Genomic DNA, 72,089 nt, shown 5'->3' on the forward strand with positions numbered 1-72,089 from the left:
TATGCGGAACAATTGTGCATTCAAACGCTGTCATTCACCATTTCAGAAGCCGAAATACAGCTATCTGTACAACTGTTTTCACAAAATGTAGAATCACAGCAAATGAACATTACTTCCTCCCTTCTGAAGCACGTTGCTCAGACGTGTTCCCTTTGTTCACCAAGTTAATGAACTCTCCTCCCTGCCAGGTGAAGGACTAAAAAGAAAGAAAAAAATCTTTGATTAAGAAGAAAGAAGAGGGGTGACTTAATCATTACCCACCTACACTGGGAAGTCTGCATAGATGAGCTTTCTTTTAAGAAAGGGACTTCTTAACTGGCGTCTGCCTTTTTTTCTTCTTGTATTTCTAATTTGACCTTCCCAAATGGCATCTGGATCTATAAGGAGATGAGGGGGGCGGTCTCAAAGAGAAGGAATTATTGCAAATTGAGGGAAGCCAATGGCCTCCAGAATCTTTGTTCTTTTATCATTTCTTCTGCAATTCATAGAAGTAGGACGAAGAGGGCTGGCCTTGCTCGCTGAGCTGTTGCACAGAGTAAAGCCACCTGTAAAAACAAAGCAAGGCATCCACTCTCTAATATGCAAGGCAGTGTTCTCTATGGGTGATATGGTTTGGCTGTGTCCCCACCCAAATCTCAACTTGAATTGTAATAATCCCCATGTATCAAGGGTGGGGCCAGGTGGAGATAACCAAATCATGGGCATGGATTCCCCCACACTGTTCTCATGGTAGTGAATAAGTCTCATGAGATCTGATGGTTTTATAAATGGGAGTTCCCCTGCACAATCTCTCTTGCCTGCCTCCATGTAAGATGTGACTTTACTTCTCCTTTGCTTTCTGCCATGATTGTGAGGTCTCCTCAGCCATGTGGAACTGTGAGTCCATTAAATCTCTTTCCTTTATAAATTACCCAGTCTCAGGTGTGTCTTCATTAGCACTGTGAAAATGGACTAATACAATGGGAGAGGAAAAGTCTATCATGCTGGCCTCACAATGTCTCTGGAGGTTTTTTTCCTTGTGGCTGGTTCATTCTGAATTCCCCTTGGCCACAGAATCAACCCTCAACTCCCTGCTACTAAAAAAACTGGTTTCAAAGGCTCCCTACACAGTGACTAGCACATCATAACCTCATTTCCTAGGACAATAGTCGTTGAGAGTGATCCAGCTTCTCAAATCTCCTGCTAAAACCCTCTCCTGAGGACTCCAGCCAAGAACTACAACTACCTCCTCCAGGTCCCCATATTGCTACCTGGCATATTGTTGACTCAGTATTAATGACAAAAATTTAAATGATGCTGACACTAACCAATAAAGGAACTAGAGAGGGAAACCTCTGAATTCTCCTGATGCCTCAGCAAATATTAAGTTAAAGACAATCACTGGAAACTTAGGTCAGAAAACACATTATCAGCCCTGTATATGGCCATTAAGAATCTTAGCCAGATGGAAGGCAGAAAAAGCACAGCAGCAAAGCACCTCTTCCACTTTCTCAGCTACTTGGAACAGCAAAGCACTGTATATGTACATACACAACAACCAACTGAAGTATATATTGTGCAAACAACCTGTGCCAGAGATTTCAGGTACCTATAATTAGCAACCAAGGTGAGTTGGCCCAACTTTATAGATTTTCCTATAATGAGATCATTACTTTATACACTTAGCCAGTTCTGCATGACAAGTTTCTTTATAATCCCTTTACGACTTTGTGGGGATTTTTTGTTTGTTTTTTGTTTTTGTTTCTGAGACAGGGTCTCACTCTGGCACCCAGGCTGGAGTGCAGTGGCATGATCTTGGCACACTGCAGCCTCGACCTCTAGGGCTCAAGCGGTAATCCTCCTACCTCAGCCTCCTGAGTAGCTGGGACTACAGGCACGTGCCACCATGCCCAGCTAATTTTTGTATTTTTGTTTTAGAGATGGGGTTTCACCATGTTGTCCAGGCTGGTTTCAAAGTCCTGGGCTCAAGCGATCAACCCACCTTGGCTTCCCAAAGTGTTCAGATTACAAGCGTGAGCCACCACGTCTGGTACCTTTATGACTTTCTACAAGTTCATGCAATGTAGGAGGCAAGGAGCATAAAGACATAAAACTTGGACTCTGTGTAATCCCAGCACATTGGGAGGCCAAGGCGAGTGGATCATGAGGTCACAAGATTGAGACCATCCTGGCTAACATGGTGAAACCCCATCTCAACTAAAAATACAAAAAATTAGCCGGGCGTGGTGGCGGGCGCCTGTAGTCCCAGCTACTTGGGAGGCTGAGGCAGGAGAATGGCGTGAACCCAGGAGGCAGAGCTTGCAGTGAGCCAAGATCGCGCCACTGCACTCCAGCCTGGGCGACAGAGCAAGACTCTGCCTCAAAAAAAAAAAAAAAAAAGAAAAAAATTGGACTCCGGGAGGAGATGCCTAAGAACCAAAGAAAGCTCTGAGAACATGGATGGGAGCTCTGGATTTAAATCTACCTCCTGCCATGTAAATTTGTCTCAAGTTTTAAACATCTGCCTCAGTTTTTCTCTCTGTGAATTGGAGAGAAGAGCACTACCATATACCACAGGACTACTGAAAGGATGAGCATTTTAAGAGGTTAAAAACATGCTGCAGACATAAACTACACATGCAATTTACAAGGTTTCTTTATCTGAGAAACCCAAGGTACATCAAGTCCATTCACATTGTTAATATACGCTGAGCATATGCTATAAGTGGCCAGAAGGTAATACAGGTGCTGGTTGCAGCAATGGTCAGAACAGACAAAGTCCCTGTCCTTAAGGAGCTTACATTCAAGTCAGAGGAGATGGGAAACAATAGTTATATGATATGGGTAATACAATAATTTGTGGTGTGGATAAGTATGAAAGTTGTCAGAATCAAAACGAGATGTCTAATGTTCAAAAAAAAAAAATGAAAGAAAAACCTGACAAATAGAACCAAGGAAGGCCGTGAAGAGAGGTCTCACACTTGTATTCATGAAAACAAAAACTATCACAAAAGATGGCTGGTATGATTTGGTTGTGTCCCCACCTAAATCTCATCTTGAATTGTAGCTCCCAAAATTCCCACGTGTCGTGGGAGGGCTCTGGTGGGAGGTGAATAAATCATGGGGGTGGGTCTTTCCCATGTTGTTCTCATAATAGTGAATAAGTCTCACGAGACCTGATGGTTTTATAAAGGGGAGTTCGCCTACACAAACTCTCTTGCCTGCTGCCCTGTAAAATGTGGCTTTTCTCCTCCTTTGCCTTTCACCATGATTGTGAGTCCTCCCCAGCCATGTGGAACTGTGAGTCCATTAAACCTCTTTCCAGCCAGGCATGATAGCTCACACCTGTAATCCCAGCACTTTGGGAGGCTGAGGCGGGCAAATCACCTGAGGTCAGGAGTTCGAGACAAGCCTGGCCAACATGGAGAAACCCTGTCTCTACTAAAAATACAAAAAATTAGCTGGGCATGGTGGGTAGGTGCCTGTAATCCCACCTACTGAGGAGGCTAAGGCAGGAGAATCGCTTGAACCCAGGAGGTGGAGGTTGCAGATAGCGGATACCACGCCATTGCACTCCAGCCTGGGCAACAAGAGTGAAACTCCTTCTCAAAACAAAAAACAAAAAACAAAAAAAACCAAAAACCTCTTTCCCTTAAAACTACCCAGTCTCAGGTATGTCTTTATTAGCAGTGTGAGAATAGACTAATACAACTGCAAAAACCACAACCTTGCCCAAAGGCCATCATAACCTTACACAAAAAATTACTTTTGCAAGGACATCTCCCCAGCACCTGCTTGTGTAACCTTGGGCTGGTGTCAGCCTTGTTACTGATCTGTATAGCCAAGGATAATTATTTCAAAATAACTATGTAATCCTCCTCATTTTTCCTTTAAAAACTTTTGTCTCCCTTTATCTCCCTGAATACACACATAGTTTACTATCACACACATTTTACCATTGCAATGTTCTATTTCTAAATAAATACCTTTTCTTTTAGAAAACCTCTCTGTTATTTAGGTTGCATAAGTATGCTTAAAAACATAAAGAGGAGTAAGTTGCTGGAGAGTGATGAAGGGGAAAAAAAAAAAAGTCCTGCTATTTTAGGCAGGATGACCAGGTACAGTCTCTCTAACGAGTTCATTTGAGCAGAATCCGAATGAAGTGAGGAAGTGGGTGATGTGGATATCTGAGGACGAAGCAATCCAAGCAGAGAGAAGCGCAAAATGCAAAGGCTCACCCATCCCTCAGTATTCCAATCAGAAAAGGGACAAAGGTTTGCTTCCTCAAACAGAGGCTGAGGATGCTGAGGTCCAGAGAAAGGGGAGATGTGGGTAAATCCACACCATTTCATAGTCTGGACAGAAGCAAGGCAAAAAAAAAAAAAAAATTGCAGATCTGGCTGTAGTCCCACCTACTCCATCAGTGCTCTGGTTCTGAATGTTTGTGTGTCTCCAAAATTCTTATGTTGGAAATCTAACTGCCACGTAATGGTAATAGGAAGTGGGGTCTTTGGGAAGTAAGCAGGTCACAAGGGCTAGGCCCTCATAAGGAGATTACCACCCTTATAAATCAGGCCCCAGGGAGCTCCTATGCCCCTTCTGCCATGTGGGACACGGTAGGAGGACACCATCTGTGAATCTGTCTATGGAACCCAATCTGCTGGCACCTTGATCTTGGACTTCCCAGCCTCCAGAACCACAAGAAATAAATTTTTGTTGTTTATAAGCCACCCAGTCCATGGTATTTTGTTACAGCTGCCTAAATGGACCAAGGCAGTCAGCTAGTGTTAAGAACTAAGCTGTAGCAGCCTTCTTGTTTTCTCAGACCCACATTTCTCTGTGAAGATCCTACTACTTTTTTCTATAAGATGGGGTTTGGATTCTGTGCATCTCTGAACATGGCAGCAGGAAACTTTGAAAGTGGTCTTATTTATGCAAAGCAACACCATTCTCCACCTACACTGTGCCTGTGAGTGGGCAGCCGGCAAAACAAAGCCAAGGCCCTGCGCTTTACACACAAAGTGCCCATTACCCTCCCACTACATTTTTTTTTTGGAAAGGCTTTAGCTAAATTACAAGCCACTTTACAGTCTGAGTACGCCTCATTGTAGTGTGTATATTATACTTAGCCATAAAATGTCTTAAGGTTTCTTGAGTTGGAAATAGGTATAACATTACAGTCCATTATTATTATAAATTTCTCTTCATTACTCTTTGTTATATTTCTTAGCTCTAACCAAAATAATTCTTACTCTGCTGACTGTTTACAACCTTCAACTGTAAAGTGGATGGTCCCAGAGTTCTTCCAGATCATCATTTACTGAGCTCTACTTATTCAGCTCTTTTAATCTTTCTTCATAAATCAGGTTGTCCTTCTCCATCATTCTTGTTGCATTTCCCCTCACGCTCACCCCATTTGTCTGTACCTGGCTGGTAATTAGGTGCTCAGAGCTGAGCACAGCCTTCCAGGTGGGGTCTCAGCAGAGTCGTCTGTTTCTCCAAGTGTTGCTTAGCGGATCCATTTCCATTTCCTCCTGGGCCCCACATTTCACTCCAGACAGAGCTGAGCTGAAGAGGGCACAAAGGAGAACAACACAGACATTACCCAGACCCAGAAAATGGGTCCTGGGAGGAAGATACAAAGCTGGGCCATGTTCTATTTAGGGCCCAGAAGCAGTCACAGGAAGAGATGCTATGAAGAGGGCAGGGATTAATTTTTTACTCCATCTTTCAGTGACAACAAGAGAACAGGTGTTATGTGGCAGCAGAGACATTTTGTCTTAAATGTTATGAAAACCTGCATGGTGCTAAGCTTTCTAGGATTTCTTTCCTTCCAGAAGTCACTAAAAGCCTACTCTACAGTAAGGTGACAGACAAGGTGGAGCCTCCTATTCCAGGAGGATGCTGAAGGCACGACCCAGCAACTTGCTCTTTCCTGCCCACATTCCCTCACCTCTGACAGGCTCCTTCTCTCTCCCAAGTCACAGAAAGGGGCACTTGCCTAGCTCTCACCCACAGTAACCAGGAATTAATTCATTTTCTCATCAGCAGGTTTATGGAAGAGGAGAAAACCACAAAAGCAGATAGCTTGTATGGGTTCTTATGAATCAGCCACACCTCTCTGGCAATTTTGTTATGAGCTCAGTTTTTGCTCTTCTCGTATGCCTACTCCATCCTCGAACATAACATTCTCCTAAAGCAGGCATCTGACAGACACTTGGGAGATGGCCCCAAACAGTAGATTCTCATGTTTTTAAGCCAGAAAGCCCTGGGCTGCTTGTCTGGTGCTCCCATCGGCTGGGTGATTTGGGGTGGGTAATTTAACCATTCTGGGCCTCAGTTTCCTCATATATATGATGCCTTATTGGGGCTTTTGTCCACTGTGAGTGAGAAGGCATAAGCAGAGCCCCTGGTACATAACAGATACTTAGACAATGTTAATTTTTGTTTGAGGGGGGGATGGAGTCTTGCTGTCTCACTCTGTTGCCCAGGTTGGACTGCAGTGACGCGATCTTGACTCACTGTAACCTCTAACTCCTTGGTTCAAGCAATTTTCCTGCCTCAACCTCCTGAGTAGCTGGGATTACAGGCACACTCCACCACGCCCAGCAAATTTTTGTATTTTTAGTAGAGACGGGGTTTCACCGTGTTAGCCAGATAGTCTCGATCTCCTGACCTCGTGATCCGCTCACCTTGGCCTCCCAAAGTGCTGGGATTACAGGCATGAGCCTCCGAACCCGGCCTAGACAATGTTACTTTTTCTCCCCTGGAGGCAAAAGCCATAAAGGTGGCTGGCTCTAGTAGACCACACAATCTCTCATGCTTACAAAATGTCTGTAATCATTTCTACTTAGGGAAAGTTAGTGTTTGGAGAGAAAAATTCAAATAATGCAATTTGTCTAATCCATTAGCGAGACAGCATAGAAGTTCCTAACCTAGCTTTGATCTACAATTTGGAGGAAGGAGTTTCCAAATACTTGAGGGATCGTTTCTTCCCCTTAATATGATGCTGGAATTTAACTCCCATTAACCATAACATGCATAATGAGTCGGCAGCCACGGGAAAATACCCTCTAGTGCTTAATGAACACAAAATAAAACATTGCCTTTTATCTTCAACATCTACCAGGGTAATTTGAATAATGATATTCATATTCATGATGCATACGACCCTTCCATCAGCTCAGCATTGTCACTAAGGCTCCCACGGAATGCCAAAAAGTAAGCAGAGATCTTTCTGATGATGTGGGAGTATGGAAGACCCTACTGCAGATGAATCATTGCATCTCAGCTCAATGAGGCAGATAAAAGGCAAAGGACATTGCACACTAGCTGCATCTTTCCATCTGAACCCATGGAACTGGGAGGCCTTGAAGTGATAACCTCCAAGTAGTTCACAAATCACCTTTAACAGAGCAGAGCTACTACCACCTGATGGATGACAACAGGGCAGTGGCAATAATGAAGACAGTGTTAGTTCATTCTTGCATTGCTATAAAGGAATACATGAGGCTGGGTAATTTATAAAGAAAAGACGTTTATGGCTGGGCAGGGTGGCTCACGCCCATAATCCCAGCACTTTGGTAGGCTGAGGCAGGGAGATCACTTGACGTCAGGAGTTAGAGACCAGCCTGGCCAACATGTTGAAACCCCTTGTCTACTAAAAATACAAAACATTAGCTGGACGTGATGGCATATGCCTGTAAGTCCAGCTACTGGGGAGGCTGAAGCATGAGAATTGCTTGAACTCAGGAGGCAGAGGTTGCAGTAAGCTGAGATCATGCCACTGCACTCTAGCCTGGTTGATAAAGTGAGACTCTGTCTCAAAACCAAAAAAAAAAAAAAAAAGGCTTAATTGGCTCATAGTTCTGCAGGCTATACAAGAAGCATGGTGCTGGCATCTTCTTGGCTTCTGGTGAGGCCTCAGGGAGTTTGTATTCATGGTGGAAGGTAAAGGCAGAGCAGGCATACACATAGTGAAAGCTGCAGCAAGAGAAGGGGAGGCTCTATACTCCTTTAATCAACAAGATCACACATGAACTCAGAGCGAGAACTCACTCATTATCCCAAGGGCACCACCAAGCTATTTATGAGGGTTCTGGCTCCATGACCCAAACACCTCCCACCAGGCCCCACCGTCAACACTGGGAGTTACATTTCGACATGAGATTTGCAGAGGACTAACGTCCAAACCATATCAAAGACCTTTCCACCAAACATGAGGTTCTGCAATTTGCCCAACTGGGACTAGACAGGACAGACGTAGGAATTTGAAAAGGAGTGGGGATGTGCAGGGGGAGGTGGGTGGAAGGGTTCAGGCTGTATTATAGTATCAAATTGGACATGAGAAAATCTCTATAGGGAAGCCATCTCTATCTTTTGTTATATCTATGAGCTCATTGAGGCAAAATACTATGTCCTATATATTACATATTTCTATTTCCACCTCTTAGCACAGGGCTTGGTGCAGAGAGGGCTAACAATTTCAAAGCATTCATTATGCACCAGGCCCTGGGTTAAGCATTTTACATTACACATTCTTATTCATTTCTCACTATGAATCTATGAGGGAGGGAAGTAGTATTATTTCCTTTTTACAGATTAAGAACTTGAGTTTGATTTAGAGAATTCTAAAAAATTGCCCAAGGTCTGCTAGTAAATGTTAGAACTGAGACTTGAACCAAGGTCTGTCTGGCGCCATAACCTACAATCTGATGTACCATAAAACGCTGACTTCACAGCATTGGCGTCAAGGGTGAGGTCAGCACAGGCAAAGGATGTGTGACTTTTCTACATGAGTCTGTGGGCACAGAGAACAATACAATGATGAATTTAGCCTAGAGGACTCTGTGTGGTTTTACAGCAGGGGTTGGAAAACTGCTTCTTTAAAAGGCCAGATAGAAAGGATTTTAGGCTTTCTCACAACTTCTCAACTCTGCTGTTGCAGCATAAAAGCCAGCCATAGAAAATATGTAAATCAATGGGCGTGCCTGGGGTCCGATAAAACTTTATTTACAAAAACAGACAGCGGGTGCATTTGTGCTGTCTGTCTCCGTGGTTTTCCAGTCCCTGCTCTGTAGCATCTTGCCCACAAATATCAATGTCTACATTAAGTTGGGGAAGAGGTAGACCCCCAAAGCAGACAGTGTGTAATTTGCCACTCTATCAGTCAGGGTCCCAAAAGGAAACAGATGACATATTCAAAAGATTAATTAGACAAAGTTGTATGAAGGGGCTGGCTATGGAAATGTGCACAGGGTTAAGAATAAAGGATGGTTAAACCTCCAGAGGCTAGCAACAGTACAAACCTAGGCCTGAAGGGACAAAGAGAGGGAACCTGGCATGAGTTATATTCATGGGAGAGGATTTTCCTATCAGGAATTATGGTCCTAGGTAGAAAGATGCTGCCATTGCCAGAACCATCGCCCATGGGGTCAAGTAGCAGGGGGAAGAAAGACCTTGAGTTCTCTCTCTTCCTGCCCTCTGATCTCTTGACTGGGACCTGGGTGGCATGTTCCGTAGAGATGGGACTCTCAGGGCTCAAAACAGGACAGAAGAGGGTGGAAAATGAATCTGGAGGGACAATGGAGAATAACCTGTATAGTTTTCTATGACAAAGTTAAGCATTGCTGTTTTGTTGAGCTGCTGAATAGTTTTTATGAATCAACCAATGTTCTTCTGAACCTTCTTTTCACCACCTTTTTGGGCCAAGACACTAAAGAAGGGCCATTTTCTGGACAAACTAGTAGCAGCCGTTCAGTGAGTAGCTCTTTTCAGAGAATAACCTCACAGTTCTCTGTCCAGTTTTGTTGGAAAGATTCATCATGCACAACTGCCCAACTGTCCCTTGTCCCGTTTGCTGAGTGCAACTTTTAGCTATGCCAAACCAAGTAAAAACTGAACAATCAATACTGATTCAATGAATACTGACAGAGAGTTAATAGTTAAAATAATAATGTTCATAAAATAATAATGCTAATAAAAATGCTAAGAAAAGTTAATAATGCTAATAAAACAATGTTGGAAAATCATCATCTCTCAATGTTGGCATGATGGATAATTTTTATGTCTTTTCTTGATATTTTTAAGCATTTCCCTTTTATTCTGTGGTAAACAGCAGAAAACATCCAAAAATGTGAAGAAGAAGGAGAGGAGGAGAAGAGGTGGGGAGGGGAGAGACAAATGATCTAATAGCACACTCTGTTGTTCTAGTGGATGTCAATGTTTGCACCTCCAGGATCTCCCAAGGATATCTTACTGCTGACCCACGTAGAGTCATTCATTCATTTAGCAAGTGTCTATTGAGCATACATTATGAACCAATATTATTCTAGGCACTAGGTTTCCAGTGCTGAAAAAATAGCTCAACCCTGGCTACATGGAGCCAACAGAGCAAGAAATAGATGAATAAGTCCCAGGGTCCTTATTTACCCCCATGGCCTCTCCAACTGAGATATGCTGAATACCGAAGAGGATATGTGCTGTGAGAGAGGTAGGAAAAGGAAGCTGTAAGAATACAGAGAGGGGCTCCTAGCCCAGTCAGCATTCATGGAAAGGTTCTTGGAGGATGCAACGCCTGAACTTATATTGGGAGATATGTAAAATTGATCCAGGAGGTGAGAGTAGAAAGGGAAGTCCAGGCAGAGGAAATAGCACAAGCAGATGCACAGAGGAACAAGAAATTTTAATCTATCAGTGTCAAAATTGATGCAAGAAGCGGAGATAGATGGCTCCAGAGCAGCACCGTCTGGTAGAACTTTCTGCAATGATGGCAACATTCTGTAAATCAGCACTGCCAAAGGAGAAGGTGTGTAGAATGGACAAGTCTAGATATCTAATGTGCAACATGAGGACTATAGGTAATAAAATTTATTGTATGTGAGATTCGCGATAAATGAGTAGATTTTAGCTGCTGTTGCCCCAAGAACAAAAAAGCACAGGTATGTTAAGTTGCTTCACTATCACAATCTTTTAACTATCTAAATATGCCCCATAACATCACGTTTTATAACTTAAATCTACACAGTAAAACACACTAATATGGTAGCCACTAGCCACGTGTGACTATTGAGTACTTAAAATGTGGCTAATTTGAGTAAAAAATCGAATTTTTCATTTTCTTTAACTTCACATATTTTACATGTAAATAGTCGGATGGGGCTAGTAGCTACCAAACTGGACGATGCAATTTGAGAAGAAAAGGTTGGGGAAGAGACGTCACGTCAAGAGGGTTGAGTATCGGATGCCGCACTTCCATTCAGAATTTGGCCTTGGATTCTCTGGACCATGGGAAGCCACTGAAGAGTGTGAGTCTGGAAGTGACAGTCAGATTTGGGTTTGTAGTGAATTGCAGCATCGTGGAAGATACACAAAGCACAGAGTGCTGTCAAAGCTCATAAAAGGGAACCCTAACTCAAGATGAGCTTGGAAGACTTCCTGGAGGAGGAGGACACACCTGGGCAGAATTTGGAAAAATGAGCTGACATTTGTCAGGTGGCCCTACAGAGAGGGCATCGGGTATAGAGACAGGAACAGGTGCAAAGCATCAGAGCAGGACCACGCGGCCATGCTCAGGGATGTCCATGTGCAGGAGGTGGAGGGCTGTGGAATGAGACTGGGAAGTTAGGGTGTGAAATGCCCCGGACACAAGTTTGGAATTTCTTTTTCTGTAAAGATATAAGAGATTCACGAAGGCTTTTAAACAGAAAAGTGTATCTTATGTGTGTGACCTTGGGTTAACTATCAACCTCTCTGAGCTTCTCTTTCATTTTTTTGAAAATTGCGAATTGTGGATGATGACACCTGCTTTGGGGATCTGTGTAAGAGCCAGTATGTTGCCTGCAGCAGAGTAACTGCAGGATAAAAAGTTGCCTAGGGTTCTCCCAGCTGCCTTGTGAAAACTTAGCACCCTGGGGGAGGGCATGCTGACCCTTCCCTTTCCTAGCTGTCACCACTATAGGGTTGATGACTCCAACTTCCTTGAGACTCCATCTAAAACAAACAAACAAATAAACAAACTGCACTTGAACAAACCCCGTTGCCATGTCATCGGAAACTTTGGGAGACATTCTTTCTAGGAAACAAGTTTTCCTTATGTTAGGGGGTGGGCAGGAACATAAAGCCTTCTTTGCTTTGCATTCCTCCGACCACTCCTCATTACCACTCACATAAGCCATCTGCCATGGTTGAAAAGTAAAGAGATATGAAGGATCTCGGATGAAATCTGATCCTGAACAAGCAGGCTTCCTGTATCCTGACCTTTGTGAGGTTATGTTGTGGACATTGGACTGGAACTTGAAAAGCCTGTAATTCAGTTTTCTTCTCTATCCTGTTAGAACTTGTTGAAATACCATGAGGGCAAAATGGAAGGGAAACTACTTGCCACTAACAGCTTTGGAGACGTAGACTTTAGCACTGCAAGAAAAATAAGCCTGGAAGAATGAACTCCCGGGACAAACTCACAGTGGAAAAGCGCATGGACTCCACGTCAGACGCTGTGGTCCACATCCTGCTCGGCCACCAGCTGCCTGGAGCCTGTTCTTTAACCTCTCTGAACTCGATTTCCTTATCTGTGTCTGTAAAATGAAAATAAAATAATACACCTCTCCCATAGGGCTGTGGCAAAGTAATATATGAGATACTGTAATGAAAAACATCTGGCAAAATACCAGGCACGGGATTGCTGTTCGATATATGTCAATTACCTTAAAGAACACTGACATATATAGTAAAGGCGTTTGTTCATTTGACAAGTATATATTGAGTGCCACTATGTGCCAGGCACTGTTCTAGGTGCTGGAGATTCACACAAAGTCTCCAGCTTCCTGGAGTTTACTACTGAGTGGAAGAGACAGGCAATAAAAACGAAAATATAGAAAGATAATTGATATCCTGTTAAGTAATGGTAAAACAAAGAAAATAAAGCAGAGTAAGTTAAAATACAGTGTCAGGGGATGCTATTTTAGATAAGGTGGTCAAAAAAGATCTCTGTGAGAAAGTAACATAAAAGTACAGAACTAAATGAAAGGAAGGAGAGAGCCATGGATACATGTCAGGAGAGAGTGTTCCAGGCTGAGGAAATGGCCGGGGCAGAGACGCTGGGGCAGGAATGAGCTCAGTATGCTGCAAGGGGCCCAGCATGGCTGGAGGGCAGATTGCACAGGCAAGAGTGGGCAGATGAGTAGGAGAAAGGTACCAGGCGCCAGGTCACAAACTGGAGTATTTTGAAAAGTCTTAGTGGTTTCATCTGTGTTTATCTTGCCTCTCTGATGAAACTGAAAGCCTCTAGGATCAGTGGAGTAGAGTAGTTATGACTATGGTTTTGAGAATCAGACAGATCTGGGTGTTAGCCAAACTCCCAACTTAATAGTGCCTTGGAAAGGCTCTTAATTTCTTTGAGCCTCAATTTCCTCATCTATGAAATGAATATTATAATAGTGCCCATCTCACTATATTTTTATGAAGACTAAATGAGATAACTTGAATAAAATTCCTGGCATTGTGTAATTGCTCCATACATCAGATATTACTGAGGGCAAGGGGAACAAGCTCTGAACTTTTCTTTTGCCTATCAATAAATACACATTAATCTCTTACCATGTGCAAGCACTGTGATGGATAATCCCATACTTCCTAGTGTCATGTTGGCCACATAACTAGGCTCTTCACTAATTTTTTGTACACTTACAAAATAGCAGTAACTTTTAAATCTAGCAATCAGCTGACTGATTACTCCATTCAGAACCCAAGAGCCAGGAGGAAAACAAAATATGTCTTGGAATTCCCAAAACACCTGTCAGAAAGATTATGCACTAAAGCTACAAACTTGAATCATGGAGAGGCCTCCATTCCCTACTCGTTTTTAAACCCAATCTTAATGGCGCAGTTGGGTTTCTCAAGCCGCAGAGAGTTAGAGGGGGACAGCGGCCAAGGGCAACATGCTGAATTTAAAAAGAGCAACAGTGTGAAAGAAGACAAAAATAAAAGCTATGAAAAGCAGAGAGAAAGACTCAAGGAATATAGGAATCTATTTATTCCTTTGTTCCTTTAATCATTCATTCACTCAACACGTATTTATGGGTGACTATTGTAGGCTAGGCACTATCCTGAGGAGCTGGGTACGTAGAAGTGACAAGAACATATCCTTGCCTTCACAGAGGCACCCTGGCTCATACACAAGGGTGTCGTGGGGGCAGACAAGCAAGAAATGATTTCAATACAATATGTTAAGAGGCCAAGGGGGAGTACAGGACACTAGAGGGCACTGGAGGAGCATTGATCAGTCTTAGGTATCAGACAACTTCCTCGAGGAAATGGGGGCTATTTCGTATGAGGGTTCTCAGACCATGGTTCACCCAGTGGCTCAGTGAGAATCAGCACATTGCGATAGGGGATGCTCAAAACCATGGCGTTGAGTGCACAAACGAGGATAGCCAACATTCAATGTATCATACTTGATAAAGCAGGGGATTGCATGAAGGCTTCCATTCAAAATCACTTTAGTACAAAAAATTTCAGTTCTAAAGTCAATATATTATCTGGAAGTTCTTGGTTAGTTGGAATGAATTATTTCCTAATGATACTGGATCTGTGAGGAATTACTGTAGGCTGTACTTTTCAGACAATATATAAAGTATATTATAATAACATTTTATATTGTACTTAAGTATTAAACAAAATATCTGCTTTGGTGTTATCTGTATTGGGGGTTTGGATTTTTTTTAAACTATCTGGTTATAGGGAGAAGATTTGGAAAGAAGAATCCTTAGCTACAGGAGTTCTTTGAAAACTTGTGCTATCAATGCTACGGTTACGAATCTAAAGTGTGTCAGTCCTTTAACCTAAGTTTCATAGCCAAGCAAGGGCCAGTTGTCCATGTATTTAGTTTACTCAAAAATACGTACCATGATATTCAATGCAGTGCTGGCTGTTACAGCAAAAGATGGGAACCAACCTACAGATCCAATAACAGAACCAGTTAAATAAAAGATGGTATAATCATAAGTGGAGTATTATACAGTCATTAAAAAGAATAACACACTACTAATGTAAGTATTCTCCAACATCTATTTTTAAGGAAAAAAACAGCATGTGAGTGAAAAAACTACCTATTTTGTAGAAAATGGAAGAATGTACAAAACACTGGTGACACTGGTTGCTTCAAAGTGGGAGCAGTGGGTTACTGGGGCTCAGGAGATGGACGGAAAATTATTTTACACTAGTATCCTCTAGGCCTTTTGAATTTTGTACCAAGTAACCAATCCCAAAAGTAATATATCGGGGTAAGCTGGTGGAGTGACTGAGCTGGTGTCAAATGAGGGTGTTAAAGAGCTGGCTCATCCTTTTCCTGGCCCTGTCACTTAGGACAGGATCGGGGGCATAAGCCAGCAGCCTAGAGAAGAAATCTGGCTCAAAGATTGGTGTATGCCATGTCTTAACAATGTGAATTTGAAGGACTTAAAGAGACATTTCTCCAAAGAAGATATACAAATATACAAATGACCAATACACACGTGGAAAGTTGCTCAACATCACTAATTGTCAGGGAAATGCAAATCAAAACCAGAATGAGATATACCACCTCGTACTCACTAGAATGGTCACTATACAAAAAACAGAACATAGTGAGTACTAGCAAGGACATGGAGAAATTGGAACCCTGTGCAGTGTTGGTAGAAATATAAAATGGTGCAGCCACTGTGGAAAACAGTATGGAGGTTCCTCAAAAAATTAAATGTGGAACTATCATATGATCCAGGAATTTCACTTCTAGGTCTATCCCCAAAATAACTGAAAGGGTTTCAAAGAGACATTTGTATCCCTGTGTTCATAGTAGCATTATTCACAATAGCTAAAAGGTAGAGCAACCCAAGGGTCTGTGGATGATGAATGGTTAGACAAAATGTATGGTATGCATAGAGTGGAATATTATTTAGTCTTAAAAAGGAAGGAGAGTCTAACATATGCTATCACATGGATGAATCTTGAGGACATTATGCTAAATGAAATAAGTCACTAAAGGACAGATACTGTATAATTTCACTTATATGAAGTACCTAGAGGAGTTAGATTCAGAGGTAGAAAGTAGAATGGAGATTTCCAGGGGCTGGTGGGAGGCAGGAATGGGGAGTTATTGTAGAATGGGTGTAGAGTTTCAGTTTTGAAAGATGAGTTCTGGAGCTGGATGGTGGGAATGGCAGCCCAACAGTGTGAGTGTATTTAATACCACAGAACCTTACACTCTAAAATGGTTAAGATGGTCAAAATGGTTATGGTACGTGCATGTTACCACAGTGAAAAATAATGTTGAAAATGCAAATTCAAATATATTCAGACAGAGCTTACACTTTTTAATTCCCCAACAAAACTCCTGTGACTTACGGCCAGTTTCACACATTTACCTTAGAAATCAGTTTTACCCACTTTACCTTACCTGCCCGGCCTCACGCATTCACACCAGTGAGCCTTGGAAAATATATTTAATCGTATTTCTCCTAGGACTAATAACGCCTATCTGCTTCATATGATTCATGTAGGGGGTAGATGGGCTCTGTATGGGATCACTTTATAAGCTGAAACTGTCAGAAACTGAGATATGCAGCATTCACTTCCTGGAACAGCAGATCAAAGCACATGCTTGGTACGTGGGTTAGTAACATCCTCTCAAGCACCTAATGCCTGAATCAGAGGAGAAACATGGCAGTCGGGGTAGGAAAACTAAATGATCCCATAGGTCTGGTATTTTTTCCCCTAAGATATCATCAGTTGGCAGGGCACAGTGGCTCACGCCTGTAATCCCAGCACTTTGGGAGGCAGAAGTGGGTGGATTACGAGGTCAGGAGATCAAGACCATCCTGGCCAACATGGTGAAACCCTGTCTCTACTAAAAATACAAAAATTAGCCAGGCATGGTGGTGTGCGCCTGTAGTCCCAGCTACTCGGGAGGCTGAGGCAGGAGAATGGCTTGAACTCAGGAGGCAGAGGTTGCAGTGAGTCGAGATCGTACCATTGCACTCCAGCCTGGGTGACAGAGCAAGACTCCGTCTAAAAACAGAACAAAACAAAACAAAAAGATATTATCAGTTATACAAGGCAGGGGGGTAGAGGAACAGTAAAAAAAAAAAAAAAAAAAAAAAATTAAAAAAAAAAACCTTGGAGGCTTCTCATACTTGACATGGGTGAAGAACCAAGAAAACTTGATTCTTGGACACGATTCTTTTTTTTTTTTTTTGAGACAGAGTTTCTCTCTCATTGCCCAGGCTGGAGTGCAATGGCATGATCTCTGCTCACTGCAACCTCTGCTTCCCGGGTTCAAGCAATTCTCCTGCCTCAGCCTCCTGAGTAGCTGGGATTACAGGCATGCACCACGCCCGGTTAATTTTCTGTATTTTTAGTGGAGACGGGGTTTCACCATGGCCAGGCTGGTCTTGAACTCCTGACCTCAAGTGATCCGCCCACCTTGGCCTCCCAGAGTGCTGGGATTATAGGCGTGAGCCACCGCGCCTAAAGGTGGTATAAACAGTCTCATTTCCTCAGTTAGATTTGCCACTTCAGTTCAGTAATATAATTTAACAAACATCTTCTCAGCAACAATGAAGGGGAAAATGATAAGGCACATAGACAAACGAGCTCTGGTACCTGCTGTTCAGGAGCTCCCCCACAGTCATGGGCATTAATGTTTGTTTCTTCAGGGAATTATTATTTTTTCTTTTTTAATTAAATGTTTTATTTTTATGGATTTAGGGGATACAATTGCAGTTTTGTCACATGGATATATTGCATAGTGGTGAAGTCTGGGTTTTTAGTGTACCCATCACCTGAAGAGTGTGCATGGTACCCATCAGGTAATTTCTCATCCCTCACCTTCCTCCTACCCTCTCACCCTTTCCAGTCTCCAATGTCTATTATTCCACTCTCTGTGTCCATGTGTACACATCGTTTAGTTCCCACTTATAAGTGAGAACATTCAGTATTTTACTTTCTGTTTCTGAATTATTTCATTAAGGCAATGGCTTCCAGTTCCATCCAAGTTACTGCAAAAGACTTGATTTCATCCTTTTTTATGACTGAATAGTATTCCACTGTGTGTGTAGCTATACCACATTTTCATTATCCAGTCATCTATTGATGGATACTTACATTGATTCCATGTTTTTACTATTGTGAATAGTGCTGCAATAAGCATACCAGTGCAGGTATCTTTTTGATGTAATTATATCTTTTCTCTGGGGTAGATACCCAGTAGTGGAATTGCTTCAAGAAATCTCTATACTGTTTTTAATAGGGATTATACTACTTTGCATTCCCACCAGCAGTGTATAAGTGTTCCGTTTTCTCTGCATCCTCACCAACATCTGTTGTTTGTTGATTTCTCAATAATAGTCATTCTCACTAGTGTAATGGTGTGACTAGTGATATTGAGCATTTTTTTCACATGCTTATTGGCTGCTTGCAAGTCATCTTTTGAAAAATGCCTGTTTATGTCTTCTGTCTACTTTTTATTTTTTTTTTTTTCTTGTTGAGTTGTTTGAGTTCCTTGCAAATTTTCTTCAGGTAATTATTCGTACTTAATTTCTCTCATAGCAGGCACCATTTTCAAAGCCTCACCTGTTTTCTTTATGAGTCCCTTAAAAAGTAACTGGTTTTTCAAAAGGTTCTCTTCCCTCCTTTTCTTTCTTTCTCTTTCTTTTTCTTTCTTTCTTTCTTTCTTTCTTTCTTTCTTTCTTTCTTTCTTTCTTCTTTCTTTCTTTCTTCTTTCTTTCCTATTTCTTTCTTTCTCTCTTCTTCCTTCCTTCCTTCCCTCCCTCCCTTCTTCCTTCCTTCCCTTTCTTTCTTTTCTTTCTTTCTCTCTCTTCTTTCTTTCTTTCTCTTTTTCTTTTCTTTTCTATTTCTTTCTTTCTCTCTCTCTCTCCCCTTCCTTCCTTCCCTCCCTCCTTCCTTCCTTCCTTCCTTCCCTCCAGCTGTTACTTACTGAGCACCTACTAAAAGCCAGATGTCATCCAAGTGTGGAGGATACTGTGGCTGATAAGACAAAGTGCTTGTCCTTGGGCCACTAATGTTCTGGTCAAGAAGGTTTTCTTCCGAACCAAGACGTCATGCTCCCAAATTACAGTAATCTGAAAAAATATATCTTCAAATAATGCCCTTGAAAATGTTAAAGTTCATAAGTCTATTAATATACCAGGGCATTGCTTGAATCTGACCTATGAAACAAACAACAAGAATATTTTGACTCTGAATAATATCTTAAGTATATTTATAGTGCACAGCTCTAAATATCTCAAGATTTACATAATGCAAAGATGAGAAAACAGTCTTCATAAGATAGATATGGAAAAGAGGTTTTAAAAAATCAAATGACAGATCTCTGTAGGACTGGCAATTTGAGACTTATCAGGCAGTATTCCATCAGAGTTATATTATTTAATTTTTTCTCAACAAGTTGTGTAAGTGAATTTTACAAATGATTCAAAATATGTCTGACTGTCTAGAACTAGATACAAAAATGGCTTTTAGAACAAGCTTGACAGCTTTTTCCACTGACAACACTAGGTCAAAGATGATGAACATTCCTAAAACGATAGATCCTTCTTTATAAAGTCAAGAGGACTGTGAAGAGGTTTAAACATGTTGAGCCCAGCTGGTGTCTAAGAAGTTGCTATTCAAAAATGTTAGAATTCTGAACTCAGGGTAATAAAAGAAGAAAAAAAAAGGTCTATGAGATGAAATCATAACTGTACTTCACAACTTTGGTTTTATGATAAAACAAAATGTCAAAGTTGACATGACCTCTAAAAAAACTCCTGGATGTTCTAGTTGTCTTATGGCCTCTCTGCTCAAAATACGCCCTTCATGGCCTTGTTTGGGATGCTGGAGCTGGACCCTGTGGACGTTTCTCCTCTGACAGGGGGCACAGTGTGGAGCTTTGTCACAAAGGGTGCTGCAGGGACACTGAGGGAGGAGGCGGCTTTTCTTCCTGGTTCTGGTGTGCTTTCCTCCGTGTTGTTCATGCAGTGCTCAGCCAGCATGTAGGACACTCTGGTGCATTCACCCTGGTGAGTTCAGCAGTACCCTTACAGCTGGTATCCAGAAAATTCTGTCAGAGTCCCACCCAGCTTCCTAGCAAGTACAAAAGTTCCACCAGCAGCTTCTCAATGAGCTGGCCAGTGCCCCACCTGGACCCCAGAGGGTGACCATCAGTGAGTTTCATCAGCACCTCACTGAACTTCTCTGCTAGCCAGAGGACTACAGCCTTACCCTCTTCAATGAGGGCTGAATCTCCATTTGGGGAGGAGCGGAGAGGACCTTTTTCCAAATATGTTCTTTTCTTGGGTAGTCTGACTCAGTCTTACGTAGTGGCTACTCCTTGTATCTGCTATTCCTATAGTCTAGGGAGTTCCTTTATAGTAGTTAATCTTCTAGTTAATACTATTAGTTAATAATTCTTTACATTAAACTTTCTTTGTTCAAATTACTATATAATTTCTGTCTCCTGCCTGGACCTTGATTGATATGCTGATATCCAGCAGAAATGTACAAAAGATATGTACAAGATATTTCACAGTAGCACTATTGATAATAGCCAAACTGTCCATCACCAGAGAACAAATAAATTGTAGTATATTCATACAAGGAAATGTTATACAGCAATAAGAATAAATGAGCTACAAATACACACAGCTGAATTGACAACATAATGTTGAGCAAAAAAAGCAGAAACAAAAGAAATATACTGCATGATTCCATTTATGTAAAGTGCAAAAGCAGACCAAACTTATCTTTGGTGCTAGAAAGTCAGAATAGTGCCTGCCCTTGGAGGGGGTTAGAGATTGGAATGGGGCACAGGAGCTGCTGGAATGCTAGTACTCGTTTATTTCTGAACCTGAGTATTGGTTATACACCACTGTTTATGCAAATTCACTGAGCAGTACATTTTTGATGTTTACATTTTTAAAATTAGTCAAGCTGAAAAATATATATTCATGAGGTGTGAATTATTTGACTACGTCAAGCTGATTCATTCATTCATTGAATAGAAAGTATATGCACATATTATATACCAGTCACCATGTAAGATGCTGAGGATCTAGAGATAAATTAGTTATTTGTGGATTCTGTTCATCAAAGGCTTAGTCTAGAGGGGGAGACCAACATGAAAACAGGTAACTACAGTGCAACATGATTAATGGATTAGTGGGGGTATGGAGGAGTGCTGGAGTTATAGAGAAGGGAGCCATGAATGGTTCATTGAAAAGCAGCCAGGAGCAGTAGCTCATCCCTGTAATCCCTGCATTTTGGGAGGCTGAGGCAGGTGGATCACCTGAGGTCAGGAGTTTGAAACCAGCCTGACCAACATGGTGAAACCCCTTATCTACTAAAAATATTATATATATATTTATACATATATTTATATGTGCCAGACGTGCTGGCAGGCACCTGTAATCCCAGCTACTCAGGAGGCCAAGGCAGGAGAATGGCTTGAACTCTGGAGGCAGAGGTTGCAGTGAGCCAAGATCGCACCATTGCACTCCAGCCTGGGCAACAAGAGCAAAACTCCCCCTCCAAAAACAAAGAAAAGAGGAAAGAAAAGCTACACACAGAAAAGTGACATCTTAGTATGGCACCTTCCTCCTGCACAACGTAGAGGTATCTACTCACTCTACTGTCCTCTCTGGCCACTGTAAAAAGATGAACAGGAGTTGGCTAAAGAGAAAAGGATAGTCCAAGCAGACAGAACAGCATATGCACAGGTAGGAATTTTGAAAGTTACTGTAAACTCAGAGAAGAGAGTGACTTTATGTGAGTGGAGCCCAGGTAGCTCTAGGGAGAATGACACAAGATAAAACCAAAGAGGTAAACTGAGGCTTGACTGTGATGTTTATATGCCTTCTACTAAGTGTGACTTTTACACAAGGAATCAAGGAACACTGTATATAGCTAGACTTCAAAGACGTTCCTCCCACACAGACACAACTGATGGTTGTGTTACTTTTCTCCCACAGTGAATCAAGCTTGGTCCTACAGAATCAATAGGGTGTGGCACAAGTGGCACTGTGTGACTTCAGAGGCCACCACGGCTTCCGCCTTAATATCTTGGAATGTTTGTTCTAGGTGAAATAAGTTACCATTTAAGAATTCCAACTATCTTGAATCCACCATGTTGTGAGCAAGCATGGCCTAAGAGACACCATGTTAAGAGACTTGCTCCTGCCATCTCAGGGATCAACCTTTTTGAGCCTTCAGTGAACTCCAGCCCCAGCCCACATCTGACTGCAACTGCATGAGAATCCAAACAGAGGACAGAGTAGCTGTGTGCTGGGCACGGTCAACACACAGAACCTGAGTGAGAAATACAGTGTTTGGGTTTTTCTCTTTGTTTGTTTTGCTTTGAATCACTACAGTTTGGGGTGGTTTGTTATGTTGTACTACACAATTGGAATAGCAATGAGACATGAAGATTTGGGGTTTTTGGAATCAGCCTGGAGGCAGCAGGAAGGATGGGTTAAAGAACACAGAGGCTGAAGGTATCAAGATGTTAGGAGGCCTTTACAGGAGGAGAAGTGGATGTCAATGGGAATGGAAAAGAAAGGCTGGAATCTAGAGATACTTGTGAGGTGGAACCGACGGGATATAAAGAGCAAATACATGTGCAGTGGAAAAAAGAGGAAGATGTAAATCTTTCAGGTTTTTCCCAAAGAGAAGAAGTAGAGTACAGTGTTCTTAATAGAAATAAAGGCCTATTAGGGAGGGTAGGTAATGAAATGTGTATGCCCTGATGGTGAGGGGTTTACAGGGAAATATTAGTGAACATTCCAAAGGCGCTGGAAATTTTGGTTGAGGACACAGGGAAATGGGGGCTGTACATAGACATACACATAGGATCACTGTTCCGTATGGTAATGGTGGAAGTTCCACAGGTGAAATTGCCAAGAGAACATGTGCAGGGCAATAAGAGGAGGGAATAAATGATGGAACTCTGAAAGGCGAACCCAGCGGTCAGAGGAGGAGAGCCCATTAAGGAAACTGGCAAGGGTAAGTCAGAGAAGTCAGAAGAGAAACAGGAGACTCATGTCTTATAAACAGAGGGACAAGAGAATGTCCAGAAATAATGGGTTTTCATTGTAAAAAGTAAGGTGAGACTGTGGTATATGGTGTTGACAATTAAAAAGTCATCACGGCTCTAAACAGGACTACTTTTAATATCCTGACATTGATCAGAGTACTTTAAGAAGCTGATTGGAGGTTTAACAAGTAAAGACTACAAATATAGATTACTCTTTAAAGACAGTTGATGGTAAAATGAGGGAGGAAGAAAGATAAGTTAGTTTCTTTGAGCATGATTTTGGTCTGAGGACGGGTTTGCTAGCAAAAGCTCTCTAAGCAAATCAGAGGGGAGGATAGAGAGGTCTTCAGAGTTAACGATTTTACAGGCTTCTGCTCTCCAACTGCAGTCAACAGGTCAGTAGCATCAGCATCACCCGGGAGCTTCTTAGAAATGCAGAATCTCAGGCCACGCTGCAGGCCTAGTGAGTCAGAATCTGCATTTTAATAAGATTCCCAGGTGATTAACATGCACATTAAATTACTCACTGCAGTAGGTCAAGACAGAAATGTGAAGGAAGGAAGGAAGATACAGAACTTGTGTAGATACTACAGTACTTAGGCCATTTTTTCTTGTTCAATCACTTAGGCATGCTTTGGTTTTTATCTGAGATGTAATGAGAAATGTTTAGAACATCCTTTAAGGGCTTCCAAATTCTTGGCATATATGGAAAATGAAGGTCTGTGTGAAGAGAAATCTCCTCTAATGAAATCCAGATGAAAATCCAGATCAGCCTTCCTCTTGGTAGGATTATCTATAGTGAAGGTGGAGATAGTATCATTGCTTCAGCCTCACTCCCAGATAGTCTGCTTTATTTGGTCTGAAGTAGAACTGGCACTACTATATACCTGTATATATACCAGTTATATATATGTGTGTGTGTGTGTGTATATATATGTATATATGAATATAACCGGTATATACACGTGTGTGTGTATATATATAATTGGTGGGTGTATATATATGTGTTTGTGTGTGTGTGTGTGTGTGTATACATATATACACACACATATATCTTGTGTGACTCTATTATGCTGCCAGGATTGAGAACCACTGAGAATTCAAGTAAAGCAGTGGCTCTCAACCACATCTGTACATTGGAATCACTTGGAGAGCTTTAAAGATGACTGATAGCCAAGTCCCACCCCCAGCGATTCTGATTCAATTAGACTGAGGTGCAGTCTTAAAGATGATCCATTGCTATTATCCTTAATCTTAGCTCTTTAAGGTACTCCCTTCCTTTACCTCAGTGGTTCTCAAACTTAGCTGGCCCCGCTCCGCTCGGGCCACAGTCAAATCACCTGGGGGCTCTGAAAACTGCCAATGTCCAGGCACTTCTACCAGCAAAAATGCCTGTATCAGCAATCAGATCTTAATGGTGAAAAGAAGGCACACTTCCTTCTTCTTACAGGGGTATTCTCATAGCACTCAATCTGAGCCATTCGACTTGACTCTTATTTACTCAATCAACAAGTGTTTGTTAAGCACATATTATGTACATAAGCTAGTGCCCCACTGCTCTTTATTTGTAAAATAGGTATGCACACTTCATCTACCCAGCAAGACTAGTTTTTGATGGAAACATGTTTACACTTCCTTTCTGCTTCCCAGTGTCTACTATAAAAGGTTAGCATTACTGCTTAGTGTTTTGCCACACCAAATATTTCCATTGAATAGAATCCAACAGCAATAGCAAAGTACACGGTACAAAGCTAGGTAGAATTTTGGAATGTTATATTGTTTTTGCTATTTCCTGTGAGACATGAACCCTCTGAAGTCTTTCTCGAGATCTGCAATATAGTTTGGAATGCTTTTTTCCCCCGTGGCTGGGAGATCACACTGGAATCATCTGAGGTACTCGTTATCAAGTGCAGATTACTGGGTCTCACTTTAGACCTACCAAGTCAAAATCCTTGTGTATGGGCTCTAGAAACCTGTATTTTTAACAAGCACTCCACGTTCTAATTCTAATGCATTCTAGAATTTGAGAACTGCTGCCTTAAAAAGGTGAGTAGGAAGAACTAACATGAATAGAATGCCTACTATCTGTGAAATTCAGTATTTAATGAGCACCCGTCTTGAGTCTGAACAGTGCTGGCACATTACAACAATGAATGAAAGTCCTGGGGTACATGTTCTGGGGGCACTGTGTCTCGGGTGAAAAAAATTAAAATTAAAAAAAAAAAAGGAAGGAAGGGAAGGAAGGAAGGAAGGAAGGAAGGAAGGAAGGAAGGAAGGAAGGAAGGAAGGAAGGAAGGAAGCTAGGAAGGAAGGTTGGTTCTTAGAGAGAGAAAGCGAAGAAAAGAAAGAGTCCTCACCATAGAGTTGCTAATAGAGTTGCTAACAGAGTCAATTAGTGCCCTGGGTGCCTCATTAAGAATGATAATATAAAAGCAATACACTTAGTATGTTAGGCTTTTCAGAGATCATATATTTTAATTCTCACAACCTCCAGGTGAGATAGGCATTCTCGATCCTCTCTTTACCAAAGGTGAGACTGAGGCTCAGAGAAGTAGCCTGAGACAGCAGCGCTGATGAGCCAAGATTCAACCTCAGAACCTCTGAGTCCCACTATTCTTTACTAGAGGTAGAGAGGTAAGTTCAGATGAATTTCTACTTCCACTTAGTTCAAGAAGCAGAGTTGTTTCAGATGCTAGAAGGTATCTACAACAAGCAGTCACATCTCTGTAGTTCTAGTGCCGCCGCTGCCAGCAAGTTTGTTGTGACCCTGGCGGCCGAGTTACTTTCTGCGCTCTGGGCGTTCTCGCAATAAACAGTCACCTTTGGGACTTCATTTCCCAGCAAGCCCCGCGGCCGCCTACCGCGCGAGGGATGCCGGGCACCTCGTCCCCCGTCTTCTCTGGCTGAGCTGCCTGGCGGAAGCGGGAACGGCGCAGCCTGACGTAAAGGTGCACGGCATCCTGGGACATGTAGTCTGGCTGGGGCTCGGACGCCCCCTCGGATGAATGGGACCGAGGCTGACTGCGAACTACAGATCCTTGGTGGCAGCGTCGGTGTTGACCGCGGGGGAAGGGGAGACCCGGCGCTCCCGGTGAGAGCGGCTCTCCAGGACCGTGCGATGTGCTGCGCTGCGGCGAGGCAGGAGGCCGGCTTCCTGGGGTAGCGGTATAAGCGGGCGCTTACTCTGTGCGCTCGCTCCCCGAACCCTGCACCGGCCATGCGCCCGGCCTTGGCGGTGGGCCTGGTGTTCGCAGGCTGCTGCAGTAACGTGATCTTCCTAGAGCTCCTGGCCCGGTGAGTGACCCGCTCGGGCCGCACCCGGTCTCCCGGGGCGGGGCGGAGGAAGCCGGAGGAGAGGTCCCCCCGGGACGCGCCCACGCCCTGGCCCCACCCCGCCGCCCACGGAGCCCGGGGCAGGACGGCCTGAGCCCCCCAACAATCCGTCCTGTCTGGGCAGCCTGGGACCCCGCTGAGTGCGCTGCTTCCCAAAACTGCGCACCGGCCGCAGTCCCGCCTAACAGTTTCAAAGCATTCCTGCGGGGGGAACACTCAAGGTGTTGCTGTTGTCACCCCTTTTCCACATTCGGGGGGGATTGATTGAAGCCTGAAGAGTTTTTCACATAACCGGTCCAAGGTCGGCGGAGAGCTAGTGTCAAAACCAAGGTTCCTTCACCAAACCACTCTCTCTCTTCCTTCCCATCCAACTCCAGCTCTTTTTTCGATCCTGTTAAATGGCACAGGCTGGACTTGAGCAGAGGTTTTTGACGTACAGAGTCTTTGTACATGCTGCAAAGAAAGTTTTACTTTTATTACGGCGTCCTGCAAAGCATTTGCTTTATTGGCCTTGGAGATGGTTATGAGTGCATACATAAATGATGCGGTAGAACAGATTTTTATGTAGAAGATCAGTCCACGTGACCCGAGAGTGCTCTTTGAGGTGGCTTGCAAAAAGAAAAAAAAAAAATTATGTAGAAGATTGGTTCAAGTGACCCGAGAGGGCTCTTTGAGGTCGCTTTGAATGTGCAAAGTTCAGTGGATAGACGCTATTACAGAAGAGACAACAGGTGGTGTGGAAAAGGCTCTAGGACTAAAAAGCTGTGTTGTGAAATTTCACTCTTGGCTCCGTCATCCACTGGCTGTGTAGCCCTTCAAGTCACTTAGCCTCTCTGGGCCTCCTTTTCCTGGCAGTAAAACAATACTTATAGTGTTTTCCAGCTCGTGTTTCTGAATCTATACATTACAAGTTGAGTATCCTTCATTTAAAATGTTTGGGAACGGGTGTTTTGTATTTCGTATTTTTTTTTTTTTTTTGATTTGGGAATATTTGCATATACATAATGAGATATTTTAGGGATGGTACCCAAATCTAAACACAAATTCGTCTGTGTTTCTTATACACCTTATACACATAACCTTAGCTTGAAGGTAATTGTATACAATATTTTTAATAATTTGTACATGAATTAAAGTTTGTATACACTGACCTATCAGAAAGCAAAGGTGTCAGGTGTGGAATTTTTCACTTGTAATATCATATCAGTGCTCAAAAAGTTTCAGATTTTTTAGAGCATTTCAGAGTTCAGATTTTCAGATGAGAGATACTCAGCTTGTATCTCTGTTGATCATCCGAACAATCCTGTGCAGAAGATAGGTCAAGAATTATAAACTGTTTTACTGAAGTGGAAATGGTCCAAAGAAGTTAGGTGACCTTTCACTGCTTGTAAGTGGCAGAGCCAGAAATGGGAGCCAAGATATCTAAGCTCCTAGTCCAATACCTTTTTCAACCTCCCTGCCAGTTTTGAACTTGAGCAGCCCATAGATTTTGGTTATCCAGTTCTTCATGTGGTGCCTACTAGAAGTTTATTTTATTGGATATCATTGATTAAGTCATCCCGAAGCAACCAGTTTATTTAAGGTAAAGTCTGTATGGGGTTAAGTTTTGCTGTTATGGAGCTTGAAATTTTGTTATACAGAAAGTGTTGATAAAGGTCTCTTATTTGACTTAGGTGAGGGTCTTTTATTTGACTTGGGTGAGGGTGGTGAGGGATATAAAAATGACCAAAAAAAAATTGTATCCAACTGTAAGTCTGATACACTTTTAAAGGAAGGCCACTTTGGTAGCAGTTGATGTGAAAATATTAAAAAGTCGGCCAGGCACAGTGGCTCACACCTGTAATCCTAGCACTTTGGGAGGCCAAAGTGGGTGGATCACGAGGTCAGGGGTTCAAGACCAGCCTGGACAACATGGTGAGACCCCGTGTCTACTAAAAATATAAAAATTAGCTGGGCATGGTGGCGGACACCTGTAATCCCAGCTACTCAGGAGGCTGAGGCAGGAGAATCCTTAGAACCTGGGAGGCAGAGGTTGCAGTGAGCCGAGATAGCACCATTGCACTCCAGCCTGGGCAACAATGCGAGACTACGTCTCAAAAAATAAAAAAAGAAAATATCAAGAAGTGATTTCATCAGGCCAGCCATGGAAATGAAAGTCAGGGAATAATGGTAATATTTGTGTTGAATATGCCATTAAATTAAATCTTGCCAAAGGCTATATGACATGAGAATATGCAAGCAACTAAATCCCCTCTTTACTACTTTGTGAGCCCCTGACTGAATTACTTGATCTCCCTGAGTCTGACCCAACTGTAAAAGGAGGTAATGGTGATGATGGTTCTTCCAGCTTCACAGAGTTTTGAAGGATGAAGTGAGATGTGCGTGTAAAGCCTAAAGCACACTTGTAGGGCTTCCCGTTCTTTCCAACAACTTGGTTTCAATACAGATATATTTCCTTTATGAGATGGTCCTGCAAAGTCCTGAACAAATCTGATTTTACAAAATATTTTCATGCATTATAGGAGCTTCTATTTAAAATATTTTGAATAATTTGTAAATAAATCATCATCACTTCTTATTTTGTTTGGTAAATCTGCATTTTTTGCATAAAACAATGGTTTTTCATAAAGTGGTGAGGAGGTGCATTTATTGAAATAATCAATGGTGCACCAGACTGAATAGAGCCCTTTCCTAATTTGCTTAGACAAGTCTCTACTTCTCGTGTTACAGATCAATAAAATAAGAGCTAGTTGAACCAGATGGCCTTAAGTTTCTTTCTAGATATGGCCTCGGAATTTGTGACTTTATCTTGGGACATCACAGTGGAAGAAGGCCCATAAATTTTTATAGCGTAGGAACTGTGCTTTTTATATTGGCTGGCTTGGAGCCATTAGGTGCCCTAATAAGTAGCAAGTATAATACTAAATATAAATGCTAAGTGACTTGCAGGAAGAAGAGGACATTTTTAACCATTTCCCCCAAATTGGAAAACAAATTTAGGCTTTTCTTTCTGATTTTTATACCTACAATTGGGACCAATATTAAAACACAATGCAGTGGACAGAGCAGATAGGTAGTAAGGGACGAGTGCCTTGATATTCCTCCTTAGGGAGCTTACATTCTACCTTGGAAACAAGATATACACACACCAGCTAACTAGGCAAGATATTACATGCCTTACATCAGGAAAACAATCTGAAACTTTTTTTTTCCCATTTTATTTTTCATTCAAGTGCCTGATCTTGAATTAAATCGTTTCCTAAATTCAGCAAAAGAAATGCAAAAGGCATAAACTATCTGCCCAATTCATTCTCTTCAAAGTTGCATCCTTTTTTAAATAAAAATGTGAATTTTTGCCAAGAGAATTCAAAGTAAGAGAAACTGTTTGCGGTTAGTGATGACAATTCCTGAGGAATCGAGCTCAAGAAAACAAGATTAAGGGATCCAAGTTTTTACTCTGAAGTTTTAAAATGAATTATTCAAGTTAAAATAAATAATTCCATTGGTAGCTATACAACAGTGTGTTTCAAAAAGGCTTCATAAGTTGAGTTTTCAAAAATTATTTGAGCACATTAGGGAGATTTGTAAATTCTATAGAAATAGAAACAAAAAGTAAATGAGGGTTGTTGCTGGACTGGGAAAAGCAAGAAATGGAAAGTGACTCAAAATGGGAGTAGAATATCTCTTGGGAGTGTCCTAACATTAGTGGCAATTATTGAACAACTAAAAACCCATACCAAACCCCACTGAATTGTAATAATCATAATGCTAAGGGTAACGGCAAATGCCATTTCTTTGCCACTGACCCCTGGGAGACTTACCTAACGCAGTGCAATGGGACCCTCAGCGTCTTTAGCAATGGAATGAAATGGGCATATCAATACCCACCTCCATAAAATAAAAAGTACTAGGATGTCCTTTTAAAAAATCCTATAGAGAATACACATGTAAAGTGAATCGTTTTTTAAATCTCTTTTTATCTCTCGTAGAAATTATAAGATTCTAGATCACATTGGAACACTCCCATTCATTCTCTTGCTTGAGCGAAGGTGGGTCACTGATCCGAAAGTGAGAGCAGAAAGGTAAAGGGACATGGTCTGTCCCCTCACCATCCCTGCTAAGGCACTGGCTTCTGACGGCCTCCTCCTTCATGTCTGGCTCCCTCATATTGTCATCTTCTTGGGCAGGGATCCAGTCCCCTTCAAGCTGGGGGCTCCCTGGTAGCTGCCACCTAACTGTACACATAATTGGGTCTTGATCATTGTTCTTTAGCTGACTTGGCCTAAGCTTGTTAAAGAGAACATAGAAGGAAACTTTTAAGCCTCTTTTGGATTAAGTCTTGTGCTTGGCGCTTATATGTATTTTCTCATTGAATACTCACTACAACAGTGAAGTCAGTTTCATTTTAGAGATGAGAAAACTTAGTCAACTGGAATGTCTTTAAAAGGGGGAGGACCTTTTAAAGACTGAAGACCTTTCAGTATGCAAGATCCTGAATACTGGTCATCATACTTGCCTTTTTCACTCTGTGGCAGGCACTGTGTTAAGTGCTTTTCAGGGATGACTCATTTACTCTACAATAAATCAAAGAGATAGGCACTTATATGGTTTCCATTTTAAAGATAAAAACACCAGACTTAGATATTCACTTCTGTCACACAGCAAGTGACAGAGCATCATCTCGCATGTCAGTGTGTACTTTTTAGCACAGTGGAGCATGGTGGTTCCCAACCTTGTGTCAGCACCTGAGAACTACCTGTGCATTCACAAACACAGCGATACATGCACTCACACACACTCTCAACCCTTTCCCTGCACCTCAACTGCTATTTCTCCAACCTGGCTGCACATGATAATAAAGTGGAAAGCTTTTAAAAGGTCAGATTCCAGGGTCCTACCCCAGACTAATCAAATTAGAAGTGGGAGAGTGAGCCTCTTTGGGTAAATAGGTTGTTTTTTTGTTGTTTGTTTTTGAGACAAGAGTCTCGCTTTGTCACTCAGGCTGGAGGGCAGTGGCGCGATCTCAGCTCACTGCAACCTCCACATCCCAGGTTCAAGTGATTCTCCTGCCTCAGCCTCCCGAGTAGCTGGAATTATAGGCATACACCACCACACCCAGCTAATGTTTTGTATTTTTAGTAGAGACAGGGTTTCACCACGTTGGCCAAGCTAGTCTCAAACTCCTGATCTCAGGTGATCCACCTGCGTTAGCCTCCCAAAGTGCTGGGATTACAGGTGTGAGCCACCGTGCTGACCATTTGGGAAACAGGTTTTTAAAGAGCAGAGTAGGCTGGCCCGCATTCCAAAGCACCGTGCTAGCAACTGTCTGGAGTTAAAGTTCTTTCTGTTGCTCATATTTAGGCTAGTGGTTTTAATTAGCTCCTTGAATGAGGTAAATGTCTTACATGATTATTTATGGATTCCTGCATTTAGCCTTGTCCTTTGAACATAAGAAGTGCTAAAAGAGAACTTGTTGAATTGAATAGGTAGCAGTTTTCAAGGAAACCTTCATAGGCAGCAGAACTTAAAGAGTAGCAACAGTTCTGCTTCAGTTAGTAAGCCTCGCTCTGTAGGAATGGCTCCTGCCTGGGCTGTCTTATTTTTGTGCCTGATGGGTATATTTAAGGACTTGTCTATCTTGGCATTGCTTTATATATAATACTAACACCACCAATGGAGAATGGAGTCATTTCTGATAAGTAGCATTATATTAATATGTAATAATACAATTACATCTCTGTCTTCATCAGCTTCAGGTAAATGCCTTCGGTCAAGATGAAAACGCAGAATACGAAGGCGGGTGAATATTGGGATTATAGGAAATCTGGAAGCTTCAGGAGAGCAAAGATAACTGCTCACTTTGTTCTTCTTCCAGTGATTGAGCAGAGCTGAATGGAAGACAAGCTCAAGAAAACCTGAACATTTTAAATGACTGGTTTTCAGAGTGCCTCAAGATGAATGTCAGGAGAAAGTTTTTAACTTTGTAAATTTGTTCCTAACAATCACTGTTGAACGTGGGGTATCTTCCCCGACTATTTCATAGACCGCTAATCTATTGAATTCCACAAGCATTTTTTGAGTGCTTAATATATTCAAAACACTGGGTTAAGTGTTGTGGAGAATAGTAGACTACGGCAGTGTTTTTCAGTCTTTTGTTCATTATGCCTCTTCCAGAATACTTTTTAGACGTTGTTTTCTTAATCCCTCCCCCAGGTGTACTGGTTCAGGTACTGTATGTATATTTGTATTTTATTATTATAAAAAGAATAAGATTCCCCCCATCCCAAGAACCAAGTTTTGCCCCGTTGCTGGGCACCATTACCATTAAAGTAATGTCCCTATCATCAACATTGGGTTCATTTTTCATTTGACAGCAGTCTTGGTGATTCCTGGTCAGGAGGGATATATAAACATTCCAGGAGACCTGAGCATATTTCTGTCTCTGGGCTTTGCTGCCTAAGCTGACTAGGATCCTGATTAAAGACCTTTTTGGTGAAGCAAAGATCCCAATAAGAACTTATGACCAATTTCCTACAGCTTACTAGGAAAGCTGTATCATAGTTCTGGAAACAAGTGTGTCACAGTAATTCTCCCTCATGGCCTGGTACACGCAAGAAAGAGTAAAATAAGAAAGCTTGACATTCTTCTCTGTGAGATCAATGCTAAATATATGTGATCCAGAGGCTATGAACATTGAGATAAAGGACAGTGGGTAATCGAAATCCCTCCACCCTGTTATTCTGGCCCTCTAATTAGAATGCATTTTAGTGTTATCTCAATTTTTGTGCCTTTCCCCTCCTCTTTTGTTATTCACTATACAGGAAGCATCCAGGATGTGGGAACATTGTGACATTTGCACAATTTTTATTTATTGCTGTGGAAGGCTTCCTCTTTGAAGCTGATTTGGGAAGGAAGCCACCAGCTATCCCAATAAGGTATGGTACATTAGAGTCTCTTTTAGCTTTTGGATTTTTTAAGAAAGTAAAGAGGTGGTACCTGTATAAAAGGAGTATGAGACATTCTTTTGTAAGATTTATTTCAGAGATATCAGTAGAATACTAAGTCATTTTCTGAATTTAATACGTTGTGAAAATCCAGGGTGCCTACTTCCAAACTAAAATTTCTGCCACAAGATTTAAAATAACCATGATGGAGACAAGAGTGTGTATGTGTGTGTGTTCTTATTTAGTATGAGATTACTCAGAAGGCCTAGTGTGACCACAAATTTTATGCTGTCTTCTGTGTTGGTAAAGTTATCAAACATTCTAAAAGAGGAGTATCCTTGTTTCTCTTTAAAAACGAATGGCTTTTGGAAATAAATAGAGGTAGTAGTTGCATAACTTTGTGAATGTACTAAGTGCCACTGGATTGTTCAGTTTAAAATAGTTAATTTTATGTTACAAGAATTTCACCCCAATTAAAAGAAAATGAATGGCAAGCAAAGTCAAAATTTGTTGATGCCAGACCTGTAGTCCATTAGTCCAAATTTGCCTAATTGTACTAATGGGGCCAAATAGAAAACAGGGCAGTTCTTACGATAAACAATGTATTGAAAACTCACCTTTCTTGCTGAGAGTGACTCGAGATAAAAGTGTAATCCATCCAATTGTGAGAATTTAGTAGGATGGTATCACTTACTCCCTTTTAGAGCGACATTCTGGTATGAATATATCCAAGTATGAAGGCGAAGGCCCGTCTTTGTTGGTTTTCTTTTGCAGCATTCCTACGTAGCCTGCTATAGAAAATCTGGCTGAATTTTGTTAATATTATACTTTTAAAGTTCCCAATGCGATGCTAAATATTCCAGATACTTTTTGTTTTTCATTGGCTTTAGTATCTGCATAAAACTTTCTGCCCCTAAAGACCAGCATTTACATTGCAGTAAAAGCCCCAGCATTTCTTGACTCCTCTGGCCCTTTCCCGCCTCCTCCCACTGTCTCTCCCCATTCTCTCTACCACTAGCATAGATCAGGAAGTATACCCTGTCACCGTATCTTTTATAATAGCATCCTAGCTGACTGACTTCCCTGCCTCCCACCTCGTCATCCGTCCATTTCACTTAATATCATTTTATCACGTGGCCCCACTCTGTGGTTACCATGATGTTCTGAATGACATCCAGACTCCCCAGCCTGCCCTTTGAGGGTCTCTGTGATCTTGCCCTCATAACCATATTCCCATGCATGTCCTATGTGTGGTGGCCATTTTATTTTCTGTAGGTGGAGCCATAATCAAAATTTTGCTCATGTCATTCATCCCCATCAACAATTTCTGGGCAAGCAATGTGGAATAAATTAATTGTCCTAAAAGACCTTGACAAACTCTCTGTAAATGGCACGTCTTCAAGATAGAACTAAGAAAATTTGGCAAGAAACCTGATAAAATTGCAGATAGTATGTTGTTTAGAAGCTGTGAAGAAGCTGTTGCTGGTAATTTTGCATGTGTGTTCATTGTCAAGTTCCTCAGACTCTCCAGACTATATTAGTTTAGCCTTGGCTTGACTGGCCTGTTGTGGTGTATGGCTCCACACCTAACTAGCAACACAGAATGGGTTCTTTCAGGGAAGATCGCTTAGGACTCACTGCCGTCATATCCTTCAGCTGTGCAAAGGTGGAAAATGGTTGGGAATCTCAAAGATCAACATTTCCTGAAGAATATGGAACCACATATTTGCCTTTGCCCTGCATTCTTTAGCCATTTATTTTAAATACTGTTTTTTCTCTTACTGAATATGGTAAGTTGAGTCATGTGAAATTTCTGGCATTCAACTTGTTGACCTATAAAAACGGCAATTTTATATAGTTTAGCCCAATATATGTAGAAGGCATCTTATGTATTTTCTGGATCACAGTGATGACATACAAATGTAAAATTGTTTGTTTATTCATCTGTTCATAATTATTCATTTGTATTTATCCCTTTAAGTTATTAGGGTTACTGGATTTTTTTTTTTTTTTGGTTTTTGTTTCTGTTATTATTTTAAGACCTATAAACTTTCAAAAAACAGAGACCCTGATTTTAAATAAAAATCTGTACAAGTCAAACCATGTCCTCATTAATTTGGAGGCCACTAGTTCAGAATGCGGGAGAATTTAGCAGCTGCTAGGCTGAAAATAATCCTTAACTTAGCGAATACTTTCTTTAGAAACAGCGAAAATTAACAGTACAAACAAGTGTATAGAGGACGTTTTTGAGAGAATCAGCCATTTGCAAGTTCTTCAGAGGTATATGAAAATTATTTACAAAGAACCAATGCAATCATTTTAAGTTGCTATGTATACTTGAAAAATATTAGTGTTTCTTTAAATGTATTTTATAACTCAGACTTTCCCATGTTAGTCTGGCTTTGTGAAGCATTTTGATACTTACTTAGTAGTTGACATTGCATGATAATAGCGATGCAATTTTGTAATGCAGAGGAAATATGCAAAATGCTTTTTTAGCCAAAAATACATATTTCCTATACTTGATTTTCTTGAAATCCTAGATTCTGTTTGATGAGCTATTCTGTCTGCATTTCAGGTACTATGCCATAATGGTGACCATGTTCTTCACCGTGAGCGTGGTGAACAACTATGCCCTGAATCTCAACATTGCCATGCCCCTGCATATGATATTTAGATCGGTAAGTGCTGCCGGATCCCGTGTGTATGTTCGTCTGAAAAGTATAGTTAAATAGGTCAATTGAATATATGGCAGAACTAGAAGGGTCTTGTAGTAAGTGGTCTTGAGTAGAAGAACAGGTTTGTGAATGCATGAGCAAAAATGGCTTTCATCTGAAAAGTAAGGCAAAAAGAGAAATCTCAAAGTGGATGGTTTACTTTTATTCATCTGAGGTCTAATGAGTGATTAATAAAAAGAAAATTAAATTTTCCCTAGGAAACAGATTTTGCCTTCATTTTCCCTCATCTCTTTGATTTTATATTCAAACATGCTATGTTATTTAATGTATTTCTTATCACTTACTTCTTTCTTTCATAAAAGTACATTTACTTCCAGAACATGAAAGAGATACTTGTCTTTTCTGATTTTATTTTTTAAAGCAGAGACTTGAGATAATAAAGGGAAATTCTTGATGAAGGTAGAGTTTCTCCCAAAGCACTCCAGGCAAAAAAGGCTGATAATTGTGATGATAACATTTCCATGTGGTCTGAGATTTTTGTGAGATTGTACTGTTCCCGGAGTTTCCAAAGCAACTATAATAATTTTTTTTTTTTTTTTTTTTTTTTTTTTTGAGACGGAGTCTCGCTCTGTCGCCCAGGCTGGAGTGCAGTGGTGGGATCTCGGCTCACTGCAAGCTCCGCCTCCCGGGTTCCCGCCATTCTCCTGCCTCAGCCTCCCGAGTAGCTGGGACTATAGGCACCGCCACCTCGCCCGGCTAGTTTTTTGTATTTTTTAGTAGAGACGGGGTTTCACCGTGTTCGCCAGGATGGTCTCGATCTCCTGACCTCGTGATCCGCCCGTCTCGGCGTCCCAAAGTGCTGGGATTACAGGCTTGAGCCACCGCGCCCAGCCAGCAACTATAATAATTAAGGTGACCTTCAAAGCATTGAAAACATAGTAGACTTTCAATAAACACCTGTTGATTGATTGTCGCCTTTTTAGAGAGCAGAGAGATCCTTGCATGACTTTTCCCATTAAAACTAGTCAGGGGCTGGGCGCGGTGGTTCACGCCTATAATGCCAGCACGTTGGGAGGCTGAGGTGGGCGGATCGTTGGGAGTTCAAGACCAGCCTGACCAACATGGAGAAACCTCGTCTCTACTAAAAATACAAAATTAGCTGGAAGTGGTGGCACATGCCTGTAATCCCAGCTACTTGGGAGGCTGATGCAAGAGAATCACTTGAACCCGGGAGGCAAAGGTTGCAGTGAGCCAAGATCACACCATTGCATTCCAGCCTAGGCGACAAGAGCAAAACTCCGTCTAAGGGGAAAAAAAAAAGTGTTCAGGGGTGGAGGGTGCAGGTAATAGGGAGAAGCTTATTAAAAGCTCTTATAAATTAGGTAGATGGAAATTTTGACAAATATAAGTCCATGATATCATTTATTCCTGCTAGCCCTAGCTTCAACACTGACCAATTATAGTTGACCCTTGAACAACATGGGTTTGAACCTCATGGATCCACATATATGCAAATTTTTTTCAAACAAATATGAAAATACAGTATTCGTGGGATGTAAAACATGCCTATAAGTAGGGCTGATAATGACTATATTGAGAATTGATCCTTTTTATTCTCGTTGTCATCTTTAAAAGGTTTTTTTAAAAATATATATACACACACACATATATTTTTGGAGACAGAGTTTCGCACTTGTTGCCCAGGCTGGAAGTGCAATGGTGCCATCTTGGCTCACTGCAATCTGCACCTCTTAGGTTCAAGCGATTCTCCTGCCTCAGCCTCCTGAGTAGCTGGAATTACAGGCGCCTGCCACCATGCCCAGCTAAGTTTCGTATTTTTTAGTAGAGACAGAGTTTCACCATGTTGGCCAGGCTGGTCTCAAACTCCTGACCTCAGGTGATCCACCCACCTCGGCTTCCCAAAGTGCTGGGATTATGGGCGTGAGCCACCACGCCCGGCCGTCATAATAGCTTTTTATGGTTTATACTTTTGCCGTCATAAGAACAACTAAATCTTACTAATTATTCATCCTAGCCTCCTTCATTCCATGTTTTTCCCCCTTGCCCATGTTCCTATTCATCTCGAATTATGTTTTTTTCCTAGTGCACTAAACCTGTTACTGTTGTCTCCTTTTGCAGGGTTCTCTAATTGCCAACATGATTCTAGGAATTATCATTTTGAAGAAAAGGTAAACAATATACTTCTATATTTTGTGAATGGAAATGATATCCTGAGCCCCTGTCCATAAGCTAGTCATCTGGATTCCTTGTCCCAAAGTAGTGATAAGTTTGCTTCTGGCCATCTACCTCTTAGTTCTTTACCAGTGAGGCCCAATCATGCAATGTCCTGAAGCAGCTGACCAGGTAAGAGGCGACACCTGTGGGGTCTCTATGTAGAAGTGAATAGCTCTTGCCATCGTTGAATTTTAGTATCATAATAACCTGCGAAGCCAACTTAAAAAGATGATAGAGAGATTCACTGTGCAGTATGGTCACCATGAACCACGTGTGACTATTTACATTTACATTTTTCAAAATTAAAGAAAATTAAATATTTAGTGTCTCAGTTTCATTAGTCATGTACACTTTTTTTTTCTTTTTTCCTTTTTTGGAGACGAGGTCTCATTCTGTCATCCAGGTTGGAATACAGTGGTGCGATCTCGGCTCACTGCAGCCTCCAGCTCCCAGGTTGAAGTGATCCTCCCACCTCAGCCTCCCAAGTATTTGGGACCAAAGGCGTGTGCCACCATGACCAGCTAATTTTTTTTGTATTTTTGGTAGAGATTGGGTTTCGCCATGTTGTCCAGGCTGGTCTCAAACTCCTAGTCACATTTTCAGTGCTCAGTAGACTCACGTGGCTGGTGGCAACCATGTTGGAGAGCCCAGACGTGGAACATTTCTAACATCCCAGAAATTCCATGGGATGCTGCTGCCCTAGAAGATGCTTATCAGTACAGCATAGCGAACTAAGGAATGGTTGTACATATTAAAAAGGAAATTCCTAACAAAGGCCCAAATAGCCAAGAAGATGGAAGGAAAGGTTCAGGGCTGTTCTTTGTGACCATCACCAGTGGCTCTCTTTGGGATAGGAGCAGGAGGTACCAGAAGTACCTGGGATGCTTTTTCAAAGTATTTGTCTCTCACCTTCACTCTAAGCTTCACCCCTCACTCCTAAGCAGGAAGGATGTTAGCGAGAGACAACACATACAGTTTGGGAAATTTCTCGGGGAAAGTTCACTGGTAAGACCAAAACTATGTAAGTGATGGCAACTTTTCAATGTATTTGATATCCAGCCCCAAGCTCTCTATACGTGCTTGGAAAGTAGCTTTCAATTCAGAATGTAAGAACCTAGAGTTTTTAAGTATTAAGGGCTGTGTCATAAAAAGAACAGCTGTCCTGTCCTACTAGGCTCCGTATCATGGACCCTTTATCTCCTGAGGCTTATGAATTCCCTGAAAAGTACTACTGTAGTTTTCTTTCTTTCTTCTTGGTTCTCTGCATTTCAACATGTATACATATGATGGTCAGGTTTATTACATTTGAAGTGATCACTATGCTTCTTATCGTGTGGAATTCGCCTTGGGACAGGCCTGTGCTCTTTTCCAACCTTTGATTCTGGCTCGTAACAAGGATACCAAAGAACATGTTATAAGAGGAGTTGTGTTCTCCTGGTATTGACCCAAAATATTAGGGGTCTTTCCCAAGCATCTGTTGCCCTTAAGAACTTGTTCTGACGGTGTCATCTTGCATCTGTCTAAGCCTTTTGACTCTTTTCTATGTGTATCTCTTTCCCATAGAGCAGGAATTTCCATAAGTTAACCTTCCAATAGAGTGAATTAACTTCTTATCTCCTTTGCTCTTGGGTAGAAGACCCTCAAGTTCATAGTGTGCTCCTCATTCCAAGATTTGAAGATCAAATCTATATTCACCTTACCCATGCCTTTATTATTCTTTTTGGCCTGAGTTGTAAACCTCTTCAGCGTGATCTTTCCGAACTGAAGAGGTTCATTTTTTTTTTTTTTTTTTTTTTTTTTTTTTTTTTTTTTTGAGACGGAGTCTGGCTCTGTCGCCCGGGCTGGAGTGCAGTGGCCGGATCTCAGCTCACTGCAAGCTCCGCCTCCCGGGTTTACGCCATTCTCCTGCCTCAGCCTCCCGAGTGGCTGGGACTACAGGCGCCCGCCACCTCGCCCGGCTAGTTTTTTTTTTGTATTTTTTAGTGGAGACGGGGTTTCGCCATGTTAGCCAGGATGGTCTCGATCTCCTGACCTCGTGATCCGCCCGTCTCGGCGTCCCAAAGTGCTGGGATTACAGGCTTGAGCCACCGCGCCCGGCCGGTTCATTATTTTTTACCGTACGTCCGCTCATACCTGCTTCCTCCCCAACTGCTCTCTAACATGGTCTTCTTGGCCCTTTTGGTCCCTTTCTCTGCTTATTAGCTAGTTCTGCTGGCCTTTTACAAAGTACTGTGACCAAAACAATACTATGTATTTGAGTAGAAAACCTGGGATGGTTCATCTTCTTAGTTAAATTTCTTTTAATCCTTGCCCGAGGCCTTTTGCTTGATCACCAAGAATCTGAGAGGGTGCTAATGATACTAGCTAATGTGAAATGGTACTGTTATTACTGCCTGTAGTTCTATAATCTGAATATCCTTCCCCTCATCCAACTATGCCAACATTTTAAAACAACATTAAGTCATTCAGAGATTTAAAAAAACAAGCCTCCCCCAGAGAATGGATGATTGGATTATGTTCTGAGTATTGAATCCTGCTACTTGCACCTGATAGCCTGTTCTTCCACTTGCATAGTGTGTCTTAGGACACAGATTTGGGCCGCCTAAAGACAGGAAAAGCAACAGATCCTAGTAAGGACTGGGTCAGGCTTTCATTTGGACTCTTGAGAGCAGAATGCAACATCACATCCGGTCTATTTCTGTTTTTATTTCCTGATGAAATAATCGATTGGTCAACAAAGTGTTGGAGACAGACTAAACAGTACCAAGGAAAAGTGTTGGTTAGAAACCAGTCAGTATCCTGATTCATTCATATGCATATTTCTGTGGACTCTGCTGGAAAATAATCCTGTCTGTCATATTTTAGTGATTTGTACTTTCACGCACCATCTGATTGTAAATATCACTGGGAAATTCATATCTGTGCTTTCCTAAGGTGTTTTTCTTCTTCTTTTTTTTTTTTTTTTTTTTTTGCAGATACAGTATATTCAAATATACCTCCATTGCCCTGGTGTCTGTGGGGATATTTATTTGCACTTTTATGTCAGCAAAGCAGGTGGTAAGAAGCTCACAAATCATTTTATGTTCACTACTTGCTATTGGGGCCCAGTTACCAGGCAATTAATAAAATTCAAAATTTTAGGTAATACAAAGATTTTGAAAGAGAAGAGGGGAGGGAAATGGGTAACATAAATATTTCCCTTGTATGTTGGCGCCTTGCATGTAGTTCTGCTCTCTGTACCTAGTTTATTTTCTTATTTCCTAGACTTCCCAGTCCAGCTTGAGTGAGAATGATGGATTCCAGGCATTTGTGTGGTGGTTACTAGGCAAGTACAATAATTATAATAAAGCTAATTGCCTCTGCAGTTGTGTTTGCTGAGTTTTCTCCTAAGAGACATGTTTCTTGGCAAGAAGCTTCAGCTAAACAAATTATGCCATGGAAGAGAGGCACCTGGGATCATATTTCTCTGAACCTTAGCGTTCAAGAAAGGAAAAAAAGAAAATGCCCCCACATCCGTGGCAATATGTTCTACAACATGGATCCATGTTTTTCTTGGATGCCACTGGTGTAGAAAGAAGTGTGTGTCTACTTGCCCATCACACTCTTTGAATGTCATCCGTCTCTTCACGATCTGTCTGCCAAGCTGAAGCTTCTGCAAGAGAAGGGCCCGTTAGAGCAATTGACTCTTTAAATTTCCGAGGGACTCATTTCTATAGACTTATTTTCTTCAGAGGTTAGCTGTTCCATATGGCAGTGTTCCCAAACCTGACTGATCATCAGAATCTCCTGGGGAATTTTTAAAAATACAAGGATCTCTCTGTGGAATTAAATAGGCAGCTCCTGGAGAGCTTTGTTCTCCTGTTTTTTGATACGGAGGTGAGATCGTCCCAGGGGCTTTCAATGATAACAATAACAGATTGAGACTGACCAAGTGGAAGAGAAATAGCAGTGAAAGAACTGTGTCCTCCTTGCTTCTTGGCTTTGACACTTTATCCCTTTAGGTTGCTGTTTGTAACATAGAAAGATCCTCATGCGCTATTAGAAAAATACCCAATGAGAAAAATGTGCAAAGGATGTGAACATATAGTTCACGGGGGAAATAGTAGTACCCAACAATTTTAGGTTCAGCCTCACTAGTCTAGTAATCAAATAAATGCAAATTGAAACCCAAATGCAATACCTTTTTATGTTGGCCTATCATACCGGCAAGATGATAAATGGTTATCTCATTGCTGCTGAGGGTACAGTAAGACAACTATTTTTATAAAAATAGTTTGGGCATAAATGGACACAGCTTTTACGGAAAAATATATATGTATATTTTTAAATATATTTATTTATAAAAAGTATTGTATTTTTTAAATGTCCAACAGCCTTTGACTCAGTAATTCCACTTATGAGGGTTTATCCTAAAATATATTAACATTTGTTTAAAGATTTATATACAAGGATGTACATTGATTTTAATAATGAAATAATTGGAAATAACCATTCTCATACGTCTAAGTATGCTATATCCATATCATAGTCATTAAAAGCATTCTTTTGAAAAAATTTTAATGACTGATTTGAAGGAAAAGTCCAGGCAAAAGCTCATGAAAAAAGCAAGATATAAAATTCCATATGCAATCTGATCCTGTCTTAGTGTAAAAAAATTTACATAAACGAATATATAAGGAGATGTAGAAAGCTGTAAAGGACTAGATGGTAATAATATATTTTTATTTCTTTTTACAATTTTGTACATGTTCTACAATTAGTTTGTAATATTTGCAGGACTTTAAACAATAATGTTCTTCAAGAAGAACATCTGGAAATGAACAAATGCAGACATCTTGTAACCTGATGTTTTTTAGGTATTGGGGCACTGACTTTTGCTCTTCTGATGTCCGCAAGGATGGGTATATTCCAAGAGACCCTCTACAAACAATTTGGGAAACACTCCAAGGAGGCTTTGTTTTATAATGTAAGCCACTTGTTGAACCTGGGAGCATGGAAATTCCTAAGTTGTAAAATGTTACTCCAAGTGAACTATTCCCATTCTTCTGATGTAAAATGTTACTCCAAGTGAACTATTCCCATTCTTCTGATGTAAAATGTTACTCCAAGTGAACTATTCCCATTCTTCTGGTGTAGTTGGAGGTTGATTATTAGTAGATGGCTGTAAGACCCACAGACTGAAGCGGTTTTGATGGGATGCTCTGGTGGGTTCTGAGTCACAGTTCACTGCATGAGATGACACAATCAATCAAAGCGAATTAAATTGTGTCTGCATATGTAGCAAGTCCTTTTGTGCAGAATGACTATATGTTTAAATTTCTCCATTCCCTGTTGTTGAGGAAAGGATGCTGGCTCCGTTGTTTGCTTTGTCTGTGATGGCCCTCAGACCCTATAAGGGCAAGAACCATAATTTGGGAGTTGATATCCTGCCATACAATGTGAAGTAGTCAAGAAGCACCGTATACATTTAAGTCTAACTTGCTTTTCTTTATATTGCTGTCAAACAACCTGTACAACTTTTAATCATTGTAAAGCTACTCTAATTATTCTATAATGTTTTTGCACTTACCTTTATGTGACCAATTTCTTTCCACAGCACGCCCTTCCACTTCCTGGTTTCATCTTCTTGGCTTCTGATATTTATGACCATGCGGTTCTATTCAATAAGTCTGGTGAGTTTGGGGTTAGACAGTAGAATTACCTGACAGTTTCTGAGGCAGAGTCTCAGTTTTACTCTTGACTGAAAGACCACGGCCTTTTTCATGATCCTGTTCAAATCATGTGTTCCTTTTGAAAATGTCTCCATTCCACTTTCCAGTCATTGCTGCAGCAAAAGCTTTCAGAGGAGTTTCTCAATTATTTACAAATGAAGTAAAAGAATATTTTTGAGTTTTCTATTTTGCTTTGATATTTGTGTGTTTGCATTTGAATGTGAAATGTTTGATGTTTTGAGAATGCAAATGAATACTTATAGCACACTGCAGAGACTGGAGCCCTGAGAAGTTGGGCTGCCGTCCAGCTCTCTCAACTGCTGTTTATCCTTCTCTGTCGTGAAAGGCAGAGCTGCTCACAGATCCATCCCAAGCTGCCGTGGAGCAGAGCAAGAGGGGAGCTCCATGATGACAAGGTTTTTCTCCTAGTTACACATGAGATAGGCAGCAGATGAATAAGCAAAATTAGTTTTAAGCTTCTAGTGTAAGTTAGCTGTCACTTTTTTAAATGGCCAGTTAATAAATTAGCTATAGATTGTCAGTTAACTTGAAAGGGATCACTTATATGATCTGATTATCTACTAACAGCATTATATAGACAGTGAACACACAAGGAACAAATAAACATTTTTAAAATCAAGCTTTTATGTTGCACACACCTCAAATGCTTAAGTGCATTTTGTGGAATGACAGTAGGTGCTCAGTAAACATTTGTTTGCTATCTGAGCATGAATCGTGAAGTTATGACTATTCTCTGCATTTATAGTGTTGCCTCTCCCATTTGCCCCACCCCCCAAAAAATGTGAAGGTAGTGTGTAAGAAAGTTTGTAAGGCTCTGAATTACTCAAATAATCATGTCTTCATATTAACACAACAGTTTTTAAGATCTCTGAGAAATCCCACACAGCAAAGGGCTATTGAAATAAAAATGTCAAATTCCATGTGATTGATTTAATTGTTAGAATGCTTCTAAAAATCACAGGGCTAGGCATTTATGATAAAATGTTTTACAGAATCTGCCTTCAACTTCTTCAGAATCATTTCCAAGTTAAAGATACATTTTCCTTCTCTTGCTTTTCTTGAGATTAAGTGTCTGAGATCCGTGAATTTTCCAAGAGAGCTAAATGTCCATCAAAATAAGTGATATCATTGTCTTTCCTTCAGAGATACAGTGTATCTCTGAAGTTATTAAAAAGTAATCACTTTTGTTAGCTTCCTTTTCATTTCAATATTTGCTAAGTATATCAAAGACAATAGAATACCAGATTATTGGCATTGCCCACTGATCCAGAACCAAGTTCCAAAACTTAGTCTTTATGTGTGTGTGTGTGTGTGTGTATATATGAGACATTTTATTGGTGAAAGAAAATTGATGTTTATTTTCTTACCAGATCTCAGCATCATTGTATCGGAATTTCTTAAATTATGCTGTATAATTCAAAACCTGAAAACAATTTAGTAATACAAAAAAACTGACCCGTTGAGGATTTCTATGTCTTTATTCTCTTTCATCTTAGATATTTTATTTCCTCCCACAAATTTACTGTGCAAGTGTCATTATATAAAGCTAATATAAGAGTGAGTGTGTGTGTGTGTGTGTCTGTCTTTTAAGAGAGACAGGACCTCCCTATTGCCCAGATTGGTCTCGAACTCCTGGGCCAAAGGGATCCTCCTGCTTTGGCCTCCCAAAGTGCTAGGATTACAGGCGTGAGCCACTACTCCTGGCCTAAAACTAACATAAGAATATATTTAAAGTTATTCACAGTTCCATCAACCTAGATATCTGCTAATTTTATTTTTATTGGTTTTCTTCTAGACCATGTCTATTTACAGAGATTCTTACATAGCTGTAATCCTTGGGTGGATATAATTTTATATTTGTTGTTTACTTTTTTTCTGAGTTTTATGTGGCTATATAATCTCTACAATTTTCGTTTTTATCAAATGTACAATGCCTCCTCTAATGAAAGTACCTTTGTTTATGTAGCCATTGCACCATCATTGGACATTTGATTGATTTTGATTCAGAGTTATTCTTTATTATGTGTAGTACTTTAATGAGTGCAGAATTTTTTTCTTCCTTGGAATTAACTAGGATTAATTCTGAAGGATGGGTATGAATAGTTTCATACCCTTAATAAGGATTATGAAATTGATTTTTTGAAGAATGAAACCAAGTTATACTGCCACCAACCTGTGGCTGCCAGTTCCATCACCAACTTGCCGGATTAAGATATTATTTATAAATTTTGAATTGGCTAGGCACAGTGGCTCAAGCCTGTAATCCCAGCACCTTGGGAGGCCAAGACAGGCAAATCACCTGAAGTCAGGAGTTCAAGACCCGCCTGGCCAACATGGCGAAACCCTATCTCTACTAAAAATACAAAAATTAGCCAGGTGTGCTGTTGTGCGCCTGTAGTCCCAGCTACTTGGGAGGCTGAGGCACAAGAATCACTTGAACCTGGCAGAGGTTGCAGTGAGCTGAGATCACGCTACTGCACTCCAGCCTGGGTGACAGAGTGAGACTCTGTCTGAAAAATAAATACATAAATATTGAATTGCTAATTTTGTAGCTATAAAATGGTACAGTCTTATTTACTTTGGAATTCTGTAATTACTAGTGTGATTGAACATATTTCCAAACGGTATTTAGTTACTAGCCGCCATTCCTCTTGTGTTGAGTAGTTAAGGCTGTCTGTATCATTTTATCATTCTCAACTTTTCTGTGCTTCGCAGTGTTTCTTTGTAAAGTGAGGTACTAGTCAGGCAAATGGTAAAGCATTTCCTTAAAAATTAAAACGACTATTTGTTTTAAGAAACCAATTTAATGACTTTAGTGGCTGCCATAGACTGGAGTCAAGGCAAGTAAAGTGATGTGTGGTCCAATTCTATTTGCAAGGAAGACAATGTTGCTGTTCCTATTATGTTCAGTCTGTATTACCCTGTTCAAACTATGAAAAATTCAGCTGTGAAAAAGTGATGTGGCTATATCCTCTTGTAACCTCTACAGAGTTATATGAAATTCCAGGCATCGGAGTGACCCTGCCCATCATGTGGTTCTACCTCCTCATGAACATCATCACTCAGTATCCTTTGGACTCTGCCGTCACCTTTATGTCGTCTTCAGGTTCTTTTGGCATAGGAATGGTCATTCTTGTCTTCCAACAGTGTGTTGACTTGAATCTGATTTTTGCTGGATTTATTCTGCAGCAAGCTGGAGACAGAGACCCATTCAGGGAACTCCTTGTAGAGGGCAGAAGAGGTGCTAGTGGTGCAGTAGGTCAGTAAGGCACAAGGCAGCGGGAGGAAGTGCCCTGAGTGGAAGCAGAGGAGTCCATTGATTGATAGTGGCGGGTGCGGTGGCTCACGCCTGTAATCCTAGCACTTTAGGAGGCCGAGGCGGGCAGATCACTTGAGGTCAGGAGTTTGAGACCAGCCTGGCCAACATGGTGAAACCCCATCTCTACAGAAATACAAAAGTTAGCCAGGCATGATGATGGGTGCTTGTAATCCCAGCTACTCCATAGACTGAGACAGGAGAATCGCTTGAACCTGAGAGGTGGAGGTTGCAGTGAGCTGAGATCATGCCATTGCACTCTAGCCTGGGTGACAGAGCGAGACTCCATCTCAAAAAACAAAAAACTGTATAGCTTGAATCATCTGTGATTTCTACCTGTGATTTTTTGGTGTCCTAAGGTATTTCCAGTGATCACAAGCTGCTGCAAAGTCCTGAAAGAAATTTCAAATTAAGAGGCTGAGGTGGGAGGATCACTCAAGTCCAGGAGATCGAGGCTGCAGTAAACTTGATCACTCCACTGCACTCCAGCCTGGGTAACAGAACATGACCCTGTCTCAAAAAAAAAAAAAAAAAGAAATTTCAAAATAGCTTTCATTTTTTAAAATAGTTATTTCGAATGATCTTATATTCATTATGAAAATAATTATGTCTTTGAAGTAGTAAAACGAATCACAGTTGACCTCATTCCTCTGAAGTCAGCTCCTTGATTTGCCATAGAGTCCCTTTCTGGAGGAGAGGATAGAAGGGCTGGAGGCAAGATAAATAAAGGTGAATGGGATCACCCTTACTGAGAGTGTCACCCTCTGTCATTACCTTGGAGGTGCCTGTCATTGTAACCATAGGAAGACTCCAACATAAGAATAATTGGCAGTTTTTTAGGCAGTTTCGAATTGGTACCCACAAATGGAATGGCAGCACAGTTGTTCTGCAGGTTCTCCCCAGGAGGAGCCTCATAGCTGCCATAGCAGAACTTCATGTTTTCTTAGAATATGAGAAGTTAAGCCAGGGACCATGCCAGAAGGTTCTCCCACTGATCCCCCAAGTATAGTCTACAGAAAACTACCTTGACTCCACTCCTCCAGGTACGTGTGCATCCGGGGCGTGTTCATCCTCACCACGGAGTGCGCCTCCCTCACCGTCACGCTCGTCGTGACCCTACGCAAATTTGTGAGCCTCATCTTTTCCATCTTGTACTTCCAGAACCCCTTCACCCTGTGGCACTGGCTGGGCACCCTGTTTGTCTTCATTGGGACCTTAATGTACACAGAGGTGTGGAACAACCTAGGGACCACAAAAAGTGAGCCTCAGAAGGACAACAAGAAGAACTGAGACCTGCCTGGAGTACGTAGACCGGTGTCGTCGTGAGGGAGGGACCACCGTTTCGCTTTTGTTAATGCCGAGCTACCCGCAGTGCTGAGCCAGCCATGCCACAGGAAATCTTCAGGAGGAGGGGACTTCTCATATTGCTCATACTGACACGTGTAGACTGAATAGAAACCCCTCAGCCCTAAAATAGAAAAAAGAACAGTTCTGGACTATTGAACAGCCCATTCATTTATTTGTTTTGTTTACCAAAATATTCAGTATTATTCTTGTTTATTGAATTCTGAGCCTCCATGAACTACTGGCTTACTATCCATGGTCTTGGAAAACATTGTCCTTTCTGTTGCTGTTCTAATGCATCTCTGCCACAGCAGTCATTGTCATCCTGTGGCCTTATCCCTTTTGTCTCCCATCACCTTTTCCTTCCTCAGCAGCACCTCACTGTCAGTCAGACGCTGCAGGCACCACCATCACCAGGAGTGGCCAAGTAAACTGAGACACTGGTAACAGCGGGGCTGGACTTCCTCCCGCGTTTTGGGAAGGAAACAGATGTTCCCTTGAGCTGATTCCCAGTGACACCGGAGCAACGCTAGTGGGACTCCTCTTTCCCAGATTTTGCTTTTTTTTTTTTTCCCTATGCAAAAGTCAGATGCTTCTATCCGTTGCTTTCTGTGGTTAGGGCAGCCCTGCAGCATATCTCACAGCAGACACAAAGAAAGGTTGTGCCGGGCACGGTGGCTCATGCCTGTAATCCCAGCCCTTTGGGAGGCTGAGATGGGCGTATCACTTGAGGTCAGGAGTTCAAGACCAATCTGGCCAACATGGTGAAACCCCAACTCTACTAAAAATACAAAAATTAGCTGGGTGTGGTGGCGCATGCCTGTAATCCCAGCTACTTGGGAGGCTGAGGCAGGAGAATCACTTGAACCCGGGAGATGAAGGTTGCAGTGAGCTGAGGTCTTGCTACTGTACTCCTGCCTGTGCAACAGAGTGAGATTCTATCTCAAAAAAAAAGAAAGAAAGGTTGTTACGGACTGGGCACCCCTGAAGCCCATTACCTAGGCCACAGTGGTGACAGCAGGATGGCCCTGCCCAGCACCACAAGAGCCATGGCTGCCCCTGTTGGCCCAACCGGGCACTCACAGGGCAGAAGGGTAGGTCTCCAGTGGGAGGATAAAGCTTCACCACCAGGAGATTCCCCTCTGCCCGATGACTCTGATAGAGTCACGACCAGTCAGGGGAATGCATAGATGGAGATATGTAGTGTGTGATGTGTAAATCAGGTCAAACCTCAACTACAATTGAAAGTTGTTATTTTATTGCCCTATAAGGTATCTTACCATTCTCAGTGGGTATTGAGGATGGTTCGATGTGCTTTATTGTATGTGGAAACATGCCTCTCTTTGCTAATCATTTCAGAGGTCCAGTTTTCCTCTCACGGGACAGTCTTGAGTAGGAGGAACACTGTCGCTGTAATATGCTTAGCTTGTGTGTACTTTTTGTAGTCTGTGTGTGATCAAAGGGCACGGAAGTGGCTGCGCTTTCACGTCCCCTTTCTTTACTTAGCTGGGACCTTACATACCAGTACATGCTCCCCTGTAAGCAGCTGAATTCGCCGGCCACTTCTCCTTTTGCCTATAGACAAAGACTGTGTGTGTGTGTGTCTGTGTGTGTGTGTGTGTGTGTGTGTGGTTGTAGTGCACACATTGTGTTCTTAAACTGAGACGTGGCTCTCCAGGTCTCCTGGGCTCATTCCATGGTGTGATATGTTTATTCCACTGTCCAGAGCTATTCTCTGATGGATTTGAGCTACGGCAGTGGAAATAAATGTCCTAGAGTCATCAGGTCGCTTGGAGAAGAAGTCATTTAAGCTGCCTCGGGTTTTTGTTACTTAAAATGTGGATATTATTTCTCCACCTAAATCACTGAGTTTACAGAGTAATAATGTGTTGCTCTGGACATTAACAGTGTTCTAGAGCCAGTAATGGGCTCTTCTGAAAGATGCTCAATTAGAAGTGAACCCATTCATAGGATCAAAAGCCACTTGCTTTGAAATATGTAGAGTTCCTCAGAATTGACGGTGCTAGAAATATCCAAGTGTTATATAACCTCTTAAAAGCAACAAAAGCTACTTTTTTCTTATCACCTAATAGAAGAACCTGTCCCTAGAGGCGACTTGATTACCACATATCTGGAGTCTCTGAACTCTTAATAGGATGCAGCCTCACATACATAACAACACCCATTTTATGTTGATGAAAACATTACAGGTTTTCATTATTGGGTATGTGTTGATGTGCGCAGACAGCACTTGGGCCCATTAGGTTTTAGCATCTGGTCTTAGAGCATGTGTGTTCTTCTCAATGTGAATACTTCAGCCAGTCTTATGAATAGGAGGCCATGCATGGGCACAGAATAGGTTAGAACACTCGTACAAGATGACCACATATAGAAGCAGAAAGCCCCAAATCCCCTGGGAACTGGTTTTTCTCTAGTAGCTGAATATAAGCAAATATGTCTAATGGACACCAGTTAATACTTTTTAAAACTACTCTTAAAAAAAAATATATGTTCCCCTTGGTTAACTGATTTTTCAATCCAGGATGGACATTTTTTCAACCTTTATTAAAAGGACAAATAAACTATTTTGAAGATCAGACTCCTACCTAACTGGAAGAGAAATGTCTATTAAATGTCTCTCCTCTTTCTCCGGGTCAAGACCATGTAATTTTATGCTTCAGAGATGAGGATATAGTTTGTTTACAAAGAGTTTAGTCTTTAGGACATCCAAAACTGTATGCTAGAGCAAAAATCAAATAGCAAAGGACACTAGCCAGAAAATACGATGTATGTGTGTGTGCACCTGTGTGCCTGCTGAATAACTTGACAGTATAACAGATAAGGTAACAGAAGATGGTGGCTATTTGAATTGTATTAGCTTAATGTCTGCATATCTTTGGCCAAAACTCTATTGTCATATTAGAAACATGTTATCTTCTCCATGTTTATTAGTTTATTTTTTATTGTTTTCTTTTTCATCCAACTAAAACAACTGTAATGTACTTGATACATTTACATCAAGTTCTAAAGTATTTAGACAAATCCAAATACTTTGTTTTTAGTTTTTTCCTCCTTTCCATCCAATTAACCACAGTGAAATGCTGCAGTATTTGGATTTGGTCAGTGCTCCAGAGGAAGACCATGAAAGCTGAATTAGTCTGTGCCACCCAGAGTAAACCTCTTTTCTTCTGGAAAGAGGGCGTGATGTTTTTCAAGGATTCTAACAAATATCTCGCAGTCATCTCCTGAGCACCTTTCCTCTATTTCACTTCCAAACTCCTTCCCCCACTTTCTTCACTCCAGTTTCTTCACTTGCAGTGTTTTCTGCTAAGAAAGACCTATGATCTTGTATCTGCTTATGCCTCTATTCTTTGGGGCCTCTGGATGTTTTTGTGGATTTTTACAGAGTATTTATATCTGCACAGCATGTATTTTGTTATACATTCTTATACGCATTGATATTGGGGGGGTACATTTGTAATAGTAAGAATATCTGGCAGAGTATGTGAATGCCATATCTGTAGATGAGGATGAACATGAAGGGTTAATGTAGAAATGTTTGTTTATTGTGTTACAGCCCAAAATGGGGGCTGAGAGTCTGTACCACCATTCCCTTCTCTATTTGAGAATCTATACCACCATTCCCGTCTCTATTTGGGAAACAATACTTTTCTTATTTTGCTATTTTTACCTTCCCATTAACTGGTTTCACTCAACAGTGCCAGATGCCTATGGAGAGGGGAAGTAAAACACCTTAGGTCAGGAATAATTATAAACCAATGAGTTAGCTCAGGGCTGATGGACATGTTCACTGGTGGACCAGGTGGCATTGACCTAAGCAGACAGAGAAATGCACCACACGGAGGAGAACCACATTGAAATCAAGATCTATTATATTTTGTTTTTCTTTGCCTGGAGTAAATAGCATTATAAGTCATTCAATATTATATTGAAATCAAGTCTATTATATTTTGTTTTTCTTTGCCTGGAGTAAATAGCATTATAAGTCATTCCACCCTTATTAGATAACCAAAGCATTTTGGTCTCAATAGCTTTCTTCTGAAAAATTTGAATCTTACGTGTGGCAGTTCACTCTTAAGGTTGAAAGAACTGTCAATATAGATAAAATCCATTCCTTAGTATTGATTGGCGTGACATTTGACAATATGTCTAAACAATATTTGTAAGTAAAAGAACTAGTCATAAGCTTCGGATGTGTTCAGTATGTACCAAGCTGGAATGGGAGACTGGCCCCTCTTGGCTTTGTAGCATGTTGTCTTTTTCCAGCAGCTTCCTCCTAGTAGACATTCCAGGGATGAGAGGGGCCAGGGATCATGTCTTATTTCTGTATCGCCAGCCCCTGGCATATGGTCTGGCTTATGTTACATGAACAAATGAATGCTTCCCAAGATCTCTTCTTCCCTCACGTTTCTGGAAAACCTGAAGGTTCCCGATACCAGCTCCCACTCTATCAGCTGGTTAGCAAGAAAGCAAATAAGGGGAAACATTCCTCACATTCCAAGCAAGAGAAGGAAGAAGGACCATTGGGAGGAAGTACACCAGCGATTGCTCAGTGTGCAGCCTGCTACCTCGCCTTTGGCTCTCTGGATTGCCTGGTGGTAGAAGGGAAGAGCATTATGTAGTTAGCACCTTGCATATTTGATGCTCAGGAAGAAAGTGCAAGGAGATCCCTAATAGAACATTAAAGATTCTTAAAAGTTTCTGAAGTAGGCTGCCTGGGGTGACCAGCCCCCCCCTTACATCTCTCCATAGCTGGTACAGTTAGCTTGCAGCAGGTGAAGCTGATGCCTGGAGATCACTGTCTGTCGGTCTGATCTCAGTATCATACTGAGGCACCTCCCCTGAGCCTTACCTACTTAAATTACTAACCGTCCTACCAAAATTTGTCAATTTTAATCAAATGAGGCAAGTTGCAAGGGAGCCAGAGATATGTGAAAAAAGAAAAGCAGAAATCCTAATACTTTCTAAGAAAGAAGTTGTAATAATTTCTTTGGCACATTGACTTACTGATATCTTTTGAAATGCATAGACGACTCTTGTGAACCAAAGAAAGCAGCAGTGGTTATTCCCCAGCGCAATAAAAATGCCTTTGTGTATCACTTGCGATTGCCAGTCATTTCTGTGCCAGTTGCTTTCATTCCAGAGAATGGCCTCATTCTCCAAAAAAAGACTATGATTTTTAGAAGTAGGATTTCCTAACAAATTATGTGGTGGGGAGGGACAGTGGGGATTTTATTCATCCCGTCTGATCTCTTCATTCAGTACTACCATTAGGTTTTAAGAACAAAGATGGGGCAGGAGGGAGTAGAAAGCTGAGAGTATGTAGAACAGCTACAAGACATTAGTGGGTATTCAGATTTTGAGCTGTGTAAATATCAAACGTCGGCTTCCAGCCTTAAGAGTTATTTGAGCAAAGAGTTAAGGAGAAATGGGAGGTTTTGTGAATAAAATGTTTTGCCAAACTGAATGAGTCTTTTTGCCATTATTTCTCAGAGAGAGCCATTTTTTACCTTCTGGAACAACTCATCAGACATCTGGGGTTTATCTTGAATTGTACCATCATTGTTTCTTAATAAAAGTGATACATTTCTTGCAGGTGTTTCCAATCACCATTACCTTTGAAGTGCCTGTATGCAGTTTCAAAAGCTCTCCAATTTTTACCTTGTAAAGTGGCAGTGGCATATTTTACTACAAACGATTGTCAGCAACCTGTCTTCCTAATTCCTCACAGCTGGATCAGTAATAAACCACTTCTCAGGCCGGTTCCCGCGTCAGAAGTTAAAGAGGATCAGCCTACTTTTGGAAGTTTTAGAGGTTTGTGGCAGTACATTCTGTAGCAAATCTCTCAAAACCTCTTTGCCTTGCTAGAAATACATTGACATTTGTAAGCTGAAGTGACCAGCTCTCTTTGTCTTTGAAATGTTGCTTTTAAATAAACTTCAACTGGAAAGCAACTCTTCAAAGCAGTTTACCACACCCAGCCTATTTTTAATCATGGTATGCAGTAGCCCCCAGGTACAGAACACAAAAAGAAAAACAAATAAGAAATTTTGCACTAAATATAGCATAGTTACAATTCATCTCTTTAAAAATGGCATTACTCTTTTATCGGGACAGGGCTGGATGTTCTTAAACAGCCCTGGGCCTGTCATTACACGCAGGAATGGTCTCACTGCTTCTGAAGCCCTTTCACTCTCAAGTCATTAAGGCCTTAGAGTGTGTTGAACTCTAAGATGTTATGAACCACAAGCCTACAAAAAGGTAAAGAACCTTCTGGGGGACAAAATTGTGGTTTAGTTCAACTCTAGCAAATTGTATCATCTTGTTAGTGGAGGAGACTTCTACACAGAACTCTGATTCTGGGGCTAGCAGCAAAACACAATTGCAGACAATGCAGTGGCAGAGATGTCCCTCATTAATAAAGGCTCCAAGCACATAGGTGGGTGTCAGCAAAGATCCAATTTCTTTGTCCCGTCTTGCATTCAGCATTTCAGCAGTACATTAATTCATTCTCACGCTGCTACTAAAGAGATACCCAAGCCTGGGTAATTTATAAAGGAAAAAGGTTTAACTGACTCACTGTTTTGCATGGCTGAACAGGCCTCAGGAAACTTACAATCATGGTGGAAGGGGAAGCAAACACATCCTTTTTCACATGGCAGCAGGAAGGAGAAGTACAAGCAGAGGAAATACCAGACACTTATAAAACCATCGGATCTCGTGAGAACTCACTATCATGAGAACAGCATTGGGGAAACCATCCCCATGATTCAATTATCTCCACCTGGTCCTGCACTTGACACGTGAGGATTATTATAATTCAAAATGAGATTTGGGTGGGGACACAGCCGAACCATATCAGGCAGCCATAAGAAATGAATACATATCAATGAGTTGAATATGTGTTTATGTCAAAATTTTGCTTTAAAAGGAAAAACAAAGCACATCTGGCTATGCAAGTGTTTGTTAATAGAACTTTTCAGTAATGTTCTTTATCTGCAAATTAAAATCATGTCATTAAAATTATTTTATCATCTGATTGTTTCTTAATCAGCACTTCAAGGAATTAGCATATGGCTCCATTTTTACATGTGACTCCATGATGTACGGATGCATTCTAAAGCCAAGGGGGCTTATGATTATGATTACTGGAGTTTCGTTATTTCCTGTAATAGCTTTGAATGAAGTTTACTGCATGAAACACTCCTTTCAAGAAGGCCGTAAATCTGTATCGATTTCCCAGAATCTTTAGCATTGTTAAAATAATAGGTTCCATTCCAGCAATTAAATGGAGTGACATAGTAATAGTAGTAAACATATATTTACTACGTGCAAGGCACTTATATCAATTTATTTAGTCCTCATGAAAAATCGTTGACAAGAAAATTATCCTGATTTTACAGATAAGGAATCTGAGGCTCAGATGAGCTTCCTAACTTGCCTCAATTACTCTTATATTTTGGAGCTGGGATTTGAGCCCGTGAAATCTGATTTCAGAATGCATACTGTTAAATCCCTGCATTATGCCACCTCAAAAATCTCAGTAATGGGACTACAGTCTCCCTTTGCCCTGTGTGTCCCTGCATGGTGTAGATTTTTATATGCTAAATGTCATCAATCAGTCTTGAGTCGTTATCATGTCATCATGTGTTTGAATTCATGTCCTGTTTCCTCTCTAAGAACTTATGATCTGTTCTATAGTACAAGTGTAGTAGTCTGTTTTCACACTGCTGTAAAGAACTACCTGAGACTGGGTAAATTTATGAAGGAAAGAGGTTTCATTGACCTTCCACTGGCTTAACAGGCTTAACAGGAAGCATGGACTGGGAGACCTCAGGAAACTTACAATCATGGCAGAAGGCGAAGGGGAAGCAAACACCTTCTTCACATGGTGACAGGAGAAAGAGGGAAGGGGAAGTGCCACACACTTTAAACCATCAGATCACGTGAGAACTCACTATCATGAGAACATCAAGGAGGAAATCTGCCCCCATGATCTAATCCCCCCACCAGGTCCCTCCCCTGACATATGGGAATTACAGTTGAACATGTGATTGGGTGGGAACACATTGCCAAGCCGTATCAACCAGCAAGAAGAAAATAAAACCCAGGAAGTTAGCAGCAAAACAGGACTCTGAAACCATTCCGCTTCTCACATGTTCACATCAAAATGTACCCATTTTCTCTGGTATCTATAGCATATGACTTCCAGGTTAATCAGCAGTAATTAATATACAGAATAGAAAAAGGTAATTAAATCCAAATATCAATGAATGCTACTTGAGTAGGTATAATTTACAGAATATTTAATATATATATTAATTGGTCTTTCAGTTTCTCTAAGTTCTGTCCCAGAAAACATTTAAATTCTATTATCTCACCTACCTGGATAAATGTCATCCCTGAATTATCCTTTGATAATAAACCTTTAACCATTATACAAGGATCATTACAAGAGTTTTCATTTTCAGTGATTCAGTATCTTTGACACAAATGGAGTTTAATACTTTAGCCATTATCCACTGGATCGCCTAATATCCCCCACTCAAAAAAGGATCCATGTCATATTATGGCTCAATTTTTAGTTCTAGAAAACTTTTGTCTCTACAGATGTGTTTGCATGCGTAATTTTGTCAGAAAATGAAAACTGGCAGTCATCTCTTTTATACAGATTTTATCAGGATTGTGTTTAATTGCATGTAATGGAAACTCAAACCAGTCACTTAATCTGATGGTTTATTTTTCACAGGAGTTAGGCACATTGGGGCTGGGTCAGTCATTCAAGGAAGTTGTCAAGGAAAATAAGTGGAAGCTGCTATAAAATGGCACATCTGATCTGCCCGTCTTGGTCTCCCAAAGTGCTGAGATCCGGCCACTGCACACTAGCCTGGGCGACAGAGCGGGACTCCGTCTAAAAAAAAAAAAGGCACATCTGCAAAAGCCCACTTGCCAGAGGAACAATGCAATACCTTCTGCTTCACTTCCGCCTTCCACCCATCAAGTACCTGTCATTACAGGAATCCCAGAAAGCTGCCAGCAAAGATTGTAGGAAATGTAGATTCCAAGACTCCCAGCCCCTCTGGTACAGGGAAGAAATGAATGGGGAAATACGGCTGACTTGGCAACTCACAATCCAGCACAGTCCACCCCTGTGGTGGACTATTCAACAATAATGTTTAACTTCCAGACAGAAAAATGAGAGCAACAACAGCATGCTCGTAATATGATGTGACTATCCCTCCTGCAAATGAACATGCTATCATTCTTTCCCAAAATGGAGACTCAAAGTCCCTTTCCTGCCTACACTGGTGATGGTGTTCATTAACTTTTACCACTGGACATGCAAGTACTAAGAAAGGTATACAGGGAATGCCTTGAGTTTCACATATTCCCTATCTGCATGATGTAGCAGGAACTCTGTTTCCCCTTGATAACCAGGATCAATTCCCCCAGCAACTGTAGTCATCGTCTTTCTTGCCTACTGCTTCAGTGGCATAAAAAGGTAAATGTGACCGGGTGGCAGTCTCAACTCTCTCCTCAACTATCCCTTTGTTATACTCCTTGGTGACAGTGTTCCTCCCTTGAGAACTAAAACTTCTAGACCAGCAGCTCTTGAAGTTGTGGGGATCAGAAATAAAAATTTCGCAAGGGGTTATTATGGATAACAATGAGAAGCCATTCATTTCTATCTCCTAACTCTTGGACCTGGGGTTTCTTGTGGGTGAAAAGGTGCCATATTGAACTGGTTGCAGTTTAAGCATACACTGTAACTTGTAGGACAGCAAGTTTTCATTAATCATACAATCAGCCTCCATGGAGACTCAACCAAGTAAACCAGGATGTGTCAACTTACCTAGATCATCCTTTTCCAACGGCCAGACAAGCAACGAGGTCTCAGGTGTTCATTACTGGTTTAAAACAACTTGAGTGGCATAAAGAGATTTGGCTGAGCTTAATCTGTCTGTGATGTCTTCCTTAAACATTGCTTAAACACATGCAAATGGAACACACTCACATTTACAGTATTTCTGCTGTGAATCCTGAAAGCTACATTCTTTCTTTTTATTCTGAAGGCTTCTCAGCTCCCCCAATCCCCTACACCTCTTTCTTTCATGGGCTCATTTTAAATGTGTTAAATCTAGGAAAAGATTTCATTAAAAGCAGAAAAACAGGTGGGAAAGAAAGAGATGAAAACACTCTTTGACAGTTCACTTCTGTTTTGCAGCTGTGAGAGCTGTAGATTGAATTGTGTTACCCCCGCTCACCAAGCTAATTAATTCTCTTTTTCGAAAAAGCCACGTCTCCTTCCTTCAATCAGTGTCAACAGCCAATTACAATCTTTCATCACCCAAAGTGTAATAATGCAAATGTTATCAAGAAAGAAAACAGTTGGACTGACAAGATTAGCAATTCACTCCTTCTTTCTTAATCTTGTAATCACATGGTATACAGCAGTTTACAATAATATACACCCAAGTTTGCTAGTAAATTACTCTATAAAGGCCGTGTGTAAATCCCCCATCATGTCATGTCTACACTTGGCACAGAAGCGCGTGTCTTCCTGTAGGAGACGCGGGATGAATTAAGATCGCTTCCTTAGAGAGCTTTCTCCTCATCCATTAACCACTGCAGAAGTTGTTAATTATGTAAAGAGAGGCACACTTGGTAGAATATAAAACCACGAATGGCATTTAGGGGTAACAGAAAACCGAGGCAGCTGACAGTGACAGAAGCTATTTCGCCAATGTTAAGATTAACACTTCGCTGTTATCTGCTGGAAGACAAAAAACTTCTTACTTTATGGGAGTCTTTGACTCCCATATTTGTTGATGTCATTTGGAATTTGTCCCTAAAGTCTTTGGAAAGCCCAAGTTCATTATCGGTACACTCCCCACAAGCCCGGAGGGTGTGAGTACAATGGGTATGAATTTTGCAACACAAACTGGGTTGTGAAAGGAATGGCACATAGAATTGTTATGAAGACTTTGATTTCAAGCGCTCATTTCCAGCCCTCATTCTGCCAGATTGGTAGAGCTCTCAAGCTCCACCTTTGCTAAGGCACCCTCATTTCCCTGGTGCCAAACAGAAACCCAGGAGGCTAATGTGATGTTTAAAAAATGAATGGGGGCTTCTGCATTTCTGCCCATTCTTGATTATTGTGGTCCCTGAAGCCTGGTGACCTTGCAGCTCCGGTACCTGACCCTGGAAACAATGCCTTGGCTACCCCTGGGCGTTTAACTCTGAGCATTTCCCTGGGTCCAAACCCTGGCTTACCTCAGGCAAGAGAGCACAAAGGGCTTGAAGTAGGGGAATAAAACTTGGCAAAGGGATTTTAATGAGTAAACATGGATGGCAGAGACAGATCACATTCAGTGAAACACTGGAAGTGTAGCTTTGAGGTGGAGGAAGGATTGGGGCACCTCCTTAATTTAGAGCTTTCTGTCTTCCTGTTATTATTCTCCTAGATTCCAAGAGGACTCACCACAACCACCGCCATCTCTATCAAGTAGACGGTATGGCTTGTGCCCTCTGTGGTCTGTGGGGTCGCCTTGTCTCTGCTGCTGCTTCCATGCCCATTCCTTGACTTGCGATGCTGAAGGAGAATTTCTCTTTCTTGGGTGGCCACAGGAATATCAGTCAATCTTAGAAGATCTTATCTGAGAGTGATTACAGGTGAGAGTGATCCTCTGCTGAGGAACGGGGAGCACATTCCCTACTTTCCCAAAGTCCTCTGCATCATTTCTGCCAGGGGACCTCTAGGGCTCTCAGGCCAGAGGACTTGTGATGTGGTTTGGCCGTGTCCCCACCCAAACCTAATCTTGAGTTGTAGCTCCCATAATTCCCACTTGTTGTGGAAGGGACCCGGTGGGAGATAATTGAACCCTAGGGGCGGTTTCCCCCATACTGTTCTTGTGATTGTGAATAAGTCTTACGAGATCTGATGGTTTAATAAGGGGAAACCCCTTGCGCTTGGTCCTTATTCTCTCTCTTGCCTACCGCCAATGTAAGACGTACCTTTCACCTTCCACCATGATTGTGAGGCCTCCCCAACCACGTGGCACTGTGAGTCCATTAAACCTCTTTTGCTTTATAAATTACCCAGTCTCACGTATGTCTGTATCAGCAGCGTGAGAACGGACTAATACGTGATCCTATAATTGAATGGTCTGGGAAGCCCAGGCCCCACAGTCACTACTGCTGGAGTCACACATAGTCAATCCAGGATCAGATATTGGCAGCCGACGGGTAATACAAAAAAAAAATTCGAATGAGAACATATCCCCAAATCATCCTTGAGTAGCCAAAATGTAGTCATGGTGAAATAGATAATTGATGGAAGGCAGCGTTGTTGAGCTCAGTACGTTTAGTGCCTTGTGCTTGACTATCTCCCACCAAGAGTGAATGGAAATATTTCTATTTCAAATCAAACAAGAACACACACACTGCTGTGGATGCTGCGTGTTGAGTTCAATTCAAGCAGCTAAGGCACAGATTCCACAGCACACTTTGTCAGCACAGTCTGCAGGCGTTCAAAGGAGGTGGTGAAAAGTCCGTGAGGTGCCTCTGCCATTTCCAGCCCCCAGAGTGCCCTTGGAGGGCATGGCCCACGCCCTGTTTTGCAAGCAGAAACTTGAGATGATACACAGAGTTTTAGAATGCATGACCAATGACAAGTTAGTGAAAATGGGCCGTGAAGGATTAAGAATTTTAATTGTTTTTAAGTGTGCTATTCTAATTCTTTAATTGTTGAGTACCAGAATTCACAAGCACTGAGCTGAGCTATAGAAATACATAGCTGAAACACCTTGGTACTAATTTCAAGGTGCCTCCAACCCATCTGATGTGGTGGTTCTCACTAACCAAAGACAACTACTGAAAAATATTAGTGTTTTTCTTTCCAGTTTTTTCTTTGCCTATATGCCATATGCCAAAATTAATATCATACTAAATATACAGCTCTATGTTGTTTTATTCACTTAGCACTGTTTTGTATACATTTCTAATATTCTTTGAAAATGTGAGTTTTCATGACTTCATGACAGTCTATTATGTGGATGTTCCATAATTATTTAAACAAATTCATTATTGTTGATCATTTAACATTCACTGTTTCCAAACTTATTTTATTTTATTTTTATTTTTATTCATTTATTTTTTTTGAGACGGAGTCTCGCTCTGTCGCCCAGGCTGGAGTGCAGCCGCGCGATCTTGGCTCACTGCAAGCTCCGCCCCCGGGTTCACGCCATTCTCCTGCCTCAGCCTCCCAAGTAGCTGGGACTATAGGCGCCCGCCACCACGCCTGGCTAATTTTTTGTATTTTTAGTAGAGATGAGGTTTCAGCGTATTAGCCGGGATGGTCTCGATCTCCTGACCTTGTGATCCTCCCGCCTCAGCCTCCCAAAGTGCTGGGATTGTGCCTGGCCCAAACTTACTTTACTATAAATAACAATCCCACAAACGTCTTTGTAGGTAAATATGTCTGCATTGATCAGATTTCCTTCCTAGAATATATCCCTAGAGACAGACATATTAGTCCATAGAATATAAATATTTAAGATTCTTAAAGACAATTTTGTGGCTGTATACTTTACCTAAGTCATTAGTCAAGTATATATTGGGCAAGCTATTAGGTGCCAGATAAGATGCTAGGTACCAGGAGTACATTGCTGAGCAAAATCAACAGAGTCCCTGTTCTTACAAATGTTATCATTGACCAAGAATCTAGATCTAATCTTGGAACAAGAATCTTTATAGACTTAATGTTAAATTCATGCAAAATTAAAAGCTTAGTGGAAGGAAAAATTAAGAACAAAAAGAAAGCTTTGACTCTTAGAATATCATTTATGCAAATAATTCCAGGAAACAAATGACATTAAAATGTGCTAAGCATTGTAGCAGCTGTCAAATTACCTATAAATTATGCATTGTGTTCAGTTAGTTAAGGTTATGGAGGAATATTGGAAAATGGTTTAACTCCAAATGGTGTTCAAAGGAAGAAATAAAAATAATTATTTTACTCCCCAATTTAATAATGAAAAGGAATAATTTGCACACCAGAGGTGTTGGCTATTTGTTTTTTTGTTTGTTTGTTTTCTTTTGTTTTTTGTTTTGTTTTGTTTTTTTTGCAAAGTTATCTAGGAAAGGCTACCAAAAATGCTAGGAATGGGAAAATTTAAGAGGAAGAAAGAGTCTATTGGGAATTTCTGCATAATGTGACGAATCAAGTTGACATGAATGGGTTCTCCTCCTGTTCCAAATCCATAGATAGTCCAGAGGAAAGTGTGACAAGGAAGAGAGGGGGAAAAAGATGAAAGGATAATAATTAAGCCACAAACTAGGAGAACATGTTTGCGTACATACAACAGATAAAATATTAAAAAACAGCATTCAGAAAGAACTCCTAAAATCAGTAAGGAAAAGACAACTAAATAGAAGAACAGGCAAAAAAGGCATGAACAATATTTCACAAAAATAGGAATTTCACAGAATAGAAAACACCCAATGGTCACTAAACAGGAAAGGATACTTGATCACATTAATAATTAAAGAAATGCATTTTAAATCCAGAGTGACATATCACATTACATTCATCAGATTGGCCAAAATTGGAAAGCCAGGAAATATTAAGTTTGGACAGAGAGTGTACGCACAGAAACTTTTTATATACTACTGTGTAGCTCAAATTGGTAGAGCCAACTTGAGAAATAACTTGAATTTATCTTTTAAGGCTGAAGACCTGTCTGCCCTGCAAACAGAAATTCCACTCCTGGATATACCCATAGAGAAACTCTTTCACATGTGTACCAGCAGACATACATAAGATTTTTCATAATAGAACTGCTTACTTTGCAAAAAACTGGAAAGACCAAAATTGCTGTTGACAAGAGAATGGAAAAGTGAAAAAGTAATGAATGTACTATAGCTTCAGCCATCAACAAAGCTGAATCTCAAAAGCATAAGGTTGAGCATAAAAAGCCAGACTCAGAAGACAACAAACAGAATGATAGAATTTTCATAAAGCTCAAAAATTAGCAACATCAAGCAACATGCCCTATTAACAAAACAAGGTAATCACAGTCTAGAAATTTACAATCGAGATTATCTCTACTTTTCTGGGCTTACATTTTAATAAGAGGAAACACATGGTAAACAAGATACATAATTAAAATAAATGTTAGATGTTGAAAAGTTCTCTGGAGACAAATGAAGCAGGCAGAGAGAAAGATGTGGGGTGTAGGTGGGGGCTCTAGACAGATGTTTAAATAGAATGATCAGGGAAGACCTGAGACGTTGATGTGTGAGCAAAGACCTGAGAAGATGAGGGAGCAAGCACTTTGGTGATCTGGGCAAAGAGTGTCCTGGGGAAAGTTACGGGAAATGCTCACACTCTCATCTGTAGCTCAGTTTCATAAGTGAAAGTCACGTTGCAGCACTGGTGCAATGAAATCAACCAGCATCCTTCACCTTCCATTATCTTGCCTTCCTGTTTCTCCATTTCCCTCCATCCTCTGGCATTCTGAGCCGTATACTGATTAGTTTTTTAAGGACCTGCCCAAGAACAAGCAAGTGTAGTTATTATTTAGGCAAATTGAGTGACTCAAGCAAATCCTTATTTTGCAGAATTCATAGTTAGATCCAGAATTTTGCTGCAATTTACAAGAACTGCGATTTTAGGTAAATAGATTGGAGCTTTGTACCTAAGCTCAATGATCCGGTAAATGCAAAAATTTAAATATTCCACAGTGGCAATTCAGAATATTTTGACTTTATAATTGGCATGGTCTTTTATAGGAGTTAAAGAATTAGAGGCATGCATTAGGATAATAGAATAGAATTTTCAAGAGAACCTTATAAACCAGGGTGAAAATTAGATTTGGGGCTTTAGTGTCTGGGATTCTAATTTAACATGCTGTGGAATGCACCTCATCAAATTGCAAAAACTAATCTCTCATGCCAACAACTGCCTGGGTTAATAAAAAACCTGAAGTTTTTTACATGTTAGTAAACAAGAGAAAACATATAACTGCAGACCTTTCCCCTTCTTAAATGCAACCAAGTTGTATATGACCTTAGTGGAGCCACTTTGATTGATGGAAGCATTGTAATTAGTTAATCAAATTGCTCTCATTTTTCAGAGTTCTTGTTTGACAAAACTTCCTGCATATGATTTTTAAAAAGAGTAATAGCACAGATCCTGTCTGGTGCTACACTGATTTTTGTACTGAGTAGCTGTTCTTCATGTGTTAATTTCATCATCTTTCTAAACAACCCCCTGTGCTATTAACAGCATTTGGGATTGGGGTATTTTCATTAATCAACTTCTTTAGGGAAGGTTTTTTTTTCAGAAAAGTAAACAATGATAACATAGAATGCTTATGCATTTGGAAATCTAAATGGCACATGTATGAATATGCATGCAATGTCTCACCAATATTGCTATGAGAAGTGTTTGTTTTAGAGGGTTTGATGTGATTTGGGAGAGGAAGGAAAGGCACGTTTTCCAGGTGCCCTCACACCTCTTCTTCCCCCGCCACAGACATTGCCTGGGCACCGCACTGTGAGAAGACCATTAGACCACAGAATTTAAGAGTTGTTGCTATTCATAGACTTCTAGCTAAGGCCTAATTTTCATTTTTTCCCATTTCTCTTTTAGATTTTGGTTTATTCGTTTTGGTAAGCAGATAAATATTATGTATCTATATATATATTACAAATATAAACATATATATGTGTATTACATACAGCTATGTATTGCTTTAATGAGTTTTTCTCGTTCTAGTTTTATTCTTTTGTTTCCTATTTATATTCATCCTATTGTGCAATTTATCTATTTAAATATTTAGGTTCTCTATTTTGTCCTTTAAGATTTATTATTACATGTTTTAATGTTACACCTTAAAAATACTTATTTTGAACTGTTGGTTTAGAATAGTTCTTTTATTTTTTCTTTTTTATTATACTTTAAGTTTAGGGTACATGTGCACAACGTGCAGGTTTGTTACATATGTATACATGTGCCAAGTTGGTGTGCTGCACCCATTAACTCGTCATTTACATTAGGTATATCTCCTAATGCTATCCCTCCCCTCTCCCCCACCCCACTTCAGGCCCCGGTGTGTGATGTTCCCCTTCCTGTGTCCAAGTGTTCTCATTGTTCAATTCTCACCTATGAGTGAGAACATGCGGTGTTTGGTTTTCTGTTCTTGTGATAGTTTGCTGAGAATGATGGTTTCCAGCTGCATCCATGTCCCTACAAAGGACATGAACTCATCCTTTTTTACGGCTGCATAGTATTCCATGGTGTATATGTGCCACAGTTTCTTAATCCAGTCTGTCATTGATGGACATTTGTGTTGGTTCCAAGTCTTTGCTATTGTGAATAGTGCCGCAATAAACATACATGTGCATGTGTCTTTATAGCAGCATGATTTATAATCCTTTGGGTATATCCCTGGTAATGGGATGACTGGGTCAAATGGTATTTCTAGTTCTAGATACTTGAGGAATCGCCACACTTTCTTCCACAGTGGTCGAAGTAGTTTACAGTCCCACCAACAATGTAAAAGTGTTCCTATTTCTCTACATCCTCTCCAGCACATGTTGTTTCCTGACTTTTCAATGATCATTAGAATAGTTCTTTTAACTTCTCAAGTGTCTACCTTTAGCAAGTCTAATATAGAAATGTCCTATACCATGGTATTTATTTTTTATGTGTGTTTTTATTTATTCCTGATTTCTTGGGTTTGAAATTCTTGTTCGCAAGCATTTGAATATCTTACTGATTTCATTTTTTAATCTCTCTACATTTAAATTATTTCTCACGTGTATGAAAGGAAACAGAAAGTTAGACTCACATGACCCACATGTAGAGTGATCATGAAATTATTGTCTGCATGAGGATACTTTTGAGGGTGACAGGGACCTCTGTTAATAATTTTGCTGGGACAATAGACATAAACTGAGGCAGCCAAGGGCAGACCAAGGTGCATGGATCTCTCAACCCACAGGGACGCTTCTAGGTCTTCCCCTCCCCCTGCATCGTGCATTCCCAGGCACCATGAAATGCAGAGCTGCATTTCTGGGGATTTTCTAATAGATCTTCCATACCTTCCAAACCTGTCTGGGCAAACAAACTTATAAAAGGAAAAATAGCTCATGTTTATATGGAGCATCGATCATCTGACAAGCACTTTACATGAACAGTTCAAGGGGAATGGGGTATAAACTTCCCCTGAAGGTAGATGTAGCCTCTTCCAGAACAGGTATGGTGTAGCTAGTTCTGCTTCTCCCACGTTTTTATGAGTTTCTCTGTGCCTCAAACCCAGTGGTCTCTGATATCCTTCCCGTTGGATTTGGGGCCAGTCTTGCCAACAGCATAGGAGGAAAAGGTCAGAGAAAGCATCCATTGGCAATGATACCTCCACAGTCCTGGTTGACTGATGAAAAAAAACATATAACCATAGGGAAATGGTACTGGAGAGGCCCCCGAAACGCTGTCGACCTGCTCCCTGCCTTCCTCTGACCTGCATATGCTCATGTGTATTTGTGGCTGACTCTTTTCCCTGGCAAACAAAAGGAGTTTTCTGCTATATGCAGATCCTTGGTTCCTTTTCATCATGACGAGGATGCTGGGAACGGCAGCAAGGATTAGCCTTAGGAAGGATTCCTCTTAAAATAAGAGAACTGTGCTTCTGCTGAACACCTTCTCACCTGACAGCCCCCTAACTGGACAGACATGGTCCTCTTGGATTGCCAGAACTTTAGCCAGATCCATGCCACCTCTCCAGACAGACCTTGGCTGCCCCTGAGGAGCGGCTGGTCTCTTATAATAATTATTGCCACCTTAATTTATTGAATCTGGGATGTAGTACATTGTAATATACACCATCATTTTCTATCCCACCAAGAAAGAAAAACAATGCTGCCAGTTCAGCCATGGCATGCCATCAATTTTTAAATGTGCCCTGAGTTTAGAGATATTAAAATGTGAAAAACGCCCTCTTAAAATCAATGGAATACTTTTTTTTCCCCTTCTATTTTCTACCACTTGATTATTAATTCTCTTCCAAGATGCAGCCACAGGGAATTGAGGACTTGAGGCTAGAGGCCTGCCTGATATTGTTCAACCTGATTCATGATATGCCCCCATCCATCTCCCCCACCCCGTCCCCCACCATTCTGTGAATGACACCGCCATCAGTCCTTCCATGACCGAGCCTAACAGATGAAGAAACAGAGAGCAGAGTAAATTGCCTAAAGTCAGACTCCTAAAAGGAATGAACCAGGATTTGAACTCAGGAATTCTGACAGCAGTCTCCCACCGTGAATAATTCTATAATAATACCTTCCTACATAGTTAGACATGTCTGTCAAATCACGCCTTTGGTGAGGGCAGGGAGAATTGTGATTTCGTATTCTATAGTCTACATTAGAGGACGTTACAAGGAATAGAAGTGGCTTTGTCAAACTCAAGACTGTATTTAATGCCTATAAGCTACTGAGAGTGTGGTCCATACCTTCATACTGTTGCCCCCTTTGGGAGAATTGGGAAAGTAAGTCTCTGAAGTCATTATCAAGAAAAGCTGTGCTGCTTCTGAGCAACTGTTTGACTTATGGTCTTAGGGTCACCATGAGTCTTGCTACTGTGGAATGGAGCTTGCTTCTTTCTTTGCTTTGGCTACCAGGAAGCTTAATTTTGTGACTCTAACAATTGGAGCTTGCATTTGATATATTAAACATTTTTCTTTCTTTTTGCCCCAATATCCTTGCCCTTTTTGTGCTTTATCTAATTGAATTGAATTTACTACTAAATATTCTCAAAGATTTTTGGAATGAGATGATATAAAAATACATAAATACACACATTTTTATGAACTTTTGAAAACTTAGTGCTCTCTAGAAATTGGAGTGCAGATAAACCTGGTTAATATGGTAGCATATAGGCAGCTACCTATCCTAAACTTCTCATTCAATGAATTTGTCAAAGGGGTGAAAGACAACAGCTTGATAAAATCCAGGAAAAAGCTTCAACAATAACAAGAGTAACTGGTAGTAGAAATAACATCTAAAGTTAAGTCCATATGCCAAAGTCTTGGTATTTCCACTGAGCACAGTATCCTGAGCGTAACAGAAAAAAGATATATATCCTGGGAATAGCAAAAGAAATGCAAAGAAAAAAATTCTGTCATTTCTCACCTCTCATCTCTCCTGCTGGAATACAGAAATCAAGCAGACTCTTCTATTACCATGTATTTTCCAAAATGCTCCTTTCCCCTCACTTTCTTTTCTGGCTTTTAGATCAAGAATTTGACCATGAGATAGTCATCATATAAAACAATTGGTAGTAAACATTTAAATTACTAAAAAGTTCAGAGAGAATTGCAATAACATACATATTGAATACAAAGTCAAAATAGCTCTTAAAGATTTATTTGAAAAAAATTGAGATGGGATTCTATAAACTGAGTCTGTAATTTCTAATTAAACTTATAATTGTGGGAATGGAAAAGATAGGGAAAAACGAAAAACAATAAATACTATGTTATATATCAGAGTAGAGAAAAATATACCTTTCAAATTACTATAAATGAAACGAGCAAAAAAATGTATAGCAAAAAGTGTAAACCAATAAGTGAAATAGCAAAACATCAGTGTCAAACTCAATAAAAAATATAAAACAAAATGGTAGAAATAGGACTGAACTTAGTATGAAAAATAAATTAAAATAGTTTTGCTCTACAACTGAAATGAAAGATTTGAATTGAGTTAAGGAAGATCAAGAGTGAGACCAAAATTAAATTACATTGAAAAGATAAGATTGAAAGGATAGGTATAGAAGGCAAATAAAAATAAGCACAGGTGGCACTGATATTTTCAAAGGAAAGTTCAAAGCAAAAACAATTTAATACAACAATGAAACAAAAAGGACTCCTTTCCATTGAAACAAGATGAAATCTGTAATTATGGTATAATACTCCTGTGCATTTATGAGCTGATTAACATAACATCAAAATTTATATAGCAAAAAACTATTTGATATATAAGAAGAAAGAGACTGAAACACAATTACAATGAGGTACTGAAATCCCACACCATCTATTACAGAACAAGTTGATAAAAATAAGAGGATGTATCTAGGTAATTTAAATAACATAATCAGTAAAACTGAATTAGTAGATGTAGCAAAAGTTTATATCGCAGATTTTCTTTTCAATTCCACTGATTTTCTAAAATTGAGCACATTATAATAAGGCACAAAGAACATTAATAAAATTTAGAAATATAAACTATATAAGTCAAACTTTTATTTCTTTATTGTAATTCACCAAAACTAGAACTTATAAGGAAGAAAACTCTCAAAATGACTGTTGGATCATAAAGCACAAAACTGTAATGATAAACCCTTTATAATTGCACTGTCCATTGTGGTAGTCACTAGTCACATGTGATTATCTACCTTTCAATTAATTTAAAACAAGTAAAATGAAAAGTTCAGTTTCCCAGTCACACCAGTCACATTTCAAGTGCTCAACAACTACACGGAGCTGGTGGCCACCACAGTGGACAATGTAGGTATTTCTATACCTTTCCATCATCACAGAAAGCTCTATTGGACTGTGCTGCTTGTGGAAGGCAGGATTTGTGCGTATACACAACAAACACTACATAGCAATATATAGAGCTAAAAACTTCTCTATTTAAAATAAATGAAGACCAATAACAAATTGAGATGGATATTTATAACAAACGGGAACCACATAGTTAATATTGAATAGACTATTATTAATGTTGAATCACTTTCACAAAAATATAAGAGAAAACACTAACATCCCGGAATAAAAATGTAACAAAGACATGAGCCAACAATTCGTGGTTCAATTAAGAAGGAAATACTAACAAAAAATAAGCATATGAACAATAGTAAACCTAATCAGTAAAATAACATATTTTTCAACAAACAAATTAATAATTCTAAAAAAGTATAATATACTTTATGCTAATGAGGCTGTGTTCATATGATCACTCACAAACTGCTGAAGGCCAAAAGTTAAAAAACTTGACAAAATCATTCTAGAAAGCCCCCATTCAACCTTGTGGAGCAGCAGTTCTCAAATCTATTTGCACAGTGGACTCACTCTGGGGACTTTAAAAAAAATGCAATGCCTGAGCTTCCCTGCCCATAGATTCTTATTGAATTGGCTTGGGTTGGAGAGTGGGCTTTGGTATTTTGGGAGCTTATAAAGAGTCTGATATGCAGACCAGGTTGAGAACAACTACTTCGGAGGCATAACCTCAGGGACCACGGTACCGTAGACATCTCATCTGAGTGTGGGACTCTGAGAGGAAGGGCATTCATACCCACTGCCTGGCTCTACCATAGAGAGCTCTACCAGGCATCAGGTTCGCCAAGTTCTCAATATGTCCATATCCCAACATGTCTTCCCCTGGTCAGGGGAAGACCAGGTGTGTGTCAAGGCAGAGAAGGGCTGAGCCTGACTCTTGGCACAGGGAGCAGGTGAGTTATTATGTGCTTTCATGAAGGGAACCAAAGTTCCATGAAGAAGACTGTTGACACACCTCGAGAGCTCAGAATGATGGGGCTGCAGCCACAGCCAGGCGTGCATTCTGGCAAATAGACAATACCCAAGACTTTCTCATGAATTCAGGGAGGAACCTAATGTCTCCCCTGATGCCTTGAAACCCCACAAACCCCTGGAAATTGGATAAAATCCGAAGTAAAATGCAAGAGAGGAGAAACTGTAAATTAATTGAGATTGTCCTGAATTGACTGAGAATAAGATTAATTCTTTCACTTTGGATTTGCACTTCAAATTAAAAGTTTGTGGCCTGAAGTATTCATACTCACCATAGATGCATTATCTAGTTTAATCATCACAAGACTCTTAACAAGCAATTCTGTTAGTTTTATAAATGATAGTACTGTCATTCAGATAGAAAGTAATTTACATTTCTTATACTTTGTGCCTTATATACTTTGAGGTCATGTTATTCAACTCATTAAGGCTTATAACTGTTATTACACCTTAATAATGGGATGTACCTGACTTAATGTAAAAGGTGTTTTATGTATCATTTAATGATTTTTGTCTTGACTTCTCCTTTGTCTGATTGTAATATTCCTATCCCTCCTTGCTTCTGATTTGTGTGGTATTTACTCCTGATTCTTCTGTAAGCATTTCTTACATACTACTGACTTTTCTACAACCATCCAGCAATACAGGAAGGAATGGAGGGAGGTAAGAAGGGAAAGGAAAGAAGAGAAGGGAACAGAAACCCTATCACAGTGAGAAGTTTTTTGACCTATCAGTATGAATAAGTAGGAAAAAACGAAAAAGGAAATAAATGGTTTGAATAATACAATTAATATGATTGAATTAATACATACTGCAAATTTTTGTACCCTACAAAGAAAACACCTTCTTA

At 40.7% G+C, this 72,089-nt stretch overlaps 1 protein-coding gene across 1 annotated transcript; it reads left to right on the forward strand.

The window, feature by feature from the left end:
- Nucleotides 1-25,995: 25,995 nt before the first annotated feature.
- Nucleotides 25,996-51,671, forward strand: LOC105471351 (solute carrier family 35 member B4). The gene is made up of 10 exons (XM_011723801.3): nt 25,996-26,335; nt 33,196-33,309; nt 35,897-35,999; nt 38,136-38,185; nt 41,207-41,288; nt 41,496-41,556; nt 43,088-43,197; nt 43,828-43,903; nt 46,953-47,028; nt 48,323-51,671. Exons 1-10 carry the CDS (start codon nt 26,259-26,261, stop codon nt 48,567-48,569), a joined length of 996 nt encoding a protein of 331 aa, XP_011722103.1. The 5' UTR covers nt 25,996-26,258; the 3' UTR covers nt 48,570-51,671.
- The last annotated feature ends 20,418 nt before the right edge of the window (nt 51,672-72,089 follow it).

Source organism: Macaca nemestrina, chromosome 4 (genome assembly GCF_043159975.1).
Source record: "Macaca nemestrina isolate mMacNem1 chromosome 4, mMacNem.hap1, whole genome shotgun sequence".
Taxonomy (NCBI): Eukaryota; Metazoa; Chordata; class Mammalia; order Primates; family Cercopithecidae; genus Macaca; species Macaca nemestrina.

What these genes read in the sequence shown, in the direction of transcription:
- LOC105471351 (XM_011723801.3), top strand. Translation starts at nt 26,259, where the DNA reads ATGCGCCCGGCCTTGGCGGTGGGCCTGGTGTTCGCAGGCTGCTGCAGT. An exon ending in TGCATATGATATTTAGATCG is followed by an intron (nt 36,000 to 38,135) that starts GTAAGTGCTGCC and finishes CTCCTTTTGCAG; the next exon opens with GGTTCTCTAATTGCCAACAT. An exon ending in CTCATGAACATCATCACTCA is followed by an intron (nt 47,029 to 48,322) that starts GTATCCTTTGGA and finishes CCACTCCTCCAG; the next exon opens with GTACGTGTGCATCCGGGGCG.